General features: G+C 46.5%; 3 protein-coding genes across 6 annotated transcripts in view; 1 reads left to right on the forward strand and 2 right to left on the reverse strand.

The window, feature by feature from the left end:
• The window catches only part of LOC308591808 (metal transporter CNNM4-like), a 21,322-nt gene extending 6,994 nt beyond the window's left edge, over positions 1–14,328 (reverse strand). The window contains exons 1-4 of the mRNA XM_081202751.1: positions 12,701–14,328; positions 10,929–11,069; positions 7,972–8,100; positions 7,428–7,597 (exon numbers count right to left, since the gene is read on the reverse strand). Of these exons, the coding sequence (XP_081058877.1) occupies positions 7,428–7,597; positions 7,972–8,100; positions 10,929–11,069; positions 12,701–14,120 (1,860 nt within the window). The 5' untranslated portion in view covers positions 14,121–14,328. The remainder of the gene's footprint in view (positions 1–7,427; positions 7,598–7,971; positions 8,101–10,928; positions 11,070–12,700) is intronic.
• A 10,362-nt stretch (positions 14,329–24,690) lies between these two features.
• On the reverse strand, positions 24,691–28,957 carry TRNP1 (TMF1 regulated nuclear protein 1). The gene has a single exon (XM_081202795.1). The coding sequence runs from the start codon at positions 28,211–28,213 to the stop codon at positions 27,620–27,622; it is 594 nt and encodes a 197-aa protein (XP_081058921.1). The 5' UTR covers positions 28,214–28,957; the 3' UTR covers positions 24,691–27,619.
• Positions 28,958–44,962: 16,005 nt separating this feature from the next.
• KDF1 (keratinocyte differentiation factor 1) lies at positions 44,963–60,491 on the forward strand. Of its 4 annotated transcripts, XM_081202779.1 has the most exons (6): positions 44,963–45,077; positions 49,096–49,162; positions 50,858–51,938; positions 53,802–53,882; positions 55,926–55,954; positions 58,869–60,491. In XM_081202779.1, exons 3-6 carry the CDS (start codon positions 50,879–50,881, stop codon positions 58,878–58,880), a joined length of 1,182 nt encoding a protein of 393 aa, XP_081058905.1. In that variant the 5' UTR covers positions 44,963–45,077; positions 49,096–49,162; positions 50,858–50,878; the 3' UTR covers positions 58,881–60,491. The 4 variants fall into 4 exon arrangements, with proteins under 4 accessions (XP_081058905.1, XP_081058902.1, XP_081058904.1 ...); XM_081202776.1 differs by lacking the exon at positions 55,926–55,954 and having other exon boundaries at positions 44,966–45,077; XM_081202778.1 differs by lacking the exons at positions 44,963–45,077; positions 55,926–55,954 and adding an exon at positions 45,112–45,590.
• Positions 60,492–64,406: the final 3,915 nt, after the last annotated feature.

Consider the following 64,406-nt stretch of genomic DNA (forward strand, 5'->3'; position numbering starts at 1 on the left):
GAATGAAAGTCCCCTCACAGTATCTGCTTATATACAATATTTACACAATGGGGTGCACATGATTGGCTAATTCCGGAATTCTACTGTAAGCCAATCAGGTTGTGGATTCACTTCTATCTGGAGCAGGATTGGGTGGTTCCTGCCAACCAATCATACTGCTGCATTGTTCTAGGACCAATCAGACTGCTGCATTCTGAATCCTATTGTTCTAGGACTAATCAGACTGCTGCAATTTGGATCCTATTGTTCTAGGACCAATCAGACTGCTTCAGTTTGGATCCTATTCAACTCAGTACATAACACCCCTCCCCTCTATGTTCCAGTCCTGCCCGGGAGGTCGCATTCATAGTCCTCAAGGTATGCCGGCGGCCTACGTGTACGTTGTGGCCTGGGGTGTTCCCTGGTCCGGGCTCCAGGTTCTGGCTCGTGTTCCAAGGATGCTGGCTGTGATGGGGTTGTTTGGTCTGGTGCAACCGGCTCGCTCAGTCGTGGTTCTGGTTCTGGTGTCCTTTCGGCCTCACGGGTCCTCTCTGTATTTACTGATTCTGCCTCTCCTGCTGGCCCCTCCTGCTCTATGGGCCTCACTGCCCCGCTGTTCCCTTGGGACTCCTCTGACCTGTCCTCCTCCTGGGTTTCTCCCGGGAATCGTCGCCGTATCTGGTCGCAGTGGCGGCGCCAGCATTGCCCCCCATCCGTTAGCACCTCGTACGACACTGGGCCAGTGACCCTGGTGACTGTGGCGGGTACCCATGCTGGGCCTGCCCCAAAATTCTTTGCGTACACTGGGTCCTGGGCCTCGAAGGTCCGGGGGTTCCTGCCTTCCCCCACCACTACCTCATCCTGAGCTCTATCAGGGTGAAGGCGGTCCAATCTGATTGCAAGGCGCCGACCCATTAGTAGTTCAGCGGGGCTCCGGCCAGTCGTTGAGCTGGGGGTGCTGTGCTGTGCTAGAAGGAATGTGGCAAGGCGGTACTCCCAGTCCCCTTGCGTCATGCGGCGAAGGGTGTCCTTGGTGGTCCGCACCATGAATTCTGCTTGGCCATTGGTGGCAGGGTGGAACGGCGCCGAACGGATGTGGCGGATGGCGTTCTGTGCTGTGAAGGTTTGGAATTCTCCTGACGTAAATGCAGTCCCGTTGTCTGAGACGAGAGTGTCAGGGAGCCCGTGGGTTGCAAACAGCCTGCGTAGTACTCGGATGGCTGCGGACGTGGAAGTGGATGGTACCAGTGCGACTTCCAGCCATTTGGTGTAGGAGTCCACCACTATGAAGAATGTTTTCCCCTGAAAGGGGCCAGCGAAATCCACATGCAGGCGTGACCATGGTGCTCGGGCGGACTCCCAGGACTGGACTGGGGCCCTTGGGGGATCTGTGCGGGATTCTTGGCAGGCCTGGCAGTGTTTGTTTTTTTAAAAAAAAAAAAAATTATTGGTTTTTCCACTTTTATAAAGACAAAACACACACAAAAAAGACACAAGACAAGAACATGTATAAATTCCGAAAATCCTAGTTTCCTAACCCTATTCCCAGACTTCCCCCCACGCCCCCTCGTGCATCCCAATTCCCAAGATTGTGTCAGCAATTTGGTGTTTCTCCTCTTAACCATCTTATTACCTTTTTTATAAAGAAATATAGATTTTTCCTAAGTTGGACTCAAATTCTCTTCCGTCGATTTCTCATTTTGTCTTAATTAAAAGTCATATTAACTAAACCTAAAGGTCTTGAGTGTTTTTAAGATTCTCTTCTTCCCTCCCTCCCATCCCCGGTTTTTGTCCCTTCCCAATACATATCCAGAATAGCAGTTCTTAGCCTGGGTTCCTCACGTCCGAGGCTTTCAAGTCTCTTTCAGTCCCTCTCCGCCGATCTTGTTGGTAGTCCTTTATGTCGGTCATCAAGTCTGGAAAAAGCTCTTTCGCCATCAAACCATATTCTCTTCCCACAAGGACATTTGAAAGCCACTGCTGAAAGGTTTCCACAAATCCTGCATCCTCAAAGTCAAAGTCAGAATGGAGGCCCCAATCATATTTCTTTGTTTTAAGTTCCTGTGTTCCATAAACTCCCGGGGCCTCCTCCTTCATCTTCTTCATCTTTCGCAGACTTGTGGTAGGTGTAATCCAAAAATCTCCTTGCTTGTGTTCCACAGATGTCGGCTTTTGGTTATTACTTCCCAGCTTTACTTTCTCTTTTTCTTGTTTAGTCTCTTCCACCTCTTCAGATATCAGTTCCCATTCAGCTGTGGATTCTTTCTCATTCAGGTCCTCAATACATACAGCAGAGCTGCCTGTTCCAGAAGTCAAGGTCATAAGTTGTTTATTCATAGCTAAGCTCTGCTCTTGTAGAGTTCCCACCAATTGAAACATCCTTTCGATTTCCACTAGTAACTTTCCATCCACAGCCATTGTATCCATTGTAGTTTCACAGAATTCCCCCTAGGGGGAATCTGGTTACTTATTAGTCTTTTCTCCAACAATCCTTTAACTTATTTTTATTACTTTGTTTCCAACAATCTTGGTTCAATTGTAACTCATCTTAGTCCAGAGAGATCTTAAATAGCAATTTTTCCACTCTAAACTGCCCGCTTGACAGCTTTGACAGCTGTCAAACTCCGCAGCTCTTACACAGGCACAGAGACAGGACGCTCCCGGGCCCGGGAGGGGGGGTTATTTAAAGCAAAAAGAAGGCTTCCCAGTCTCCACTCTCCAGCTCAAAATTTCCTTTAACTAAATCTTGGAAGTTAGTGTCCTTTTTAACTCACCCCTCCAAGGGTAGGCTCTCCAGCTTAGCACTTTGTCGTTGCTTAGATCGTCTGCAAGGGGGGGTGCGGACTTCCTTTTAGCACACCCCCCGGTCGTCTCCAATTCAGGGCAATGTTTTTAAGATCCAATTCTGTCTTACTCACGGGTTCTTTCTTTTCAGTCCAAATTTCAAGGAAGGAAGTCAGCGCTCTCTGGTCATGGCTCGCGGCTTCACTCCACCGAGGTAGCGATCGACTCTCAGTGCCACGCCACCCTCCGTATCCTCTCCGCAGCCTTTAAAAAGGCTCTTCGTGGATCGGGGGCGCTTAAGGCACCCGCCGAGTCTTCAGTCCGCAGGCTTCCGCGCCTGCGGTTTTTAAGGGTCCCCGCGTCGCCGGCGCGGCAAAGACCCGTCCTCGGTTGAGCCGATTCCCTCCGCAGCTCGGAGGGAATCCGCCATTTCCAAATCGCGCCAACCCGGAAGTCCAGGCCTGGCAGTGTTTGACCCAGGCCTCTATCTCGCCATCGATCCCCGGCCACCACACATAACTCCTGGCAAGGGCCTTCATTCTTACTACCCCTGGATGTGTCTCGTGTAGGGCTGTGAGGACCCTTTTGCGGAGGGGCTGGGGAACAACGACTCTGCTTCCCCATAACAGGCACCCCTTGTGGGCCGACAGTTCATGTTTGTGGGTTGTGTAGCCGGCGAATTCTGGCCCGGGGCTGCTGCTGGGCCATCCCCTCCACACCCAGTCCAGGACCCGGGAGATGACCCTATCTTTCTTGGAATGGTGTGCAACTTCTTGTGCCTGAATGGGGCGGTCGGGAAGCAGCTCCAGGCTCATAACCTCTTGTGCAGGTGCTGGGTCAGGGCCTGTTTCTGGTAGTGGTAGCCTGCTGAGGGCGTCCGCATGGCCCATCGCCTTCCCAGGTCGGTGAATCAGTGCATACTGGTAGCTGGCAAGGAAAATTGACCACCTGAGGACGCGAGGAGACAGCACTTGGGGGTCTGCTTTTCGGGGGCAAACAAGCCAAGCAACGGCTTGTGGTCAGTCACCACGGTGAAGGGCCGCCCGTACAAGAAATCATGGAATTTTTTTACTCCCTTCACGATTGCCAGACCCTCCTTGTCAATTTGCGAGTAGTTCCGCTCGGTTGCGTTGAGTGTCTGGGAAAAGTACGCCACCGGTACCTCTCTTCCATCCGGGAGTTGGTGCCCCAGGACAGCGCCAATGCCATAGGGTGAGGCGTCGCATGCTAGCACCACCGGCAGCCTCTCGTCGAAGTGTGCCAAGACAGAGTTTGAGACAAGCAAGTCCTTGACTGCCTGGAATGCGGCCTCCTGGCGCTGGCCCCACACCCAAGGGGCCCGCTTGTCCAGGAGTCTGTGTAGGGGCTCCGCTACCGCCGCCTTTTGGGGAAGGAAGGAATGGTAAAAGTTCAATAGTCCCAAGAAGGCCTGAAGTTCAGTCTTGCTCTTGGGCAAGAAAGTCCACCTGAGGCACTCCTAGTAGACATTTTTCCCGCTTCACCTTGAGACCCGCCGTCTGGAAACGGTGCAGAACGGTGCGGAGGCGGTCCTCAAACTCCTCTGGTGTGGGCCCGGCAATCAACACATCATCGAAGAAGGGGGTGACACCAGGAATCCCTTTAAGGAGAGAGTCCATTAGATTCTGGAATATGCCTGGTGCCACGCTGACCCCGAATTGCAGCCGCTTTACCCTGAACGCTCCTCTGTGCGTCACAATCGTCTGTGCCTCTGCTGTGGCCTCATCTACTGGCAGCTGTTGATATGCTTGGGCCAAGTCCAGCTTGCCAAAAATTTTCGACCCAGCCAGGGTGGCAAGGACATGGCTGACCACTGGCACTGGGTATGCGTGGGCCGTGAGGGCCTTGTTTATGGTACATTTGTAGTCTGCGCAGATGCGGACCAAACCATTAGGCTTGACGGGTGTGACGATTGGAGTTTCCCAGGGGGCATTAGGCACTGGCTCCAGCACTCCTTGCTCCACGAGTCGGTCCAGTTCCTCGTCTATACGGGGTTTCAAGGCAAACGGGACCCGGCGGGCCTTGAGCCTGACCGGTCGTACTGCAGGGTCAAGCTGTAGCGCAATGGGGGGGCCCGTATACTGTCCCAATTTCCCGTCAAAAACCCCTGGAAATTCCTTGCATATGGCGTCCACGTCCACTTGTAAGCTAGTGTGGTTCACCCCGGTGACAGCTAGCCCCAGTGGTCCAAACCATGCCAATCCCAGTAAGCTAATGTAGGGGCCCTTGACCACAAGCAAGTCCAGTTGCCGCGTCCGCCCTCGGTATTGCACCCTGAAGGTCCCCACCCCCATTGTGGGGACCTTACGTTTCTGGAAGTCCCATAGGGTGAATGGGGCCGGCCTGAGTTTGGGACCCCCAGTAGGACACAGTTTCCTTAAGGTCTTTGCCGAGATTATGGATAGAGTTGAACCCGTGTCAAGCTCCATGCGGCATGGGGCCCCCTCTATCTGTACCTCTACATAAATTTTCTCTACGTTGGGGTGGGGCAACTGGTATACCTGGCAGTCCGTGAGCTCCGTCGAGTTGCCTTGGTGCGTTGGGCCCCGGGACCTGGGGCTCTTGGGTTGGTCATCTGATGCCTGGTGTCGGGTGGGCTGAGCCCGACACACCCGGGCGATGTGTCCCGATTTTCTGCACTGCCTGCACTCTGCGTTGCGGAAACGGCAGGTCCTCCTCTCGTGACTCTCCCCGCAGCTTGCGCAGTTTCCTCCTTCTCGTTGAGGCAGCTGTGGTCTGTGCGCTGCTTGAGTGCGCTGCTGTACTCGGTGCACCTCCTCCCTGTCAGATCCTGAGTCGTCGGTGAGGTCTTTGTGGTGGACCCTCGGTTGGGATGGCAGGCTCGGCCGTGCCTCTTGCGTCGATCTCTCGGCAGCTTCCGTTGCCAGGGCCTCCTCCAGAGCGACCTGGAACGCTAGGTCCTTCTTGGCGTAGAGGCGTCATTGCAGCTTCTCATCCTTCAGGCCACCGACGAGGCGGTCACGAAGCATGTTCTCCAGCTCTGAGAAGTTGCAGAACCGGGCGGCTTGGCGGAGAGAGGTCACAAACCCAGTTATGGTTTCCCCAGGGGCTTGTCGCTTTGCGTAGAAGGCATTTCGACGAGCCACCACTGAGGGCTGCGGCGAAAAGTGCCCCTTTAGCTGTTCCATTATTGTTTTGTATGGAACAGTAGCGACGTCTTCAGGCGCAAGGAGAGCCCGGGCGATTTCAAACGTCTCCTCTCCGCAGACGCTGAAGAATATCGCCCTCTTCTTGGCGTCTTCTTCGTCGGTGACCCCTTTGGCTTCTAGGAGGAAGGTGAAACGGGAGGCGTACGCTTCCCAGTCTCCAGATGCTGGGTTGAATGGCGAGAAGCTGCTGTTGGCTGCCATTCTGAGTTCCTTGTGTCCCGGAGCTGAAGCCTGGATACACGGTGCGAGGCAGCGGTGCGGCAGGTGGCGGTGCTGCGGTGCTGTGTGTGGCAGTCAGCTCAGCGGGATCCCACCTTCGTCGCCAGTGAAATATACTCAGAGTCGCAAAGTGATTTCATGCTCTTTATTCAGCTCATAGTGGTGAGGAGGAATGAATGAAAGTCCCCTCACAGTATCTGCTTATATACAATATTTACACAATGGGCTGCACATGATTGGCTAATTCCGGAATTCTACTGTAAGCCAATCAGGTTGTGGATTCACTTCTATCTGGAGCAGGATTGGGTGGTTCCTGCCAACCAATCATACTGCTGCATTGTTCTAGGACCAATCAGACTGCTGCATTCTGAATCCTATTGTTCTAGGACTAATCAGACTGCTGCAATTTGGATCCTATTGTTCTAGGACCAATCAGACTGCTTCAGTTTGGATCCTATTCAACTCAGTACATAACAGGGCAGCTGCATATTCCTATTATGGCACCAATTATTACCCTACACAGGATTACTAATAGAATTACTTTGGATGCATGCATGTATGTTTGTGTGTATACTGGTTTTCTGGCTTGCAGAGTTGGACTAGATGTCCAGCAGTGGCCTTCCTATTGTATAATTTATGCATGCCTGCATGCATATACATGTATGCTGGTGTATAGTTATATATATCCTGTAGTGTGTCATGCTCCACTAGGGATGATGGTGAGCACATTTCCTCCTACACGAAGGGGTTGATCCAGATGACCTCATGGGTCCCTCCCCCTCTTGTGTTCTGCAACATTGGCCTAAAGATGCTGTACACATTTGCCGTTGGACACGCAGTTGGTACTGACATGCCACATGGAGTGCCACCAGTGATGAGGCTTTTAAGGTGGGCTCTGTTCCAATTGGCCTGTCACTAGCAGGGCCACAGTATCATGGAACTGTAGAGTTGGAAGGGACCATGAGAGTTGTCTTGTCTGGATACATGACTATAGCCTAAGCATGGGGTACTTCTGCATCCATGGGCCCTTATGCACACACGTGTGCTGTCTTTGCTCCCTAGCTGTAACCCACCCACCCCTTGGCTAAAGAAGGCCTTTTTCAAGTTTCAGCACAAAGATGGGACCCAGCAGCCACCAGGAAGACATCTGTGGGCCCCTTGGCTACCAAAAGTGCTGCATTGATGACCCACAGATTAGGTCATGCACTTGGTGCTTCCTTGGCTGTGCGGAGAGAGTAGGAAGTGCCAACAAAGTACCTGTAAAATGAGAATGAAGTAATCTGCCGGCTTGTTCTTTTCATACAAGTTATATTCAGGAGATTCCTTGTCCTGCTCATCAATTTTCAGCTCACAGATGACACCAGGATGCTTGAGGAGACGTAGCAGGTACTTCTCAGAGATGAGGCTCGGGCAAAATTGCAAGACCTCTGCATGACAAGGAGAGGGCACAGGAATCAAAGGGTGCTTCCTGTAAGCAAAATCCTTTCCCAGATCCATGCCACCATGAGGCAAAGCGAGTTAGCCAGCTGGAGGCAGATGGCGGGTGGCGTCGGATGGAACAGAGTGGGAGAGTGATGGCACTCACATATTATGGACATCAGCTACCTGAAAATCCTTTTGTGCCTGCTGCACTGAAGTGAAAAGGAACTGAGCAGGAGCACACCTCATTAGGAAGATACTCTGTATGTGTACAGAGCTAGGAGTTTGAATATGCATGTGTGTGACTCAGGTAGGTTTGGCTTTAAGTTTCAGATCAGACGGGACCTTTCCAGTGGCCCAGGTGGTCCCTGAGGGCTCGTACCTGTAGAGAGAAAGCGGTGTGCAGCCAGGAGTAGCTGACGGGAGATCTTCAACTCAGTGTCATTGCCCTTGAAGGCCGAGAAGTCCCACTTCCTTGGGCTGGCATCTCGTCTTCTGGTACGATTGTAGGCTGCAAGGGAGGAAACCAAATAAGGAATCACTACACTGTGTGGTTACAGAAGCAGCCATAGGAACACTACGCAATGTAAGAGTGGAAGGAAATGGAAAGAGCAGAATCTCGCAATCGCATGTGGATCTAAACGAACATATATGTTTCTAGTCCTCATGATCACTGAGGAAAATCTGAAAGCACATGGTAGCTGTCTGCGAGATGGCTCAGAAACCAGTGACGTGGAATTTGGGAGCTTCCTGTCTTGTCCCCCCTTCCGAGGGGGTGACCCCCCATCTCAACACCAATTTTGCTTCCCCTTTAGCCCTTGTCGAAAAGATTGCTAGATACTACCGTGACTGACATGCATTTGGATTTTATTTTTAAGAAACAAAATGTATATACCACTTCTTAATAACAAAAAGTGGTTTACAAGAAGTGTTAAAATGATCAATAAAACAGTTCAAAACATGTAACTGGAAATAGTAAAGGTAAAGGGACCCGTGACCATTAGGTCCAGTCGTGACCGACTCTGGGGTTGCGGCGCTCATCTCGCTTTATTGGCCGAGGGAGCCGGTGTACAGCTTCTGGGTCATGTGACCAGCATGACTAAGCTGCTTCAGGTGAACCAGAGCAGCACATGGAAATGCCGTTTACCTTCCCGCTGGAGCGGTACCTATTTATCTACTTGCACTTTTGACGTGCTTTCGAACTGCTAGGTTGGCAGGAGCTGGGACCGAGCAACGGGAGCTCACCCCATCATGGGGATTCGAACCTCCGACCTTCTGATTGGCAAGCCCTAGGCTCTGTGGTTTAACCCACAGCGCAACCTGCATCCCGTAACTGAAAATATTTTAAATAGTTATATTAAAACACATCAACATCCATGTATCCGGATAGCTTTGCCTAAATAAAAATGTTTTAAGCAGGTGCCAAAATGAGCACAGTGAAGGCACCTCCCTGATGTCCACAGGCAGGGAGTTCCCAAGTGTAGGAGCTGCCATACAGAAAGCTTGAAGTATGAAATTATTTTGTTTTACATTTTTGGATGACTTTATACTCCAGCCTTCACAAGTACTTTTACGGCAGCTAACAAATCCAAATGTTCCCCCCTTACACCTTTCATCCTCACATCAGTCCTGCGAGGTAGGCTAGGCAGAGAGATAGTGACTGGCCCAAAGTCACCCAGTGAGCTTTATGGTCCCTGGGTGGGTCTCCCCAGTCCGAGTGATCAGCAGAGATAAAACAGCAGAGACCTTTGCCTGATACTGAAATGGTATCAAAGTCAGTATCACCACTGAGGTGTCTCCTTTCCTCCCCCCGCAACACCACCCACCACACCTTTGGTGGCAGCAATGCCCTAAGTTAGGCTTTTCTTGAAATTTTCCATGATGGAACCCAAAATGGCATCCACAGGACTCCCCATGTGGTCCCTCGTCAAGGCACTGAGCAGCCCCAGATCTGCTTAGCTTGAGCATGTTGGCTGCATCATGTCCCTTCAGAGCACACCAAAGAAATATGTTTGTATAAATATAAATGTGTTTAACTGGCAAGATCAAGTTCAGAGTTGATATATCCATGGAGTTTAGCCTTTTTTGAAAATACCGGCAACACGCAACCTGGATTGTACTTGGAATTTCTCAAAGCTTCTCATTTTTCCTGGCAACGCAGAGGGCTAGGTAAGGATAAACAGCAGGGCTCCATACCTGTCTGCAGTTTAATGAGCTGGGGGCCCCAAACCAAGAACTAGGAGTTGCACAAAGGGATCAGAGTCCAGGGGCAAAGCCAGCAGTCAGGACCAAGAAGGTGGTTGGAACTGGAGGACAAATCAGGAAGCAAGGTTGAGGAGCAAACCAGATGCCAGGACTGACGGACGGACCATGAGGCAAGACTGGGGAGCAACTAGAGAGCGCCCCTCAAGAGGACAAAGTGGGGCAGTGCCTCTGAGCCTCACCATGTTGCCTTCCATGAAATGGGTTGGGGGAACTGTTTTGTTGCCATAGAAAAGACTATTCGCTTCGCCTATTGTTTTCCCCGGCTCTGTTTGCAATGCCCTGAGCTCCACCAGGCCCAATGGGCACCAGTCACCATTGGGAGCAGGTCAAAAGCAGTGGTGCAGTTAGATAATGATTATTCAGGAGGGCTCCTCAGATAAATGTGCATTCCTTCACTTGCTTCTGCTGAGTGAGGTCCTGGACTTCTGCACCACCTTGTTTTGACAGCCCATAATTTCCTTATTTTAATTCTGCCTATTGGTGCTTCATAACATTGCAGCTTGGAGCAATTATAGCTCCTGCAACAGTATCTCAGTAACCCTAAACCCAAGGCCAGAGTCCCAAATTACCTCATGACACTATTGATTCTAGGCAAACTGCAAGAGAAATGAGCAAAATTCAGTTGGAAACAACTAGTGCCGATCATGATCTTTTCCCTCTATCATTCTTCTCAGAGAGTTTTCTGCAGAAATGGCAGTAGTCCAAGATAGGCTAGCTGAGTCACCATTGGTGGGAACAAAATACAGTTGCACCTGCCACAGCACAGTGTGTGTTAAGCCTTCATCTGAAGACAGGTGAGGAACACAAGGCCTGCTAAATATTGTAGGACTCCCATCATCACTAAAAATTGGCCATACTAACTGGGGCTAATGGAAGTTAGAGTCCAACAATATCTGTAGGGCCATAGCTTCCCCACCCACACCCAAGATGAGGAAATATAATGCAGTGGGTCTCTCTCTCTCTCTCTCTCTCTCTCTCTCTCTCTCTCTCTCACACACACACACACACACACACACACACACACACACACACTGCTGTTTCATAGGTAGAAAAACAACTAGGAATGAACCTAACTGTAGAGATCTGATTCGTCCAGGATCTCTGACTTGATTATCTCTTCAATGACATCCTCCAGGGTCACGATACCCACCACTTCACCTTCATCTTCATTCTCAACCTCATTCTTCTTTAGGACAATGGCCAGGTGAGATTTACCTGTGGGGCAGACTTTGGTTATATCACTGAGGCATGGGCATAGCCAAGGGGAGAAGCAGGGGGCAGCTGCCCCCCTAGATCAAGTAAAACAATAGAAGTACTTAACTAACTGACTAATCACATCAGTTCTGCCCCCTAACAAAGTCCTGCTCCCCCCCCCAACAAAAATCCTGGCTACACCCATGCACTGAGGCGAAGACATCATTTGATGGTGTTTTTAAAAATAAACAAATATGTATAAAAATTAGTTTCAAAAAGAGTTACTGGTATATCCATTAAATAAAATTCTTATATAATCTTGACTTTGGCCCACAGATGTTCTTTTATGGAGATGGGGAACCTGTGTCTCTCAAGGTGTGCCTTACAGCTCTTCAGCAAACTTATCTATAGGTCTGACCATTTGTCCATCTACCGGTAGCCCAGCATATTCTGCCTGGCAGTGGCTCTCCAAAGTCTCAGATGGGAAATAATATTCCACATCTCTGCTATTTGACCCTTTTGAATGGAAGGTGTCAGGGACTGAACACAAGACTTTTCTGCTTTCAATGCAATCCCACCTCCGACATGCCTTTTTCTTTCATCCTGTAGATCCCCCGCTTCCATTCTGCTTTAACTAAGACAACTGTTGCATTTAAAGAAGAGTCATAGTATATATGCCTTCCCCAATTTGGTGCCCTCCAGATATTGTTGGACCACAACTCCTGTCATCCTTATTCTGGCTGTGAGTTAGAGAAAAACAACACCTGGAGATTGGCACCAGGTTTGGGGAAGGCTGTAGGAGATCCTTCTCCTGTTCCTTCAGGAAAGCTGCCTGCAATCCTTAAAGTGCCTGCAGCTGATTCTGCAGTCACCTGCTTCTGCATAGGATTCACCAGTTGCTGGGAAGGACAAGTGGTGAGAGGGCTGTTGCATTCAGGTCCTGCTTGCAGGCTACCTATAAGCATGTGGTTGGCCATTAGGAGAAAAGGATGTTGGACTAAGATGGGCCTTTGGCCTGATCTCGCAGGGCTCTTCTTACATCCTTATGGCTATGGAGTGGGAGAAGTTACAGGGCAGTCATCCCCAGAGGCAAAGAACGATGAGAGAGCCATGTGCTCAGGCCAGCTCACCCATGAGGCAGAGTGAGGCAGCCGACTCAGATGGAAGAATCCCAGGGGTGCTGCCATGGGTGCCCCCACCGGCAGAGAAGTAAAGAGAAGTGGCTGAGACTTCTGAGTTATGGCAAGATCTTGCGAGAGCCCTGCGAGAGCTCCATGAGGTCTTGTGGGGCTCTCACAAGGCTGTGGCAACGCGGGTGGCACTTTCCTGTTTCACCTCAGGTGGCAAAACAGGTTGGGCTGCCCCTGACAGGGTGCTATATAAGGGGGTGCTGAACTCTTCTCTCACCCCACCTCCTGTGATTCGTCTGAGTTCTGCCTGGGGAGACACTGGGCCTCAATGGGCAAGGGCCATTTCTGTCATCCATAAAACGTTGGCACCAATCTATGCCATCACTTTCTCTGGATGATGACCAACCCCTCTGGCCTGTTCTAAAGGTAACCACTATTTAAAAGTTGCTCCTTCTCCAAAAGAGAAACAAAAAGTTAACTTTTAAATAGAGGCTGAAGCTGACTCGATCTCCACCTTGTTACCTTTTTTGAACTCTTCAAGCACGGCATCCAGTTTAGTATTGTGGCAAACAAAATGCACCGGATGGTTGTAAAATTTAGTGATTGTCTTCAGCGGGGTGCAGTCATCTGGGTCCACAAAGGCTAGATCCTTGACATACAGCATATCAACTATATTCGTCCTCTCCTTATCGTAAATGGGGATGCGTGTGTAGCCGCTCTCCATGATCTCCGTCATGGTGTTGAAGTCAAGGACGGCGTTGCTGTTGAGCAAGAAGCAATCATGCAGGGGGGTCATGACGTGCTCCACTGCCTTAGTCCTCAGCTCCAGTGCTCCTTGGATGATATTCAGCTCTTGCTTCAGCAGGTCCATGTACGGCTCGGTCAGCCTCAGCATCTCCATCAGCTTCTCTCGGTTGTACCTGAGGCCCATTTCTTGACCGAGTACATAGTCCAGTATTTTACTCATAGGGTAGGAGAGAGGGAAAGTCAGCAGCATGACAAACCTGGTGATGACAATGGTTTTGGCACCCACTTCCAAGCCATGGCGGCAGCAGAGGGCCTGGGGGATTATCTCCCCAAAGAGAACAATGCCAAATGTAGAGGCCACTATAGCCAGAAGGCTTGCACTAACCATGGAGTCAAACAGTATGGTGAAGGAGGTGTTGACTAAGACGTTGCCGAGGAGCAAAGAACAGAGCAGGTAATTGCCGTGCCGTCGAACAGGCTCAATCATAGTGGCATACTTCTTCTCCATGGGTGTGCCACAGTTCTGGATGATGCGCAGCTCCATGGGGTCCAGGGACATCAGGCCCAGGTTGAGACCACTAAACATGCCTGACAACGCCAGCAGGATGACCACCAGGACTAACTTCAGCCAGAGAGGCAGTCTGAAATGATCTCCCTCGATCACTTGGATCACCAAATCGCGGTCGCTAAACCAATACCGTGGCTTGCCCGAATGATCTTCCAAGCACATCACATAGTTCTTGAACTCGATTTCCTTCCGCAGGATCTGAACTGACACATCCACCAGGGCGGTGGTGTTCCGTACCTCGTGGCAGTATGGGTTCACCAGTATGTCACTGCTCTTCTTGATGCAGGGGTCCCCATGAGCATTAGCATCTGACACATCAGGTAAGTCAGCAAAGTATAACATCTGGCAAGTAGGTCGGTGGATGCCCTGGCCGAAGATCCGAAGCCGGATGATGTTTCCTTCCACCACTTGGATGATGCCATTTTCCAAGACTGTAGTACCTGGTTTGGTGCTGTTCTCCACCCTCATGCCTAAAATGACTGTTCTACTAGACATCCCATTCCCAGCAGTGGCTGGCAAAGGGAACGTCGTCAGCAGAAAGAAGAGATACCTTAGCAGCAGCAGTACCAGTCCAGCATCCTCATCCCTCCAGCTCAAGCAACTCCCCAAACCGTTCATTGTGGACATGTCCCTTGAGAGCTCCTTTGATCAGTACCACCATATGGTAGCTCCCTCCAGATACACTCTAGGTGCACACACTGGGCTGTACAAGCACATGTCATAAACCCATCTCATATGCAGACACACTCACCTCATTTGCATGCCACACTGTTTCCTAGTAGCTTAAATAACTCCACCCTTGAAGGAGATATTTGATATAGTCTTCCATGGTGCGGGGAGAGGGGAAGGTCCTGTCAGAGGTCAGCACCCTAAACAGATGGCCAGTTCTTGCTCTGACGGAGAAATTGCCCCCCCCCCCATCTCTCTGGTCTTCAGGTCATTCTCTAGGCTACACATTTTCCTCAGCCATATTTCCTCTCCCCAGGCCACACCCACTTCACCAACCATAGTTTGCCACTTCTGTGAGTGTTTCCTCCTGACTGGAATGTGTCCTTGAACTCTGATAATCCCTCTTGGTTGCTTGAATGGAGTATAGATGAGGGTGCATAAAAGAAGCCTACTGTGTGTAAGATTAAGAAGTATATACATTGCTCCCCTCACATTTGTTTCTGGCCCTGCCCATCACTGGCATGTGGCCCCCAGAAGAAAATATGTGGACCCAGGAGAAAATAGTCAGTCAGTCTGGAAAAGATTCCTAACTCCTGTATTAGATATTGGTCAAAAAGAAAGTTATCACCCTACTAGTATTATTATTTTTTTTCTTTCTTTCCTGGGCAGAGGGATTGTTTGTTAAATCAGTCTGGGAACTGTAGTTCCATGAGGGAAACAGTGGTCTCCTGTCAACTCACAACACTAGTTACAATCCACAGTTCCCAACAGTTCCAAAATGTGAGCATGTCATGTTAAGGGGGGGGGGAAGGATGCACAGTCTAGGGGGGGAAATGTGTACTAAAGCTTACATTGGTTGATCTCTCTATCTCCCAAGCATGCATTTGTATCATTGTATTCCAAGGTCCTGGAACAGATCTGAGTTTGTGCAGGAGGTGGTGGTGGTTGAAGGTGGGGCATCATTCAGAAGATTGATCCTGTCTTTGGAGTTACATTAACATCCTCATGGAGTAATGCTGTACAATTTATCATAAAAAGGGCATGTTACCCTACTGCTTCCAGAAATGCTCTTATTGGCTGAAATATTCACCCCACAGTTTTGTTCCTGCACTTAGCTGCTGTCTGGCTCTCAAGAGATACACTCTCAAATGTATCTATGAGTCTATGATTCTAATATTCAGGTGGAAGTGGTTGCTACACAGCTTGTCCCCACGCTGTTTAACACCTATATGAAATAATATTTATTGAACAATTAATAAAAATACAGAACAAAAAAAAACATTTAACAGAATAAGAAAAAAAGAACAAAGAACACCAACAAACAGAACAGAAAAAAGATTAGAATTTTCATATCCTATACTTCATCACTAGTTTCTTGACCTCCTCACACCTCCCTTTTTGTATTCCAGTTCAGATATTTAGTTCAGCAAATCCTTACCCTCTATCCTTAACTTTACTCAAGATCTTAACCTATATTAGAAATACATTTTCCCACATTATCAATCTATATTTACATATTCTTATTAATCTTTTTACCAATACCGCTAATTTTCCATCCGACGTCCATTTAACATTCATAAATTTTACAGTATTTCTGTAGATATTCTTTAAACTTTTTCCAATCTTCTTCCACCAACTCCTCTCCCTGGTCCTGGATTCTGCCAGTCATCTCAGCCATTTCCATGTAGTCAATCACCTTCATCTGCCATTCTTCCAGAGTGGGTAGGTCTTGTGTCTTCCAATACTTTGCGATGAGTATTCTTGCTGCTGTTGTGGCATACATAAAAAAAGTTCTATCCTTCTTTGGCACCAATTGGCCGACTATGCCCAGGAGAAAGGCTTCTGGTTTCTTCAAGAAGGTATATTTAAATACCTTTTTCAATTCATTATAGATCATCTCCCAGAAAGCCTTAATCCTTGGGCACGTCCACCAAAGGTGAAAGAATGTACCTTCAGTCTCTTTACATTTCCAACATTTATTATCGGGCAAATGATAGATTTTTGCAAGCTTGACTGGGGTCATGTACCACCTATAAATCATTTTCATAATGTTCTCTCTTAAGGCATTACATGCCGTATATTTTATACCAGTGGTCCACAACTGTTCCCAGTCAGCAAACATAATATTATGACCCACATCCTGTGCCCATTTAATCATTGCAGATTTAACCGTTTCATCCTGAGTATTCCATTTCAACAGCAAGTTATACATCTTAGACAAAATCTTAGTTTTGGGTTCTAGCAGTTCTGTTTCCAACTTTGACTTTTCCACCTGGAAGCCAATTTTTCTATCTAAATTAAAGGTCTCTCTTATTTGGTAATAATGAAGCCAGTCTCGCACTTTATCTTTTAGTTTCTCAAAGCTCTGCAATTTCAATTTGTCTGTTTAACACCTATATGAAGCCGCTGGGAGCTGCAATCAAGTAGTGGTCACCAACATATGACTGACACCAAACTCTTTCTCTCTGTTCCATCTGAATCAGGAAAGGCAGTTGAGATGCTAAGCAGGTGCTTGGAAGCAGTGATGGGCTGGATGTGGGCCAACAAATGGACTGAGAGCCAGTGTGGTGTAGTGGTTAAGAATGGTAGACTCATAATCTGGTGAACTGGGTTCGCGTCTCCGCTCCTCCACATGCAGCTGCTGGGTGACCTTGGGCCAGTCACGCTTCTCTGAAGTCTCTCAGCCTCACTCACCTCACAGAGTGTTTGTTGCGGGGGAGGAAGGGAAAGGAGAATGTTAGCCGCTTTGAGACTCCTTCGGGGAGTGATAAAGCAGGATATCAAATCCAAACCTTCTTCTTCTTCTTGAAAAGACTGAGGTATTCTACAGGTACGTTCCAAGTTCTCAAGTCCAGGAGGTGGGAAGATGGCCTGCTCTGGTTGGGGTTGCACTTCTCTGGAAGGAACAGTTTCACATCTTGTGGGTACACCTAGATCAAACATTGTCACTTGAGGGGTCCAGGTGGTGTCGGTGGCCACGCTGGGGGTGCCTATTACCAGCTCCTTCTAGTTCACCAACAACAACCACTTTTGGACGGAGATGACTTGGCCATGCAACTGCATGCGCTGGTAATTCCCAGACTGGGTTATTGCAATGCACTATATGTGGGGCTGCCCTTGAAAATGACTTGGAAACATCAAACGTCATGCAAGAAATAAGCAAAATAGCTAAACAGCTACTAGAAGTCACCCCAGAACTGGCCCTACTGAACATCTTCCAAGATAACAATGCCTACTCATACTATAAAGAGCTCATAACCCACCTACTCTCAGCAGCCAGAAACATCATAGCCTGTCAGGGACCTGTCAGGAATAAACATGGAACACAGTTGTCAAGAAACAGCCTTACTAGAAATGCTAACCAATAGACTTAAACTGACAAGGGGGCAAATAGAAGACGACGCCTTCACTCTGGTATGGCTCCCCTTTATCACATACACAACCCAACAAGACAACAACATGAACCCACCAACAGCATTCAATTCAATATGGCTAACTTGACCCAACAACCCACACCCACACATAAACAAATTCCACTGCAGCCAACCAAAGACAATCAACAACACCCTAGGCCACACCAACTTCTCTCATCACCAAGGAAACATAAGAAGCGAATAGAAAGAGAACATACCCATATGACGCTGACACAAAAACCCCACACATACACTAAGTAAAAGAACATAAGCTTTGCCGCCACTCCTCTCCTGTCCCCACCACTTTTCTTCCCAGCCCTATACTTCATATAACGCCAATGCCTCACAACAAATGTAACTGATCTGTAGAAAACACAACCTGAAGAAACAGACAATGCATGTGCTTTTGTACATGAGGAAAATCTTTAATAAAAAATATTTTTTTTAAAAAAATGCAGATTACTGGCTTGAGTTGCTTTTATAACTCATATAATCACTGCTCTAAAAAGCTGCATTGGTTGCCAGATCATTTCCAGGCCCAATTCAAGGTCAAAATCTATCTGTTTGACCAGGCATATTACAGTTGTTATTTTACTCTGCTCTGATTTGGCTTTTTGGGGTCTCCAATTGTTATTATATTTGTGTTATTTCTATATCCTAGTGCCTCCTTTTGGATATTTAAAAGGGGTCGAAAAGGAGGCAGACTGCATTATCTTAATCTTTGTGGGTTCCTTTTTTTTTTTACAGACTCTTCTTTTCAATTCTTTTAAGTAGGCTTTGCTATAATAGGGTCAAAAGCTGATTTGAAAATAATCGCTCATTGGGAGTGAGGAGAGAGAACGGGAGGATTTAAGACCAAGCTGTGCATTTCATACCATTAATTGAAACCCTCTGTGAGATAATGTGTTCCTTCTCCCATCTGAACCCTGCTCCCTCCCTCCCTTACACTGCTATTAAAACCATCCTCTCCACTTTCCTTTTGGCCAACTAGACCCTGGATGAGATTATGGCAACAGTGAGAAAGGAGGGGGTCTGCTCTGCCTTCCCTTCCTCCACTTCCTTTATGGGGTCTATGGTGCCATATCTGTCTTTCACTTAAAGAAGCAGCAGCAGCAAGAACTGTGTTTTAGTGATAGTTAAAAAATCAATAAAATAAAAACAAAACAGGGTCAAAGTGGCACTCACCACTAGGGATAGGGGAGATTTTATATTCAATTTGCATTTAAAGATGAATCTACCTAATTTGATCTTTCCCAAATAATACAACAACCAAAACAAAACAAAAAATTCACTTCTTTGAATTTTGCACCACAATGCTCCAGCCAAGCCATGCGTACACAAACTGCAAAGTGAACATAGTGAAAATAATATACAGAACTGGATAATGTTAGGGGAAAGTCTTATGCAAAAATGTATATATTAGGCATAACTGCATACCAGACGTGTATATTAAAAGAAATTCACATTAAAGTGATGATGAATTTTCATGGAGACTTTATAAACACACACACAATTATGTGGAAATGTGGAGAACCGAATTTGAGACTGGAAAAAAGAGGGAGAGAAACTGAAATGGGCAGATTCTCCAATCCCTGTGCACCACAAAAGAATCAGCCCTCTGGTATGGACAGAACCTAGTCAGATGTACATATAGAAAAAGTGCAATACTCCTGATAGTGTTGGGAGCAGCCTCACGGCAGCAGAGTCTCTACCACTTACCAGCAGGGACAGGCACAAGGCAGTGGCAATGTCAGGGCTGTGGGGATGAACCAGTGGGAGCGCCAGATTGGCTCCACAGATGTGCCTCTTAAAATGTGCATGCAGGGTTAACACACAGCTTGGAAGCTGAAGAGAGCACTGGCTCCCTGCTGGATAAGCACAGCTTACCCTTGGTTATAATCGCAATGAGACCCTCAGTTTTGTAATATAAGAATGCTAAGTTTATATAAGGAAATGCATACTTCTTAGGGAAGATTGTGTCTAATCCAGGTGGAGAGATGCAAAGAGCCATGTGCCTGCTCTTTGCTTTCGGCAGGAGAGACATAAAAAGATGTCTCCTCTCCCAATGTGAAGATGAAAGAGAAGGGGGAAGGAAATGAGGAAAGCAACCCAGAGAGTATCAGTCTAGCACCTGAAGGAAGGTCAGCACATGTTGAAGGACAGCCCTAGGGCAGGCATGGCCAAACTTGGCCCCCCAGCTGTTTTGGGACAACAGTTCCCATCATCCCTGACCACTGGTCCTGTTAGCTAGGGATGATGGGAGTTGTAGTCCCAAAACAGCTGGAAGGGCAAGTTTGGCCATGCTTGGTCTAGGGAGCTTGGAGGTTCCTCTCTCTCTCTCTCTCTCTCTCTCTCTCTCTCTCTCTCTCTCTCTCTCTCTCTCTCCATTCTCCCCATGCAGACACATCAGTATTCAATACAAGCTGAGTTGCAATCCAACACTGAAAACATAGACCTTGCATTGGTCTCCCACTGAGCAGTAACTATTGTTGCTGCTCTACCCTACTGCCAGGCAAGTCACTGCTGGGCAGTGTTAGGGGCCACCCATCTGGAAACAGTTCTTAAGGTGCAGGAGCACATTTTTTCATGTGATCACCCTACTGAGGACATCCAAGGTTGTTGGGGGTTTTTTAATGAAAATATATTGTTATAATTTTTTGGTGCTAGAGCTTTTGTGGGTGCAGAAGTTCTAGATTTAGTGTTAGATTTTAATCAAGGTTGGGGGAGTTAAAATGCAAACACTGAAGTCCCAGATCCAGTAAGGATTCAAGATGGAAATAACACATGCTGGCTTCCTCCTGAAGTAATTGACTGACAATGGCTGAATCGTTAACCTAACAAAAGATGAATCATCATGACGTTCAGTGCCAGACAGCAAGAGGAATGGAGCCCCTCCTCCAGCTGTGTGTTAGTGGGCAGAGACAAAAAATGGTTTAGAATTCCTGTGTGGATGATGAAGGCTGGAGGGGGATGGTTTCACTGGGTTAGCGGTGAAAAGGAAGAAGAATGGGGGTGAAAAGCACCATGCGGGCTGACTGCAACAGGCTGCAACCAAGAGACAGGGAGAATGGCTGATTTCTCTGTTCTTAGACCCAAGCCTGCTATGTCTATGGGAGAAGCAAGTAGCCCTCTTGGAGTGTAATGCATTGACCCAGGTAGACTCAGGTTGTATATATGTGTAAAGAAACCATATAGCATAAAGACACCAGAGTCTCCGCAGTGCCCCATTTTCCAAAAGGAAACACAGACAAAGTGTGCTTGCAACTCTGTTCGCTGCAATTTTGTAAACAGTTTCTTATGAGGACTATATCTTGTTACTTATCCTGGGCCCATCAGTTTGATGAACGGTGTTGAGATATAAACATTCCACCAAATAAAACAAACTATTAAAAAAAACAAACTTCTGGAAGCACTGATCTTTGTGATCAGTTCCTTGGCTTCAGTTGGCTTTCCTCAGACTTCATCTGAGCTCAATCCCCCTTGGAGCCTGAATCTGACACTGGCAGCAGCTGACTTACATCCTACGGTCAACTTCCAACAGCGTCATACCTACCTGGACATTGTTATAGCTCAGTGTGAAGTTTGGAGCAAGTGGAGGCATTGAGAAGGAGCTCGTTTTCCCCATTAGCATGAAGAAAGGCAGGCAGCATGAGTCAGCTGCAAGCTAGTCCTCTTGGCATTTCCACAGTATGAGCTGGCACCGTGACGCACAGCGTTGGTACATTCTGACACAGCAGTAGGAAAAGTCACCAGGCTGGTTAAGGGAAACAGTACTGGCTTGGGAATTACTGCCAGGAGTATTTCAAGTAGAGGTGTTGTTGTTTTTTAAGAATTGCTTGCTTATTTGTGTTGCCTCCTTGTGGAGCAACTTGTCACACTGGGGCAACAATCCTATGAACGCTAACCTGGGGCAAAGTCCTACTGAGCATAATGGCACTTCTGTGGAAACGTGTGTTGATTTGCATTGTACATCTAAAACCTGCCATCCAAGTACTTTGAGGAAAGGTTGAAGGAGTTACGTGTGCTGCAGGAGAAATGACTGAGAGGCAACAGAACATAAAAAGAGCCCTGCTAGATCAGGTCAAAGGTCCGGCATCTTGTTCTCAGTGTGGCCAGCCGGATGTCTCCTCTGAGAAACCCACAAGAACAGAAAGCAACAGCAATCTCCCCACTTGTGGTCCCCAGAAATGGGTATTCAGATGTATACTGCTTCCAACAGTGGAGGGATAACGTAATCATGGTTGGGGTGGTGGGGATGACGACAAGTTTATAGTCCTGACCGAAGCACACTAAGAGCTCATCCAGACTTAGTTTGTCTCCTGCCTAGAAAGAACAGGTGCTAGTGGTTTTCCAGTTGCACCTGTGCCTAAAAAGAGTGGGACAAGTGGTTTTGCCCCGCCACTTTCCCCCAGAAAACCCGCAGAACCCGATTGACGTATACCACTGAAGAGGCTTTTCAGAGGAAAGTGCTGGGGCAAGGGCAAGTCTGGATGAGTCATATGTTCTGATGAAGTCAAGCAGAGTTGCTTCTGAGTAAGCATGCATAGGGCTGCATCATGCAGGGGTGGTTCTCTACATTATAGTTTTCATTCACGGGCTGCTCCTGTGAGCCATTCCCATCACACACAAGCACTCTGTGACACTGTGCCTTAACTATGTTTGCTCTTAAGTCAGGCAGAGATGCTTTTGCATTGTGACTAGAGGCTTGGTGTGCCCATTACTGACTCTTTGACAGTGTTCTAAGTGCACGACACCGGGGAGTTTTATGTGTCAGTTTTGGTGGGCTGCAGCATCAGTTTCTTCCCACTCCCAGATCTTACTAAGGTACACACTGCAAATAAATGGTGTTCGTTTTTCCTTAAGAAACATTTTTCAAAACACATTGGGAACAATACATACCAACCTGTGCATCTGCCATTAGGTGTATTTTCTGTTGGCGCCTCCAAACATTTTTTATTGTGCACTTGCAATGACTGCTGTTCATTAAGGTATTAGGAGGCATTCACAGCTTCTGCACTGTGCTGTAACCCTGATCAGATTCATTCCCAGCCCATATTGCTTTGTGGCTATGTGGCTTTGGGTTGCTATGCGGCTTTGGGTTGTTTGTTTGTTTGATGTGATATCATGTGTGGGGCAGATAGAGGCACAGCTGCATCAGCCACACAACAGAATTCCCTGTGGCAAACTCAATCCCACAGCTGATAACACGCAAATAGCATCTTTGCCATCCTGCTAGTGGTCAAGTGCTTGGGAAGTGCTGTCCAAAGCACTTTGCAAGCCCTGTGCTCAGCAAATCCTGAATGCTGAGCAAAGGGCTTGCAAAGCCTCCTGCATTGCTCTTCCCAAGTGTCAGACAACCAGCTGTCTGCTTGGGAAGCACCACAAGGGATTTTTAGATGGTTGTCCCACCCTCCTGTCAACATTGACCCATGAAGGTAGGGACAATGATTCCACCAGACTAAAAGGTTTCTCCACTGTTTACTTACCAGCTTCTCATCCTACTTCAAGCATCTGTCAACGCCTTACCAGCACACATTCCCATTCCCATAAATCAGCCAGCCTCCACTTTGTGTCATGTGCCTTTATTTTATTTTCAGCTGCAGAAATATACTCAATAAGCACTTTTAATTTCAATGACACTCCTCCAGATTCATATGATTTTGTAATCATGGCTATTCAGTATTCCTACACATGCCCTCTTGAAAGCAATCCCCAATGAGACTTACTCCCAGGTAAGCATACACAGGTGTTCAACCATAGGGAGGGAGAAAATCACACTTTCAAAGTATTTCCCATTGTTTATTTGCAAAGCTATCACCCAGGTGCTGGGATTTGCTTTGTGTGTCTCACCTCTTCCATCTGACTTAAGTCAACCACCTTCAAAACAATGAACACAATGTTTATTTGGGTATAAACTATGTGCTTCTTTCCAGCTGGTGCCTGTAGCAAAATATGTCCATTTGTTCCAACAGAGCCCAAATGCCGCATCAGCAGGGCAGGAGAGCCCTTCGCCAGAAACATATGGGAGGCAAAGATTACGTAACAGACCAGCTGCCTGATTATCTCTTCCACATTAAGGTAGTCCCTGCAGCACTTTCATGAAATAGCAATTTATTTATCTATTTATTTCTAAAAACAAACACACCAGCAAATACCTTCGAGTTCCTTTATAAAAGAGGAGAGTGGACATATCATTTTATCCCTACTAGGCGAAGATAACAGGAGTCCCTTTCTGATGGCAAAGGTCGGGGTGGGGGGGAGAAACAGATTCAAAATTTCCTATCCTTTACATTCTTGTAATGGATTGCTGTACAGGAAAGGGAAATATTATAACTGAAGAGGGTATCCAGATACAAAAGAGAGGGCTCCTGCACCTTTAATAGCTTCATGACCAGCTATAGTTGCTGAAATTCCCTTTTCTACATTGCTACTAAAAGTACAGGAGCCCTGTCCTCTTTTGCGCCTGGCAACCATGCAAGACAGCTAGGTCAGAACCAGTACCTCAGGGCTGTCCAACAGGTAGATTGCAATCTACTGGTTGATTGTGGGGTGTCCGTGGTCTATCCTGAGACACTGACCCCCCGCAAAAAAAAAATCAACACATTTTGCTCCCTAAAAGAAGTTCAACAACTATGGTCAATACAATGGGTAGATCACTGCCAGTGTTTTTTTTAGTGCAAGTAGATCACAGTCTCTCGGAAGCTGGACATCCCTGCTCTATATGAATGCAACTCTGTGGTTGAAAGCATGCGTTTATCCAAATTGCTAGTGGTTGGCAGCCTGGCCCTTTCTTAGGCTGCAATCCTATCCACACTTGAACACAGTAGGACTTACTTCTGAGTGGACCTGTATAGGACTGCACTGTATATGTTCCAGAGAAAGAGAAGAGGGGTTGCATATTTGGATAATGGTCACTCTTCATACGGTCACTCTTCCATGCATCTAACCCATTCAAGATGTCCTTCTGGGGCTTCAACCTGGGGAAAGTGGGGGGGGGGAGTGCTTGGACACAGTGCTTTAAAGTGTGGACCTGTGCCTAGTGTAAGTTTGGGTGAGCCCTTAGTGTGTATTTAAAGCTTCTTATTTCAGAAGCTTTAAATACACACCAATATATATTTTTAAAAATACTACGTTAGTCTCTTGAGAAATCGGTGTTCAAAAATGAGAATGTTAAAATTCCTCTCCTGCTGTCCCCACTATTTTTATTGTTGTTCAACCAACCTCTTGTTATCCTGGTGGTTATGATAACATCAGGTTAAATGCAGTGACTTTATTTCAGTCCTGGTTTTGCAATCTCCCTCCTTTTTTCTTAAAGGGATTTTCTACCCCTCTTGCTTTTAAGTCTGGCTGTTATCAAACCCAAGTGGTTTCTCTGGACGCTCGCATTTCTCCAGTGAGCTCGTGCCTCTTCCTGAGCTCCTTTTCTTCCTGCTGCACCACTCCGCCTACTATCTCCCAGTGCTTCATGCATCAATCTCCTTCACTGCTCCAGTTCCTGCAGCAGCATAGCTAGGTAATTTTAGAATGCAGTTCTAACCATGCCTACTCAGAAGTAAGACCAACTGAATCAAATGGGGCATACTCCCAAGTAAGCAGTGTTAGAATTGCAGTGTCTCTGGAATTAATGGTCTTGTCTCCCTACCTCTTTTGATGGCAATGCCAGTTTACTTCATTTACTTCAGAATGTGATTAGCCAAACCTGTGGCGTAGGTCCCCCACCCGATGCCCATGTCCATGCCCATTCGGCTGAGTGCAGCCCTGGACATTTGCCCCAAAGTCCTGCCTGGATGGCACCACCAAAAGCTTAAACTTGGTGAACCTCACAGGTGCCCAAAGCTCCTTGTTGCGTTTGCTGCAGAAGAGTAACTAGGCTACCTCGCTAGATGCAAAAGCAATCCGAATTCTACAAGAAAACCCCTACAGTTATTTTTGCAGTGAGAAAGTTGTGCAATTTTGTCCAGTATTACTTAGACTGCACAGTACATTCCTGTTACATAACAAGTATTTTAGCTTCGAATTCTAAGCACATACTGTAGCCCTATCTAAGAGAAATGCAGCCTGGCTTCGTTTCAGCATTTTCAGGGCCCTGTTTTGACCCCTGTTTTGAAATCTGATTCAATCTGCTCCTTTGTCAAAGCAGCTGAAATTGGAACTAATACAAAAGTACAAAGCTGGCATTTCTTCACCCCATATACCCAAACCTGTTGGATACAGAGGATCAAGAGCACAATATCCAGTGGATATTCTGCACCCATTCGTTACCCTGTAAGATTCTAAATGGCAAAGCAACGCCAACATCTACATTAAAAGTGCAATAAAAGTATTTCAGAAGTTCCCGTCAGCTAACCAGCAAGAGGCAAAATCTAGCCCCCATAAAGACCAGGATAGATTCTCAATATGAGAAATTATAGTGTTTCTGATGTTCAGAACAGCAGGTCAGTCCAACTCAGGTCAGTAAGTGCTAGACAAGAGGCTAAAGAAGAGTTCTAATACAATCATTGTAGGAAAAGGTTCCTGCTTAGTCCCCCTTAACGCCATTGTCCAAAACAGCAGGAAGGAGCAATTCAGGGTACCTCTTGTCTTGGTTGCAGTTCGATAGCAGTTTTCCCCTGGTGTAGAAAGGAAGCTTTTGTTATGTACAAGGGCAAAAATAAGGCCAATTTCTTGGATCCAGTAAGCAGAAATGTGATGGAGAGGGGAGAACAGAAGCCAAGCATGACCAGCAGCCTTGCTGGGTAAAAGAAGCACCTGTGTTGAGGAAGATCTAGCAGCAGAGTGTCAGGTGAAGGTCAAGTCTGTCAAGCAGGTGCTTACCTTTGGGCAAGCCTACTCCTCCACATCACTAAAGTCCCATGGCTGGACAAGCAACTTCAAGGTGGAATCTTTGGCAGACAACTTGGAAGCCAAGCCAAAAAAAATCAGAGGGATGGAACTTGCTCTTCTCCTCCTGAACCAAAATTTCTTTCTTCAAAGACCCATGGGTACAAGCAGAGTTTAGGAGGGGCAATGTCAAGTCACAAAAAACTGACTGCTTTTAAGAGTTATGCAAAGATGAAATGTTTCCAAGTTCTGCAGAATCCAGAAACTCTCCCAGGCCCTGGACTAAAGAGGATGAGTTTCTACAAAACAGATGGGTACTTTTCGATTGCATAAGAACCAACAGACTCAACACCCTCTCTCCAGCTGCTGCCAAAATGGCTGCCTAGACATCTCCATGCTGCCCGTTTTGCTCTGGGTCCTCACTAGAATGCAATGCAGAGGCCTCCTGTGGTAACAGACTTTGCCAAAAGTCGAAGCTGAAGCACCCAACTGCTCGACTCCTGATAAAAAGGACTCATTGGCTAGGAGCAGAAGGTGCCGTTTTTTGCTTCCTAAAGGCCAGCAGTCTAGGACTGGTTCTCACCATCATCTCACCCTCTGACCATCAGAGCAAAAAAGCCAGTTCTGGAACAACTTCAAAGCTTCAGCAGACCAGTTCAAGAGCAGCAGAGCAGCAGCTGAATCTGGGGCTGGTTGCAAGCCAAACTTATCCAAACCAAAGGAAAGTCAATGAATGAGATGGTCATGAGAATCAGATGTCTCCTACAGTTGAGCCCAAGGCCAAGAGATCTGATGATGACAAGCAGCTGGAAAAGAGCCACACTATACATCTGAAGCATATTCAACTCCCCCCAAAGAATCTAGGAACTGTAGTTTACTCCTTCACAAACCTTTCCAGCACCCTTAACAAATTTATAGTTGCCAGGATTCCTTGGGGGAAGTCATATACTTTAAATGTGTATTAAGTATGCTTTAAATGCATAAGGTGGATCTGCCTGGAGGGAGCTGTTTGCCACAAGCAGATGGGGAAGGAAGCTCACCAACATCATCATCACACCCTCCTGCCCTGTGGGGCTCGGGGAAACGGTCCCCATCCTTGGAGGAAAATTCTGCAAGGAAGAGCCTCTGCACGCTTACTAGCGCCCGTCGCCTTCCACCCCACCTTCCTAGCGACATCCCTCCCCCCAAGCGGGTGGCAGAGGGGTGCAGCGCCCCGCCCCACTTCTAAGGCCGGGTTCGCCGGGGCTGATGGGGAGAAGGAGCTGCCCCCTGCTGGATCCTCTTGAAGGGGGACTCGGGCGGCTCCGGGACGCCCCCTCGGCCGCGGCGCGTTCTACAGGCAGCCCAAGGCACGCAGCTGCCCAGTCCCAGCGCCGAAGCCAGCAAGGCGGGCGGCCTGGCTTTCTTGCAGCGCCGCAGGCTCTTCTTCAGGCGCTGCCCGTGCGCGGTCAGGTAGAGCTCGGCCTGCGCCACGCCGCTGCCCAGGCGGCCCAGGCTCTCGGCGCGGTTGGCCATGCGCAGCTCGGCATCGATGAAGACGCGGTGCAGCTGCTCGACGCGCCTCTCCAGCTCCGACACCAACTGCCGGCGCCCTTCCGCCTCCAGCAGCCGGCGCCGGGCTTCGGCCAGCTCCAGCGCGCCCCGCACCGCCGCCGGCAGGGACGAGGCCGAGGCGCCCGCGCCCGCGCCCGCGCCGCGCAACTCCAGCTCGCGGCTGGCGGCGGCGGCGGCGGCCGCCTGCTCAGGCTTCCCGGCCTCCGAGCGGCTGTGCGGCGTCATGGCTTCGCCGGCAGAGGGCGCGGGTCCGCAGCCGGGCATCCAGGCGCGCGCGCTTCGGAGAGCGAGAGGAGCGCCCCGCCGCACCTTGGAGAAGCCGCCGCCGCCGCCGCCGCTGCTGCTGGCGAGGCGCCCGGGGCGCGCCGGGCTCCGCTCTCGACGGGGCTAAGGAGCTCCTTCCCAGGATCGCCTCGGGGATTCGGGGTGCGCTTTCTCTCCCCCGATCCCCCGCCCCGAGGCTCCAGCCAGGGGACCGGCGGCGGCGGCGTTGCTGCTGCGGCAGCGAGGCGCAGGTCTCGCCGGTCTATGATGTTGTGGCGAAGTGGCGAACGGCTCCGAGCGCTCTTATAACGGGACGGCAGGGCGGGCGGGGTGTTGGCAGGGGGGCGGCTGAGAGATGCCGCCCTGAGCCAGTCATCGAAGCGGCGGGAGCATCACTCAGCCAGCGAATCCCCGCCCGGTGCCTGCCCGCCCACCCGGCTGCAGCCGGTGCGCATCCCTTCGCCAGTCCCGACCCCGGCTCCCCTCTTCCCGCCTGGCGGTTGCATCACCTTCGCGCACGTCCGCCTGGGGACTCTCCGCTGTTTGTCCTCCGCGGACGCCCCTTGCCTATGTACGGAAGAGCTGCCAACCCAGCAGCAACCTGCCGCAGGTGCTTCTGGCCAGACACGTTTTCGCTCTGCTTGGGGGCAGACCAGACCACGCACAAACACACCCCTTTCTCACGACGCCCTTTCCCTCGGCGGATACACACGTGCCAATAGCACACTTTTACTCGAGGCTTCTCTCCCCCAGTGGCGTAGCGTGGGGGGTGCCAGGGGGGCAGGCCGCACCGGGCGCAACATTTGGGGGGGGGGCGCTCGCTGCCTCCGGAGTCGCCGAAGAGCCTCGGGCGCAGGCTGTAGCAGAGCCGCATGTCTCGCGGAACCGACGAGCTGTGCGCGCGTCCGGGCTGAAGGCGCCCGGCAGGCAGCGGCTCTCAGCGCTCGCCGCGGAGGACGCATCAGGCAGCCCCTCCTCACAGCCCCGCCTCCGCCGCTGCTGCTGCAGCTGCTGGGCCGTTGCATTTTCCTCGCCTCTCTGCCCCCCTCCTCCTCCGGGCAAGCGGCGTCGTTTGGGCGGCAGCGCCAGCGGCAACTCGCAGGTTAGGGGTTAGGGGGGGGCGCAAATTACGTGCCTTGCCCCGGGTTAGGGGGCGCAAATTACTTGCGTTGCCCCGGGTGCTGACAACTCACGCTACGCCGCTGCTCTCCCCTGCTGAGGGCAAAATACATGCAAAGGTGGACAGGCACATTGACTTAACACATACACTTGCTAATCATGGCAACTTCCCATCCCACGACCATAAAGAACAGGGAGCGGGTGGCATTGTGGTCTAAACCACTGTGCCTCTTGGGCTTGCTGTTCAGAAGGGTCAGTGGTTCAAATCTGTGTGACGGGGTGAGCCAGTTTCTGCCAACCTAGCAGTTCGAAAGCATGCCAGTGCAAGTAGATAAATAGGTACTGCTGCGGCGGGAAAGAAAATGGCATTTACATGCACTCTGACTTCCATCCCGGTGCCCCGTTGTGCCAGAAGCGGTTTAGTCATGCTGGCCACATGACCCAGAAGGCTGCGGACAAATGCCGGCTCCCTCAGCCTGAAGTGAGATGAGTGCCGCACCCCATAGTTGCCCTTGACTAGACTCAACTGTCCAGGGGTCCTTTACCTTTACCTTCCACCCATTAACAACTAGGGCTGATGAAAGAAATCCTAATACAATCCTATCTGTACAAAATTGATTGTCTTATTGCAGTCTTATTATTCATTGTAATGTATTATGAATTTTACTATAGTAGTCACAGGCCCAGTAAACCCTGTAAAGATATTAGCTTAAGTTTCATGGTCTATACATTTTCCAAGTAAATGTATTAATTAAACCTATACCCTAAACCTATACTTACTTCTGAGGAAATGAACATAGGATTGCACTGTCAATCCAGTGAGCTTTCACTGATTAATCAACCAATGATCTACAGAGTAATAAACAATAGAAGAAAAATAATGCTGAAAAGTGTTCCCCACCCGTGTTATGCAGCTTCCTCTATTGTTTTTAGCTGCCTCTCCAATATTTTAATGAATTGGCTGTTTTATTGATTTAGGTATTATAATTTATTTTTATGTTTTACCCCAATCTAGTATTTGGGGTGTCAGTGAGTGGTAGGCTTTTTTATTAAATAAAAATGAAATAATAGAGTAAGTTTCTACTTTTGCCCATTTTGTACTCTGATTGCTTTCCTTTGAGACTTACTATAGAAAGTTATATATTGATTTTACTTTTTGCCTATCTGTATTTCCAGCACCCCTGATGAGGACAGCTGTAGCAGCATACTGGACAATAAATTACCCAGAAACTGCTTGAGGCTTTCCTCATTTTTATGCCATTTTGGTGCCATCTTTTCTTTTTCTCGTTAACTTTTCTTGCAGATTTTAGGGGTGTTGGGTTGTATTCGAAGTATCACTAAGTGAATAGTTCCTTTGGCTCAAGGATTTTGTCTTGCACAATGAAACTTTCCCCTCCTGGCTTTCCCTACGCCCCTCCCCAATCTGTTCTGGGAGTCCCCCCAACCCTCTGTAGCAGATTTGGGGAGGGTACGGGGGGGGGGTGGAGTTCTGTTGCACAAGCTTAAATCTTATAACTTTCTGCATTCTGCTGCTTGCATTTTTGTTGTTGTTCTAGAAGGGATTAATCTGCAAACTTCATTCTTCCCTTGCAGCTGGTAAAACACAGTGCAATCCTCCTCATGTCTACTCAGAAATAAGTCCCCACTCAGTCAAGAGAACTGACTCCCTGGAAAGAGCTTTATCGGATTGCAGCTGAAAAAGCACGACTGGGGGCTGGTTCGGCTCCTCTGCAGTGTGCAAAATGCAGGTGACTCTCTTTGCCATGCCCACCCCACCCGCAAAGGCAGCTACTGCAAGCTTGAGTCAGTTTCATCAAAGAGCCGCAGCTTCATCTGTCTCAGTCATGCCTCCTGCGTGAATTCAGAGGGGGTAACGGATGAGAGGGTGAAACCTTGGCAACTTCCTGCGGGAAATGTTTCTATAGTAATCCAGACAGGAAAATATTGACCTTAGGGACACAGTGCAGCCCAGTGAGAAAGGAGATAATGGGTGGTTACTGGAAAGAGGTGCATATTTACATGATTTCCTAATCCTGACAAGGACAGTATGTTGTTGTTTAGTCGTTTAGTCGTGTCCGACTCTTCGTGACACGAACTCCATGGACAAAGGACAAATGCTATGCAAATGCTATTCTTCTCCATTGGAACTTAGATTCATCAACGCCAAAACACCCAGCCTTCTATTACATGAACCAGGCAGATCTGAGTGGGGTATGGAATAAATGCTTTAATTTATATTATATATTAGCTCTTTAGGGGAAGGGCTGTGGCTTAGTGGTTGAGCATCTGCTTTGGATGCAGAAGGCCCTGGGTTCAATCCCAGGCATCTTCAGGTAGGGAGAGCTGCTGTCAGTTAAGTGGCGATGGACCACTGAACTGGCTCGGTATAAGGCAGCTTCCTCTGTTCCTATGTTATGGGGGAAATACTTTTATTTTTATTTGTTGGAAGGTTTTAACAGCACTCGGATGGGCTGGAGAATTTTGGGGCCAGGGCCAGGGGAAGCGAGAGACTGGAACATGCTTGGAGTGACAGTTCTAAACGTGGGACAGAGCAATGGGAGCTCACCCCATCACAGGGATTTGAACCGCCGACCTTCTGATGGGCAAGCCCAAGAGGCTCAGTGGTTTAGACCACAGTGCCACCCAAGTCCCTATGGGAAGATGCCTGGAGGGACAGTTGATTGTGCCTGGGAGAATGAGGGCTCAGAGGTTCCTACCAAGAAAGCAGAACCTGACCCAGCTCTTGTCTGTTTACTTGCTTCGACCTTAGTGGCCATTCCATATACAATTTAACTCCCCCCCCCCCCATTTTCGCACTTCTCATCCCAAGGAACCGTCCCCAAGTTTTCCTGTTCTCTCGAGTTGTTTAATCGCATTACTCCCCCTCACACATGCACATAACCACCATTTGTGCACATTCTCTGAATTACAGCATCCTTCCACTAGATGTTCCACCTGATACTGCAACGTGTCTGCCAACAGCACGGTTACATAAGGCTTTATTAATAAGGCTTAAAGTGGGATGGGTTGGCAGGAAACCACAGGAAACCCACTCAGAACAAGATTGAGAGCTGTGTGGCAGCGAAATGTCATCCATAGAGCTGGCTGTATCCTGCTAAACAGGAGGTAGCATTGGCAGCCTACCCATTGGGGATGTTCTTGCTTTTCTAAATTGAATTTTTTTTTATTTGATTTTTTTTCTGCTTCTGGTTAGAACTGGAACAGACTGGACACTGGTGAATTTGCAGTATGAATTTGGGGGCTTCATCCAATATGTTTGTTTGCCTGTTTCAGCTTATAGCTTGACTGACTCTGCAGCTTCACGGCATATGCTGTCAAATGAAAAGAGTACAAACAGATCCCTGCTCCCCAGCAGGCTTGCAATATGAAGAAGAAAAAAAGAGGGAGAGAGGGGGCTCGATGCCCTTTCTTCTCCCAGAAATGTTGTTCCCTCCTTTTAAGAGCACCCAGCCTGATAATAATTGGATATCAAATCCCGCATCGTGGCCAGCATTCTTATCCAAACCTCCATGTTCAAGAGGAGGGAGGCTCATTTTATGCAAATTCCACTCATTCAATTCTGTCATTAGGTTTTGAAGCAGTAATCGTATACAGACCTGCAGTACCTGGGTGTAAACCTCATGTGAATACAATTGAGGTTTATTTCTGAGCAGATAGAACTGCACAGCTAGAAATGCAAACAGAATCACTATCCATGGTGCAAGTAGCAATCCTTTTTTGGCCCAAGGACTGCAGTCACACTGGGGGAAACTGCCGGGAGAGGCATGTCCGGTGGGTGGGACCAAAGACAAAAGTGAGTGGAGCAATGTGACCTTCAGGCCCCCCAAAAGTCAAGAGTTTTTGTACACAGAGACAAGCTGCATAAGTACTGTGCATTTAAACACACTACTTCCCACCCGCCCCCAAAGAATCTTGGGAACTGTAGTTTGTTTAAGGTGCTGGGAGTTGTAGCTTGTGAGAAGTAAACTATGGTTCTCAGGATTCTTTGGGATAAGACATGCTTTAAATGCAGTGGGCATTGTCACAATTCAAGAACTAGCCGGGTAAAAGCATGGAGCATGACCAGTGAAGGGCGTGACCTGGTGAGAGTCCCAAGGGAATCCTGGGGGGGCTGCATTCAGCCCCCAGGCCTGAGATTTCCCCACCCCAGTATAAATGTAACATGTTTTGGCTGCTTCTTGCAGAAATGCAGCTCCAAACAACTCCATTTCTGAGCCTCAGCTCAGCCTCTTTGCTAAATTATTTAAAGACTTTTCATTCTGAGCTGATCTCCTGATATCACCTTGCAAAGCTGACAATGGAGGGTTGGGTTTGTGGGGGGGGGTTAACATCAAAGAGATTTATACCTGTCCTGGAAGGAATTGTTCTTTGTCCTCTGAAGACAAAGACCAGGCATGAGGACACAGACCCTTCCTGCCTTGAGGAAAGATATATTCTATTGTGCATAAACATAATATAGAACACATGCCAAAAAAGGGGGGGCAGACGCTGCTTCATTTGCAGTTTTTCTTTTGCTGGCTCATAAGGTAAGCTTTTATTCCTGTGTCTGAAGGACCATAGCTTGCAAAAAAAGGGGTCCTGTACATTCAGTTGAACATCATTGTTACTTGTTATATCTTGCCCTTCCTCCAAGGAGCTTAGAGCAGCATACAGTACATGGTTCTCTCCTATCCCACTGCCAATTTTCTTTTCATAGCAATCCTGTGAGATAGGCTAGGCTGAAATATGGCCCAAGGTCACACTGAGATTCATGACTGAGTGGGGATTTGAATTCAGATCTCTGTAGTTTGCTGGGGGCTTTCAGTTAGAGACCTGCTGATGTGATACCCCCTCACGTAACTACCACTTCCAGCGTTCCCTGGGGAGAGGAAATTACTGTATAACCCAGAGATGGTGAGCCTGCGGCCCTCCAGATTTTGTGGGGCTCCAGTTCCCATCAGCCCCAGTCACATAGCCAATGGTCAAGGATGATGGGAGTTATAAGCTGGAGATCCTTGTGTTCCCTGTTCCTGGTTTAAGTGGTTTAAATCTGTGCTGTAGACTGCTCCACTGCTTTGCAGTGCACTGTGGGGATTTCAGTACCCTTCAAAAGGCCTGTGAGAGAGAGGTTATATCTGTAGGGAAGGGTCCCTGGTTCCGGTTGGGGTTGGCAGAGTGCAAGGCAGGAGGTTCACTGTAGGGGAAACCAAAGCCATTGACAGGCAGAGCAAACTAAAACTACTTTTGTCCCCACCTTCCTCCCTGCTGGGTTCTACAAGTGCAACACGTAAGACTAAGGTTGAGGAGGTAGCTGACAACCCGTGCTACCCTCTGAACTGGTTGTAAGAGGACAGAGAGAGGATGGGCTGGCTGAGGGCCCTATTAGTCCTAAAGGATCAGCTTAGCCTTCTGCAGGCTTGGAGACTTCAAAAGGACAACAGCTCTGCCAGGTGCACATGTGACTGGAAGATGTGATGATTGCAAATGAATGGCCCTAAGGAACACTTGTCTATGGGGTACACCTTTTGCACAATGAGCCCCAGTGGAATTGGTTTTACCAACACGGAGAACAGCAGTAAGAAGCAGGAGGTGATCAAAGATGGCCCAGAGGCAAGGCTTTTCTTGGCACATCACTCTAATGATCAGCTGTGCTTCCCATCCGCCAGGTTGCCTCAGGAGACCAAGAGGTACACCTACCCATTACTCTCCAGTATTTTTCCCTAAGGAAAACAGCATGATGTTAAGCCTCTCAATAGGGAACCTTAAAAGGGCTAGGGGAGGATGAGTTTACAATACCGGAGGACATGAAACAGACCCGTGCAATCTCAGGAAGATGGCTCCTTATTGTAACAGTGTCATATGTTAGCAATTGCCCCAGCTCACAGAAATGTGGAGTGGTCAGGGATCCCCAAGGCTCATGCAGTCCAGCCCCTTGCAACGCAGGAATCACTGTCTCACAATAGCTCTGGGTACATGCGTCATTTATATGAAAATGCTTGGGCCCTCAGCTGTATAGTGAAGAAGCCAGACGTACCTCTGTGGGGAAGGAATTCCACAACTTAGGGGCTGCCACAGAGAATGCCCTCTCTGGGGTCGCGCCCAATATTTCTGAGGGAGGTGGAACTACCAAGAGGGTCCCTTCTGCTGATTTAAGACCCAGGAGATTCTGTGGGGAAGGAGATGTTTGCGGCCTAAGTTGTTTGTGGCTTTAAACACTAGCAGAGCACCTTAAATTGGGCTCAGAAATGAACTGGCAGCCAATGCGTCTGCTTTAGAACAGGGGTTATATGAGTTCTAAAAGCAATCCCATCCCAAAAGTGGCTGCTGATTAGAATCTTAGAATTGTGGGAAGGGACCCTAAGGATCATCTAGTCCAACCCCCCTGCAGGAATATCCAGCTGTCCCATATGGGGGTTGAACCTGCACAACTGTGGTATTATCAGCACCATGCTCTAACCAACTGAGTGATCCAGCTCCATTTTGGGGCAGTTAAAAGTTTCAGAGTCCTTTTCAAGGGCAGCCCCATGTAGAGTGCATTGCAATGATGCGATCTGGAAGTTACCAGAATGTGCAGTACCATGGCCTGATCGCCTCTGTCCAAAAGGGTCTGTAGCTAGAAAACTAGCCAGAGCTGGAAATAGGCACTCTTGTCTGAAAACTAACGGAAATGCTTTCTTAGAAAATTGACTGTACATATGGGAGGGCAAAGAACAATGTACAGTCATTCTGGGTAGTGCTACAGAAAATCAGGAATAAATTCATTGCTGGGCTGCACATCACTTGCTGAATGATTGCCCTTTCCTGGCAGATTGTGCTACTCCAGTCCTTTGTTCATAACTAGGCTGCCGGGATACATCTATTTATTAAATAGGATGAAATATTTAAACCCTCTTCGACCTGATGTCTCTTTTATAATGCAGGGTTTCTTTGAAGTATTTGTTACGAAATCTTAGTAAAGGAGCGGGAAGATGGATTGATCTGACATTTTATTTTGAACATAGTCTTGTTTCCAGTCGTGTTTTTTTCAGGGAGTATTCAAGGGTACAGAGTACTGGCACCTCTTTTGTTGTTGTTAAAAAGTGTGGCGCTTACTGTAACAGCTTTATGGTGAGTACTTGCACCTCTTTTCCTAGAAAAAAGCACTGCTTGTTTGCTAAGCTGACACTGGTTACCGTAAATATCTATGAATATCCTCCCTCACTTGCCTCCACTAGCTACAGGGTTTTCTCAGGAAGCTCCAGTTCATGGGTAGACAAACTGAGGCCCAATCGCCTTCAAAATCCGGCCTGCGGACGGTCCAGGAATCAGCGTGTTTTTACATGAGTAGAATGTGTCCTTTTATTAAAAATGCATCTCTAGGTTATTTGTGGGGCCTGCCTGGTGTTTTTACATGAGTAGAATGTGTGCTTTTATTTAAAATGCATATCTGAGTTATTTGTGGGGCATAGGAATTTGTTCATATTTGTTTTTCAAAATACAGTCCGCCCCCCCCCCAAGGTCTGAGGGACAGTGGACCGGCCCCCTGCTGAAAAAGTTTGCTGAACCCTGCTCCAGTTCTCTTTTCCAGCTGTAACGTTTCCTGAGCTCCCCACTCCTGAGATATGGATTCTTTGGGTATGTTCAAATTAGTGACTTAAAACTCAGCACGAATAGAGTTCCACCACTTTCCATGGCAATCCGTTTCACTGTCAAGCAGCTCTTACAGTCAGAAAGTTATTCCTTATGCTTAGTCAGATTCTCCTTTCTTTTCTTTTTTTAATTAATTTTTATTCAATTTCCAATATGCATTCCATCCATGTTTAACATCCACTTCTAACATATACATCTTTTAGACTTCCCTCAGCCTGTCTGACAATTTTCCATATTATCACAACTACTCACATTTCTTTCCTTTCTTGTAATTTGAATCCCTTGGTTCGGGTCCCACCCTCTAGGAGCAGCAGAAAACAAGTTTTCTCCATCATTCATGTGAAAACCCTTCAGATAGCTGAAGATGGTTATCCTATCACCTCCCAACTTCCTCAACTGTCCCTCCTTAAGGCTTGGCTTCCAGAGCCTTTATCATCTTGGTTGCCCTACTCTGCACATGTTCCAGCTTTTCAACATCCTTCTTAAATATCCTTCTAGTCAAGCTGAATCTGGTTTGAAGAAAAAAATGCATCAAACAACAGTATTTCTCAAGAAGCCATAAGCTTGATATGGATTGTGGCTAACATCAAATGTAAAGGTAAAGGGCCCCCTGACCATTAGGTCCAGTCGTGGCCGACTCTGAGGTTGCTTTATTGGCTGAGGGAGCCGGCGTATAGCTTCCGGATCATGTGGCCAGCAGGACTAAGCCACTTCTGGCGAACCAGAGCAGCGCACGGAAACGCAGTTTACCTTCCCGCCAGAGTGGTACCTATTTATTTACTTGCACTCTGACATGCTTTTGAACTGCTAGGTTGGCAGGAGCACGGACCGAGCAACGGGAGCTCACCCCGTCACGGGGATTTGAACTGCCGACCTTCTGATCCGCAAGTCCTAGGCTCTGTGGTTTAACCCACAGCATCACCAGCCTCCCAACATCAAATGTAAGCGGCTTCAAACACCAGCAACAGAAGCAAACTGGATGCGGAGTATGTAGTAAATTGAGCATACCCCATATGTATTAGTTTCCATCCTCTGCAGTCATTCAGAAACATTGCTTTCTTTTTGGGTGCATCCCCTGCCCCACCCCTCTGTTTTACTTATCCAGATCAAATCATTGGTACTTAGAGCTACAAAAACAGTTTGCAAGCTTCACTTATCGAAGATTGCATTGACTTGCCTGCAGACAGGTGTGGACCAGCTTCTTCATATTTTGCCACCTTGGAAGCTGCTGCACTGGCTGTCAATTTGCTTCCAGGCCCAATTCAAATCGTTGCTTTTTTTATCCTTTAGGCTGCAATTGTCTCCATACTTAACTGCATTTAATTTCCTGCTGAACTCAATGGCATTAATTTCTTTTTTTGTATATAAATATCAAGGTTTTCAATTAAGTACAAAACATAATGTCTGAAAACAATAACAGACATGCACATAATCTGAAACATAAATTAACATAAACATTTATTTTGCTGGAGGCAACAGGGAAGAAGACAAAAGTGGATATTGTTGGAGAGGAAGAGATGATACAGTTCTGCAACTTTTAACTTCTGAGTGGGCATGATTTGGATTGCATTGTTCCAGCTCTAAATGGCTTGGGCCTTGATAATTTCAAGTCCCCTCATACTGGTGGATCCCTAAGATAAACTGATACTGGGGAACTATACTGGCATAGCACCAAAGTTACCACAGGATTGGGTACCTTCCAGCATTAGGGGATGTAAGATTCCTCTGTCCAGGTGTCCATCCCTGACAACCTTGTAAGGCAGGTAAATATTTAATTCCCATAATGCATATTGCAACTGCAGGAGGATTTTGATCAGGGCTGAGAAACTTTTTTCAGACTGAGGGCTGCATTCTCTTCTCATCAACCTTTTGGTGGCCAATTGCTAGTAGGGGATGAAACCAGAGGCAAAAATGGATAAAACGACGAACATAAATGTTACTTTGTGCAGCAGGCTTCTTGCTACACACACACACACAAACAATTCTCCAGGAAAGCAAAAGGTATTATCGGAGAGTTCAGGGGCACATTCCAGCTGGGCAAAAACACTGGAAGAAGGTGCAAATTAGAGCTGATGTGGGGTGTGGCTAAGGAGAGTGCCAAGGGCCAGACAGGTAGGCCTCAGCTTCACCACGGTTCTCTGGTTCATAACTCAGGCTGAGAAGCCACTATACATTTAACACATTCGAAGCACATTCTACCCCAAAGGATTCTGGGTACTGTAGTTTGTTAAGGGGCTGCTGGGAATGGCAGCATTGTGAGGGGCATACTCATACCCTCCAACATTTCTGTGATGAAAATATGGGTGTCCTATTCCATTTATTATTATTATTATTATTATTATTATTATTATTATTATTATTATTATTATTATTATATTTACTATTAATACTCCACCTATCTGACTTGATTGCCCCAGCCACTCTGGGCAGCTTCCAACATATATAAAAACATATTTAAACATTAATCATTTACAAACTTCCCTATACAGGGCTGCTTTCAGATGGCTTGGGGGTCAGATAACTCCATACCCTCCAACATTTATCTCATGAAAATAGGGATGTCCTAAGAAAATGCAGGGCATTCTGGGATCAAATCAGAAACCAGGATGGCTTCTGTAAATCTAGTACTGCCCATGGAAAGTAGGGACACTTGGAGGGTCTGCAAACTACAGTGCCCAGAAGTCTTTAAGAGGGGAAATGTGCTTTTGAATGTGTTTGAATGGTATAGAGTGTACATTACCTCAGTCACAGTAACCATTGTTCTAAGGACAAAACTAGACATGAATTTTATGAGTAAATAATAGGCCTTGGGAGCCTGATCTGGATTAGCACTCTGGCAGGGGTGGAGATGGTGCCTTCTATTTGGTCTCTGCTCTGGCATTGACCCAACTCTTCAAACCATCTGCTGTCACGACAGATGCATTGCACAGTCAGGGCCCATTGTAACCACCACCAGCCTGCCCTTTGCAGCTTTGCAGGCATTTCAGCCACTTCTGAATATACCTCTGCATCAGTAACAAATGTTCCTGGCCAGTTCTATCACCAGGCAAGGAAGGTGACCAGCGATGGAGCGTTTCTGGGCAAGGTGACCTAGGACAGCTAATTCAAGCTGCAAGAGGAACCTACTTTTGCTGATTAATTTCCTCTTGGGCACAGGAGGAGATTTACTTATGTAGATCATATGTAGTGAAACACATCCACAAATAGCTAAGTGGATATACCATCTCTGAATGCTCCACTGCATAAACCTCCCTATAAATATAGCTCTAGCATACGAATGATCACTCTTGCGTAGCTCCTTTTCATTTAACTGGGATTCACTCAGGAAAACTTTCCAATAGATGGTGCACTGGATTCACTGGAAGGAAGATGAATGCCACTTGAATTTTGCAGTTCTCCAATACAGTATATGTTTGGGCTGGCTCTGACTGGCTCTGACTCTGACTGATTTTTTTTTTTTTTTAGTGCATCAGAAATTGGCTGCAGCACCTTGAGTTCAAGAACACAGCAGGATTTTACTCCAATCAACCACAATGAGCAGAACAGATGCTTAAATTAGCAGCCCGCCAGCCCATCCTGCACTGAAGATGCATTCAGGCCCCTCATCCAAGCCTTATCCATCTGGGAGCTCAGCCCCCAATAAGCAGCCTTGACGTCAGCAGCTGCTGCCTTAATGCGCTGTTGGCTGCACAGCTCTGTCTGCTGACTAGTAACATTGCGTTTCACTCTGGGATGCAGGACATCACTCAGGCAGCAAATGTGTCTGCAGCTCGCTCTTGCCAAAGTGCACAACCTGATCCTGCAATCAGCAATTCTAGAATGACATTCCGGTAGGTTGTCAACGCTGGAGAGATCAGAATACAGACAAACATACCCACTTACCACACCATTAACAGATTGGTTCTAGAGAATGGGTGGGCAGAAGGGGGAACAGGAACTACTGCTAGTTCTTTGCTTGATGTGTAGTAGATTGGCATGGATTGAAATCCCCAATTGTTTAACAATGGCAACAAGATGATGACCCCCTCTTCCCTTGAATTATACTGCAGGAAGGAAGTGTTATGGGGTGCAGGTAATCAGGAGTGGATGTTTGTGTGGAAGGACTATGAACTCAGTTCGGTTGTATGTTGATGAACTACAACCCCCAGAGGCCCAGCAAGCAAAGGCTATGGTCAGAGATGATGGGAGTTGTAGTTCAGCAATTTCAGGAGGGCCAAAGCTTTCTCACACCTGAGGTTCTCAAAGCAGTTCTCAAATTCCTTGGCATAGGGTTCTTTTATTTTAAGCTTATGTTTTTTGCACCTACCTGGCTCCACTTGGTGGATCTCTATGTTCTAGGAAAATCAAAGTGGATCCTGCAAGCCTGAAGTTTGTCTGCCCCTGCATAGAATATGCAATGCAATATTTATCCTGGTTTGCTTGTGGAGTGCTTATTAGCCTTTCATTCATCCCACACTTTTCAGTCCATTTCTCTGACACTTTCCAAACTGCAAAAAACTTACCTTTTTTTAAAAAAAGTGGATTTGTTCGGCTAGGGCAACAGAGTCCTTTAATATACTTTAGCAGCAGAAACCTAACATTCTGGGTATGTGCATGAAACCATCTTGGGAAATAGTGACAATCTGGAGGTGCTATTTTGTTCCTTTCCACCAGACATTTTGAGAGTGTGAGTCACTCCCATTCAGAAAAATAGTGACTCACAGACAGGGACAGAATGCTAGGAGAACTTAACCAAGACTGCTTTCAAGTCCAATCCAACACAACACAAGCTGGGCATTAGCCAATGTATCTAGAGCAGGCTTCCTCAACCTCAGCCCTCCAGATATTTTTTGGCCTACAACTCCCATGATCCCTAACTAGCAGGACCAGCGGTCAGGGATGATGGGAATTGTAGTCGCAAAACATCTGAAGGGCTGAGGTTGAGGAAGCCTGATCTAGAGCATGTTTTGCACTCATGCTATACCACAGGTTTACTTACTACTAAATAACCAATGGCAACCTCCAGACAAGTTTTTTATTGTGCATCCATGATGATTTGGGTTTTGGGGTGGTTATACATGATTCTGTTTTCAATATTGTTTGTGTCATGTCTCTGATACACAAAATATGGTATGTAGATTCATTGTTCAATATGTGTGTTATATGTTTTATTTTCTAATTTGTAAAAAAACTACATTATTAATTTTATCTGCATTATTTAGAGTATGCTTGGCTGACGAAGTCCAGCAGGGCAAAACAAGGTATTATTCTGGGAATTCTTGTCACGTTTAAGTTCTTTCGTCTGATACCAGCAAACAACATTTTGCAAAGGCACATGTTAAGATCTTTCGTATCCTTTGTCTGATACCTGCATACAGCAGCTGCATACAACAACCATACTTTGCAAAGGCAGATGTGGAACATTACAAGGAAAAGTTCGTCTTTTGCAAGTACTGCTTCTTAAAAGTTGTTACGTTTGCCACTGGTATTCGCTAAGACATATGTGGAACAGAAAAAGCTTTTATTTGCACATTACGTTTAAATAAACTGATTCATTTGTACATACATGGAATACAAAAGCTTATCTTTGGACATTACATATATAAGAACTGATCTATTTGTATTTTCTGTTCTAAATGTTGGTCCTTAATTGCTTCTACTCAACTAGATAATGTGAAAAGAGCTATGTTTATATGACGTATAAATAATTTATATAGTTAGATACAGCCAGTTATATTGTGGGTATATTTGAACAGTTCTTACCATCAGAAAGTAAATGCATATAAAATAATTATAGTGACTATTCACAAAACACTGATGAAACCTCACAATAACACAAACATCTGGGTACTGGTGAGCTAATTAGCAAGTGCATTAAACCACATACATAGGGTTGGATCCAGATTTTAAGTTGGCCATGCCTAACTTGTCCGACTGATTTCAGTGTAACTATAAAGTGTGACTTGGTCTGGCTCAAAGCCCATAGTTCTAGCCCGCCATCTAGCGGACACAGTCCTTCAACTCTCTTTTTCATTTAGATTGCTTTTCTGAAGCTTCTTTCATCTCAAAAGATCTGAAAGCTCTTTTTCTGGCTTGGTTAATTAAGCAGGCCCAGCCATGAGAAAGATCAGTATCACCTAACCTGAGACAAATGAAGAAGCAGTTTCACCTCAGGGTCACATGGAAGTCAAGAGCAAAGACCAGCCTCAGTGACTCCTACGACTTACCAGTACTTCTAACAATGAGGAAGAAACCTGCCACACACACCACACAGCTCTCCCAGTGTTGTGGTGTATCTGTGTGCATTATACAGTTACAGAGCAAAGACAGGCGCAATCTCTTATTGCTTCAGGAAAGCCCTGGGGAGAAGGGGACATAGAGGCTGGAGGGAGGCAGGGACCTCTAGTCTCGGCAACTGCTTCATAGAGGCAAGACCTGCTGGGAAGAAGTTGCTGTGCTCATTTAAGCCTGATAGGCCACCGGGTCCAGGCAGATTATGTTCTTGGTAATAAAGAGTTAACTCCAACTTGCATGATGTGAGCCCACTTAGCCATCCTTAATGAAGCCCAACACTTCAGTTTGCTTTACAGCAGGGAAGAGATAGCTGGTGTTCCTTGGTATGTACTGGTAGGGTGGAAGGAAGGGAGGCTAACAGTAGGGGGAGCCAGAGCCAATAACAGGCAGATCTACCCTCTGACTTTTAGGTCAGAAGGCAGGAAGGTGGGGGCAGGCTGAGGTTGGTGGAGCAGTGTCCTATTTGCCCATTTGTTCTGGACAACTAGTCCCTTCCAACTCTTTGATTCAATGAGTAATGCGTGCTTATCAACAAAAAAAAGCTACTCCAACAGGGCTAGTATCTGTTCTGGATTGATTAATACAGAATATAAGAGTGGGATCTTATAATACAATTTAATAATTTAAATAGTTGTTGAAACATAATAGCATAAGATCACAGATTAACACTGCATCAATCCTATGCATATTGGCTTTCAAAAGTAATTCCCATTGAATCCAACGGAGCTTACTTGCTAGCAATTTTTTTTTTGAATGCAGCCTTAATGAACAATACTGAACCATAGGTCGACATCACAGTTTAAAATACAGAACTGAAAAGACAAAGCAGAATTTTATAAAATATCAGAAAGTCTCCTTAAGAATGAACAACATTCAGCTTCAAAAATCCTAATTGTCCTAGCTGCCGTTGTGGAGATAACCACCTGGTATGTGACATTTGCCTTGGTTTTCAATACAAAGTGTATTTTAACTGCGTCATGCTGAAATCTTGTTCCAGCCAGCAGCAGGTCAGATTTAAAAAACAAAAAACAAAAAATATCCCTAGGAGAGGAATACAATACAATAGACAAATAGAATCTGCAACAAAGCGTTGCAGTGTGAAATGCTCCTGTTCAGCTATCCAAAAGACAGCAACACCCTCTGCTCTACCAGAATAGTCCACCCCCTCCCTCATATTTTACACCCCCCCTACCCGTAAAACCAGTTTCTCAGCATCTGTGGCGGCCATCAAGTAGCTCCGTTCCCAATGGGCTATTTTAATACTCCCCGACCCCATTTGGCTTTTGTGTGTGTGTTGCAGTTCTGCACATATTGGGGTTTCTCCATGTCTGCTTACACATCGACGATTCCGTTTTGGCTACATAAAGTTCTACGCTCACATTTGAACTTGGAAAACTGAGGGAATTGCGATATTGGACTATTCCCTGGCTACCATATATGCAGGGGAGAGAAAAGCAATGATTAAATAATGCTTTTGAGCAGCTACAGAGTGCCTTTCCCTAACCGCTAAGTAAGTGCAATAAAAACCCCTCGAATCTGAGATTAATTAAAAAACAAAATACGTTGCTGTTGCTCATCCACTATCTTAACTTGTTTTTTGGAAGTGTATTAACGGGGGGGGGGGGGTCAGGGTTTGCGTGAGAGTTAATTGCTGGGGGCGGAGACCATTCCCGCGAGTGGGGAGGGGGAACGCGGTGGCCTCTCCAGGGAGCGATTTATTTGTTCTATGGGGGATTTTTTGCCTTCCGTAAAAGCGTGTCCCACGAGGCAACCCGTAGACACGTGACCTCACCTGGGCTCAGGTGAAGGAGGGGCCCTGGACGCCGTTCACCTGGCTCGGCAGGTAATGCCAAGGCGGGGCTGGCGGGGCGGAAACCATTCCCGGGGGGAAGAGGGGCGCAGGGATCCAGCAGGGATCTTGGAGAGAAGCGGGCGCGGGCCCCGGGGTACCCCAGCGGCCTCGGCTAGGCTAGGCTCAGACCTACCTGTAGAAGGACTAGGCCCTGCCCAGGTGTTAATGGTGACACCAATCCCCTCGGCGCCTCGCTCGTCGCCCCCTTCCTTCCGCCTCCTAGTCTTCGAGTGGTTCCCACCCCCGTCTCCCCCCCCCCCCTCGCCTCCCACCCAGGCATCTTCCTCGATTTGGGGAGGAAGGGCTTTAACCCAGAAGATCTGAGGCCAGACCAACTTTGAGGGGACAGGCGGATGCAGGTCTGACACTTGCTTACGTGGAGAGACCACCCCACCGCATTACAGGTAATCTGCAGTAGCCTTTTCACCTCCAATCCTGCATATGAATCCCAGGGGGCCCTATCGATTTCAGGGCGGGAGTGCTGCTCCTGCTGCTTATGCTCAAGTGAGTATGTTTGAGATTATAGCCTCAAGTGGAGGGGATTGGTGATTTTTAGCCTAGAGGTTTACCAGTCTTCTAAATTTGGAACTTCTCCTTGTCTGACTTAAGAGGACTGTCTGTGCACGGATGACTTGTATTTATTTAGTTAGCTTGTAAAATGTATGCACCATTTAAAAGAAACCTCAAAGTGGTTTGCAAAAAAACACTACTCACTAACTTGACCAGTCCAGAGACTCTGCACCCCTTAACACTTGCATGCACTCTCTTTTCTTTGGAGCAAACATGTCACTCTCACTGAACTGAAAGTGTAGCCCTTAAAATGTCTGCCCCATTCTTCCTGGAATGCAGGGTAACTACTTTATTTTGCCTTTGTGGTCAATATAGATATACTTATTGATATACTGGTGGGAGCAAATGTTCCACTATCCAAGACCACCCTTGACTTTGTCAGAAATTTAAGGGTAGGATGGAGATTCAGAATATGTTAAGTGGTAAGTCTAGGTTTATGGCTGTGGTCCTACCATCCATTGCCAGAACAATCATCTCCATATTTCACACCAGCTCAGCAGTAGTTATTGTGTTTACAAATACAGTGTGGCCAAAATAAACTGGTGGTTACTGGTTTTGGCTGTTGCACTGGGGAAGCGGGGGTTACATATAACATTGGAACAGTTGTTTTGGTTGAAACCAAAGCAATAACAGGAATTAGGTAGGTGGGGGGGCATTCTCTTTTTAAAAAGCAAAACAAAAAACTACAAATAGCTGGCATAGCTTGATCTGTTGATTCTGGAATTATTTAGCAAGGGAATCCAACAGAGAGATCTTGTGTTTGTTCAACATGTACTTGTCTGTCTCCTTCCTTCATTTCAAAGTCACCCCTTTGTGCAGCAATGCTGAATGCTGGTCATATACCTTAACTGCTCCTGTCCACCAAGGACACCTTGGCTTGAGCCTAACTGCTTAAGCTGCCCCTTATTACTCTCACAAAGCCTTTTAATTCTCACCATGCATTCATGTTCTTCTGGATTTTCTTGCATCTGTATCAGATAGGTCCTAGAAATGTTCGTGATGAAGCCATTCTCCACACACAGGGTTATATCCAGTTAAGTTCTACTCAACGTATACCTATTGAAATTTGTGTACCTAAGTTACCTAAGAACAATATAAGAGGAGCCTCCTGGCTCAGGCCAATGGCCCATCTCACCCAACATCCTTTTCTCACTGAAGCCAACTAGTTGCTTAAGGGAAGCTCACAAGGAGGACCTGAGTACAATAGCGCTTTCGCCACCTGTGATCCCCATCAGAGACATACTGCCACCAGCAGTGGTGATAGTACATAGACATCATGGTTAGCGGCCACTGATTTGTCATAAAGTTAGTCATGTCCATTCATTTCAGTGGGTCTGCTCTGTGTCCCAGCTTCTGCCAACCTAGCAGTTCGAAAGCACACCAATGCAAGTAGATAAATAGGTACCGTTGTGGCGGGAAGGTAAACGGCGTTTCCGTGCGCTCTGGCTTCCATCATGGTGTTCCGTTGTGCCAGAAGAAGTTTAGTCATGCTGGCCACATGACCCGGAAGGCTGTCTGCAGACAAACACTGGCTCCTTTGGCCTGAAGTGAGATGAGTGCCTCACCCTTTAGTCTGGACTTAACCGTCCAAGGATCATTTACCTTCTACCTTTTTCTCTGAGTATGACTAATTTTGGATACAGCTCACAGTTCCTGGAAAAGTTCTACTTCCTCTGGAGGGTTCCCATTGCACAAGCACTGATTTGTATTAATTTAAAATATTTCTTAACTACAAGTCTTTGTACGAAGCAGTGGATAAAGCTACTTACACAAGAGAAGTGCAATGGCAAACCCTACAAATAAGCAGTAAAATAGAGGCAGACATACAACTGAATAAGGCAAAATCCCAACTAAAATGCCTAAAATAAGACATACAGAAGGCCTTAACACGGGGCCAAAAAGATCGTAATGCCGGCTCCAGAAGGGCTCCTTTAGGGAGGGGATTCTGGAGTTGGGGCACCACTGTAGAAAACACCTCTCCTTTGTAAATTCATAATGTACCCCAATTTAAAAGGTTACTTGTAGCTGGGCTTCTGCAGAGGATCTTAAAACACATTAAGACTTTTATGTTGTTGTTATTGTTGTTGTCGTTAATTATTTATTTGGACTTATTAGGTGCTTGTTACCTAAGAGCATCTGGGTCCCACCAAAGTGCTAACTATGACCTTTAAAGCCCTTAATTGGGCTTCCCAGTGTGGCATCTATGAGAACAATGGTGCCATTGAGTCCATTCCCCGGTGCTGACAACACCTCTGAGCCCGCCCGTCATGAGATGGTGGAGGTGATTACCTTTTTCTCCCTTGAAAAGTGCATAGAGCTGAAGGATGAAGTTGGAAGTGTGGTGCTGCCCCCCCCCCACTTCCTCTTTCAGTTTGATGTGTTTTTTCAGGCACATTCTACTGGATCTGACTTCTAGCAAGATCCCTTGAAAAAGTGAAGGTGGTGCGCACACTTTCTTTTTTTCTCTCTCTAGGCGGGTGAGGGCTGGTTTGGGAGAAGGGAAGGAGAAGTGACCAGAGGGGACAGTACCAGGGATGGATTAAGACCTTTAGAGGTCCTAAGCACTTAAAAGATTTAGGCCATCCCCCCCCCATATATATATCTAATTCAAAATAGAAACAATAATAAACCGTAAAATAATTCGCCGCCACCGCCAAAATAAAAAGAAACCTACAATAAGATGGAAAACAATGTTGATTTTTGTATATTTGTATAAATAATGTTTTTTGTTCAGCTGTGCCATATGGTCCATGGTAAATCTAGCAATGGAAAAATTCAGTGGTGCTCCCCGTTTCCTTGATGCTCTAAGCACATGCTTATTTTGCTTAATGGTTAATCCAGCCCTGGATGGTACCCATACCACTTGCTCAAAAATCCAAAGACTTTAAACAGTTGGCAACCCCTGCCTTAATGGTTTAGGGCCCAGTTATTTAAAAAAAGGCTGCCTACCCCCATGCAAACCTGCCAGATATTTAAGCTTCTTGACAGAGGCCCTACTCATACACCTGTCGGGAAAAGAGGCCAGGCTAGCAGACAGGAAGGATTGGGGCTTTTTCCATCGTGGCTCCACCATTGTGGAGCTCCCTAACCCAGGATACACAGACTCCTTCTTGATACCACTTAAGAGGGACCTAAATGCATTTTTAAATTTGTACTTGTGACTGCTTTTGGGGGGATATGCAAGAGGTAAGGAGCTTCTTAACTTTGTTCAGATGGATGGCTAATGGAACTGGATTGGAAGAAGGGAGAATGATTTACTGCTGCTATTGACATTAGCGAAATGTTTGATATTTGTATGTCGTTTTAAAATTGTTCTAATATCTTAGTCAGCTGCCCTGGGAAAGCAGTCTCTTTTGCACAGTTATAAACTAAGAGAAACGAATCCTCTGAACCTACTTAACAAAAACAAAACTTTTCCTTTTTGTCTTTGTGAGCACAGGATATTCTGAAATGGACGAAGCAACTGCTTAGGGTTTAGATTAACCCCAAAGAAGGCAAGGCAAAAGGTAAATAACAAAAAAGGAGGGGGTTTTGGGGGGGAGGGAGGGAGAAGAGAAGGGAGATGGAAAAAGTTGGCACAAAAATTATGACATGCTCTGCACTGGGGGGGGGGGGTTGAATCCTGCATTTCTTCCCTCAGGCCATTCTATTTATTTCTTCAAGGAAAGCTGAATTCTTTGTTAGACCTGTACAAATAAGGCAAAATGAGTTCATTTACACGATTCCTTAATTTGTGTAATCCTGCAATATTTAAGGCGCTCCATAACTTGATTCTGGCTTTGCCATTACAAGGAGCTCTGTGAGATGCCAAAGCTCAGACTCTCCCCTTCACCACTGGAGGTTTTCTTCAGCTACTCTTCTACCTCCTGAAACTTCAGCCACCCAGCTCCCATATAGGACAGGTGTGTTGTATGTGCACAGAACTTCCACCACCAGCCGCAACCACCCCAGACACATTGCACTTGTCTTTTCCTGGCTCATCCTCATTTCAGCTTCCTGCAAGCATATCGACCTTCCCAAAAGCTATGTTTGAAAGCCCTGGGCAGAAATTTCATATGACACAAAGGGTTGCACTTGGAAAGCAAAGTTGGCAAGCCTTGTCTTCAACACCAACAACAGAAGTGCTTTCTGTTTATATGTGGGGTCATCTGGAACTCCATTGTATCTTCAAAGGGCTAGAAACTTGATTTATTTTTATTTCAAATGGAAAGTTGATCTTCTCAGGAAACTGCATTCTGCATCCAGTGTTGCCACATGTTTCCATAGAATTGCAGCACATGATGCAAAGGTAAGGGATGCAGGTTGCACTGTGGGTTAAACCACAGAGCCTAGGACTTGCCAATCAGAAGGTCAGCGGTTCAAATCCCTGTGGCGGGGTGAGCTCCCATTACTTGGTCCCTGCTCCTGCCAACCTAGCAGTTCAAAAGCACATCAAAGTGCAAGTAGATAAATAGGTACCACTCCAGCAGGAAGGTAAATGGTGATTCCGTGTGCTGCTCTGGTTCGCCAGAAGCGGCTTAGTCATGCTGGCCACATGACCCGGAAGCTGTATGCCGGCTCCCTCAGCCAATAAAGCGAGATGAGCGCCGCAACCCCAGAGTCGGTCACGACTGGGCCTAATGGTCAGGGGTCCCTTTACCTTTTTAATGCAAAGGTGGGGGGGTGAGAATCTGAAGTGGACACTAGTACAGAAAATCTTTGTTCCACAGCTTGTTGGCCTCTTAAGGGAGCCTCATGGGAGACTTGTATCATCTGACACCTATATGCAATGTTGGAGGAGTATCTTTGGTGCATTCCCAGTGCCCAAAGGAATTTTTCATTAGAAAATTGGCAGCATTGTGACCATGCTCCCATATAAACAGAAAGAGGGGACGTGAGGCAAAGAGGTACTGGGATTCAGAATATGGCACTCAGTCCTGCCAGCCTTTCATCGTTCCTTCTCTGAGCCACTTGCAATCTCTGCTTTGTGGGATTTTTGTGCAGATACAGATCCCACACTACAGCAGCAGTAACATGGAACCTAATACCAAGTGAATCTTGACCTTAGCAGACTCTTGCTGTCCTGGTGGAGGCAGAACTTGAGCATCTTAACCTCTTTCTCTTCTGGTGCTTCTGCTCAGGTCATCTGGATTTGATGGGGAGCATGTATGTTTGAGCATGTGTGGTTTTTGTTTTCTGTTTTATCTCTCTCTCCTTGTCAGGAGTCGAAAGGGTAGCAAGTCATGCTTGGAAAGACACAAGGACATCGCCAAAACCTAAGCAGCTACCACCAGCCCCCTAGAGATGTTGCGGTACCCCAGCAGATCAACTCTCCCAGAGCGACTGACATTAGCTTGGAGGTGTTCAGTGGCTCTACCCCTGAGCTCAAGCAAACCCGCAAGCCAACACGAGCTGCGAGAAGCCGCAAAGCCGACCCCAAAGATGCCAGTGGGAGGGAGGGCGAAACGAGTACCTTTATCCCTGGCGCTGTGGAGACCCCCCGGCCCCCCTGCTGCCCCACTCTGTCCCAGGCCTGGAGTGTTTACAAAGCGATCTTCTGCTGCATTGTGACATGCGGGGACTGCTTCAGGGACTGCCCTTCTAGGAGCCTCTACAATGAGGCACTGACAGATGAGAGCCGAGAGTGCAATGGGCGTTCGCCAAACAGTCCTGCCAATAGCTCCCCTGCTGAAAAAAATGGGAGCCAAACCAAAAAGAGCACGATCGGGAGCAGTTTCAGCTACCCAGATGTGAAACTGAAAGGGATCCCAGTGGGGATTTATACCCCAAGCCCCCACACGGATACTGATTCATGCTACAAGGAGCCTCTTCCGGAGAAGATAGCCAGGAACAGCATAGAGAAGCAACCTCTCCCCAGCAGCCTTCGAAGCTCTGAGGATTATTCCGCCGATGATTTGGATACCGACAGTGACAGTGACCCAAAGAATAGCTCTATATCCAGTGGTCGGATTGATTACCTGATCCACAGGAAACTGACCGAGCTCTTCAGCATTCACCAAATTGACGAGCTGGCCAAGTGTACGTCGGACACCGTCTTCCTGGAGAAGACCAACAAGATCTCAGACCTCATCAACAGCATCACTCAGGACTATCACTTGGATGAGCAGGATGCCGAATGCAGGCTGGTCCGGGGGATCATACGCATCAGCACGCGCAAGAGCCGGGTCCGACCCCGCGTTTCTGTCCCGACCCGCCCAAGTCTGGAGGAGAGCGTGAGCAGAGGCAATCTGCCAGACAGTGGCAACGAGACCATGTTGGCATCTGTGCTCCCTAGCGAAGGAGGTACGTATGAAGCTCTGTGCTGTGTGTAGAGCAAAGGAGAGCCATAATAATCAAGGGTGCCTACCACAGATACATTAAAAAGCCTATGAAGTATGGGGCTTTTTAATACATATTAGTGAGAGAGAAGGAAGAAGAAATAAGCAAATATGCATGAATAGTTAAGCACCAGTTTTAACACCAGATCTGGTTTCTCTCAGTGGTAGTTATTCCAATTCACCTGCACCATATACAAAGAAATAGCCTGTATTTTAGCCCAACTTGCCTAACAAACAACACTAATCTTCCCCTGGAGTCAGCATTCATAGGATCCTTAACAAGGGTAAAGATAAGAACCAGTTGAAAACCTTTACTACTCTACGTTCCCAAATTGCAAAAGGATGCCACTGTAGGTCCCAGCTCTGCGTTACAATATGGCGGTGGGCAACTTTAAAGCTTTGGAAGCTGGAGTAGTGTGGAAGACCCTGGTCAAATCCCTGTTTGGTCAGAAAGTTCACTGAGTGATTTTGGATCAGCTGTCCATTTGTACCTATGTGCCCCTGCTGGGAAGGCCTGTTGTGAAGATGAAACCGGATGGAGGGTGGAGACGATAGTGGCAGCAGGGAACAGAGTATGCTACCCTGAGCTTCTTGCAGGAGTGATGGAATAAGAATGCAATAAAATCCTTTGGTGTGCATGCTTGTATGTATACTCCTCTCCCACATGCATGTGCATATCCCTCACTCTGCCTAAGTAGGTTCAAACAGCCATCTTTTCCCAAAGTGTCACAGTTGCCACACCGGCATGTTTTAAGATGTGGAGAGGCCCAGGGGCTGAATGTGCATTTGAGTGGCCCCTTCCTTCACACACAAACCTACATCAATGTCATTTATACCCCTCAACTGGAGCGCACTGTTTCGTCAGTATGAATGTGGCCCCTGCTTGTTTGAGGCCTGGGGCCGTTACCTCCTCTAAAAAGGGGGGGGGCATTGTGTTGCCACCTAGTAGGAGCCTTCTGCTAGGGTCAAATGCATGGGGTGTTTGCAGCCAACACTCCCTGATAAGCTATGAAAATCCAGCTTGGAAGGCTACCTGAATTCATGCTTTTTTCTTCGCTGTAGGCCAGAAATGCCTGGGAGGCAAGCAAAGGAGAAGGCTTTTATGTCTCTCACATGCACCCCCAATGCCAGGGATGGAGAGCCCTGTCCTTCCACATGTTGTTGGGCTCCTAACAGACCCAGCCAACCTAGTCAGTTATGAGGGGTGATGGGAGCTGTAGTCCAGCAATATCTTGAGATTCACAGGTTTCCTGCTATAGGTTATCAGTAGCTTCTTATTTTGAATGACTTGAAAATATTCGCTCATAGCTAAGGTAGCATATGGTGGGCTCTCCTTTAGCAGCTGGGTCTAGCCACTAGAAGACTCAGCAAAGACTTGAACCAAAATCCCAGTTCAGCAGCTGAGTCATTCTCCAAGTTACTACCTCTAAGCCTCAACCTCGTATTTGCAAAAAGGGGTATAATGGCAACACAATTTGAAGGGTGATGAGAAGGAATGAAAGAATGAGGGTGGACTACAGACTGAAATAAGCTCCAGTTTTCTTACGTAAGACCCTGAGTACATTTGGGGGTTGTAACATTTTGTGCACTCACTAGCAAACTGGCTATACCCTTGTCTGTTTCGCAGAGGCAAACCTGGCTGTGTTGCCAAGTGTGTGCTCATCAGCTCCCCATTCAGTGTGTACCTGTATGAGATCCTTGTGCAAGCAGGCGTTTCCCCACATTCACACACTTAGCTGTTTGGGTATATTCCTAAAATATGTAGATGCCAAATGATGTGTGTTTCCTTTCAAATTTCTTCTTCTTCTTTTGGTTATCTCTCTTCTAGATTTCCCTGTTCAGATATCTGTTGAAACCACAGCAGATATGAAAGCCAGGAACATGAGGCATGGAGCATACAGCGCTGCTGGTAAGCCATCTTCACAGAATGAATCGTGTTACCTCCTTTTTCCATTTGCGACCATCGAGCCATCACCGCCTTCCCAAAGTGAGCCTGAAGTCATTTATAATTAGGCTCATTAAACGTTGTTTGCGGACAGTACTACTGTTTGTTACTAAGCAAGGTATTGGCTTGGGTTTTATATTGAAGTAATAGCATGAGCCTTATTCAGGAGTTCAACTTGCAGAATGAATAATCGTATAGAGCTCTGGCGGTGCCCACTGTACCAGCCCCCCACCAACATTGCAACCCTACCCCACACCCACCTATGCTTTTGAGGGAACCTGCAGAACTCTGCACAGTCAAGATTCCCCATGTGGTTCCCAAGATTCCCCCACGTGATTCTCAAACTATTTGTCCCCTGGACCTGTTGAAAATTGCTGAAGGTCTTGGCAAACCACTTAATGATTTTTCTGCCTGTTTAGCAATGGTAATTTGCTGCAGCGTTATTCCTTTAAGGAAGACAGAGCCTTCTTCCAACCGCTCCATTCTGCAAACCACCTAGTTTCAAAGAACATTGGAGTGGCTGCTGTACTTGCCTTTATTCTCAGAGAGAGACAGCCTCTTCTGCTTTCACACACATACATTGTTCTTCATTATCCTATGGAAGCAGTAAGGGTGCACTTAGTTTTTCACACATGATTTCTCTATATTGGCTTTATTTCTGTTAAATAAATCATGACACAGTATAAGATGCCTTGTGTTGTTGTACATCTGAGGTTGTATTTACCTAATTTTAAGACCTGCTAAGGAACAAATGATTGCTATTAGGTCTCCATATGTAAAACCACATAATTCAAAGAGGGTGCACTTTCTTTTCCCCATGACTGTACATATAACCGCACAACTCCACAGAATCAGTGCCACACACACACAAATGAAGCTGAGTCATGGACTGTTGGTGGTCCATGGATCACTCTTTGGGAACTCCTGGCTTAGAGCACAGCTCTGCTCCATGCAGTTTAATCATCATGCAATTTGAATATTCAAATGTAGAAATGGGTAACACCAACTGGTCCTGGGGATCCAACTGCAGATTAATTCGACGATTTCCTTTGAACAAGTGTGCGGAACCTATGATCATGCACGTTTATTTATGTTATTGGGAATTCTGGAAAATCAGGTGTTCAGCTGAAGGTGCATGGGGTATGTTGTCTAAACAGCGCTTCTGAACTCCAGGGCTAGGAAACTTGTGACGCAGCCCTGAATTATCAACTTGTTTATAGAGATTATAAGAAGGGGTGAGACCCTGTCAGCATAATGCACATCTGCTCAAAGATTTGCTCTGGCTGCCAATAAATTCAAGGTGTTACTGTTAATATATAAAACCTGCAACAGCTTCAGACCCATGTACTTGAAGGATCTCCTTCCCCTATATGCTCCCATTTTGGAACTGGTGCTTTTAAATGACCCACTCTGCACTTGCAAGAAATCAGTCTTTTACCGTGGCAGCACCTATTTTCTGAAATCCCCTACCTGTTAATGTCAAGCAGGCAATTCTCTTCTATTATTTTTGACAGCTGCCCAAAAATGTTTTATGTGGGCTAGTCTACCCAAAACTTGTAATGAATATTTTATACCATTTTATGTAAACTGTTTAGAGATATATTTTTGATCCAGTGATACATACAATTGGCTTGAGTGCAAAGTAAACCCATTCCTACCTTTTGCCTAATGAGCCCAAAGGTACTGGTAGGATTCGCAAGCCCTTTGCTTTTGCAGCAGGGTGGGTGGAATGTTCTCCTATGTGACTTTGGGGTTGGTTTTATTTATTGGCTTAATTATTTCAGTGTTACTGATGAATGAGGAAAATCGGAGACATGACTTGAGAAGAGAGCGTACCAACTAATTCCAGTCACTACTTCTTTCCCCATGATAGTCCTGTTTTAAAATTCTTGGATGAGCCTAGCTTTTTAGCCTATACCCTCTTCCACGCACATTTCTGGCTATGGTCTTGCTGACCTGTTTTAATATATGCAACAACCTTTGGTAACGTTATTCTTTTTCTGCTAGCCGTGGAGAGAGGCAAAGTACTATACAAGGTACGGAAGCCCTGCTGTCTGGCAGCTGGAAATGGTTCTCTCTCTGCCGGCTTCTTCCTGAGGTTTCCCAAGGCCATGGCCTGTGTTTTTCTGACCCTACTTTGCACAGCCTTGAAGGCTAAGAACTTGCTCTTGGTTTTTACAGGCTCGCCGAGATTCTTAGGAGTTTTGACTTCTCTCCTGCAATACCTGTTTCCACACAAGTGATTGGTGGGAGTGGAGGGTGGAGGCTGCATAAATCTGAGTCACAGAGACAGGGGAGACCTTATAGTCCAGCTGCCTGCTTAATGCAGGACACAACTATGGCTATCCCTAACAGCTGTCATTCAGCCTCTGCTTAGATTATTCCAGTGAAAGAGAACCTACTGTCTCCCATGACAGTCTTTCTCATTGCCAGACAGCTTTTGCCATGATTGTATTATGGAATGCAGGCTATAATGTCTGATGTGGAATCTACCAGGTCAAGTAGGGTACAAAGAATCTCAGGTTCTGTTTGTTCTTACCAAAAGTCAGGTTCTAGTCCTCATGGCTGTGGACTTTTTGAGAGGGATCCACTGCTTGCATTGGATTTTAGGGGTTGCAGCGTACCATTTTTGCAGATATTTTCTTCTTATTCCCCTTTCCTAAGTATGCCATAGTCCTGTATGGCTCCTCTCCCTCTTCTTGTTCCTTCTGCCTCCTGTTCTTAGGGTTAAAATGGCTGCCAAGAGCAGCATCACCGGTGTGCCTTAGCTGTGCTTTAGCAGACACAGACTATGACAGAGTCCGAGAGCACCTTGCACACAGCTTGTGGTCAAGCTACATTCCCCGAGCTTGATGCAAGAATGGCTGGATGCAGTTCTTGGGTCTTACATGGGATCTTGGGTTAGTTATAAACAGGGCTGTGAGTCTTCTGCACATCCATGATGCTGGCTTTCTTTCCCCACCTACCTCTCAAGATGAGCTTCAAGTTTTTGTAGCTACAAAGAGACACTTCAAGACATGCAGTTAAGTCTTTTTCAGCTGAACATGAAACAGCACTTCTGTAGCCTACTGGGCTTTAATGCTGTTTCTTTATGGCAAACAGAAACAGGGGCTTCATCTGCATTATATATTTAAAGCAGTATCATAGGATCCTAGACTTGTAGAATTGGAAGGGACCCCAATCTTATGTAGTCCTGCAATGCTAAAGAATTCCTAACAGATGGCCATCCAGCCTCTGTTGGGCTGGAGAGTCCACCTCTTTCTGAGGTAGTCCGTTCCACTGTCGAAAGCTCTTAACATCAGGAAGTTTCCCCAAATGTTTAGTCAGAATCTTTTTTCGTGTAATTTGAATTCATTGGTATCATACCACTTTAAACAGTCATGGCTTCCTCCAAAGAGTCCTGGGAACTGTACTTCGTTAAGGGTGCTGAAAGTGGTTAGGAGACCCCAATTTCCCTAATAGAGCTGTGATTCCCAGAGTTCTGTGGGAAGAGGGGTTGGCTGTTGAACCACTGTGGAATTGTAGCTCTGTGATGGGAATAGGGGTCTCCTTGCAACTCCCAGCACCCTTAACAAACTACAGTCCCCAGGATTCTTTGTGGGGACTCCAAGACTATTTAAAGTAGTATGATACTGCTTTAAACATACGGTGCAGATGGGTTCAGGGGTTTTATAAAAAAACTAAAAAGCAACCAGGTTTACATAAATACAAGAAGATGCTGTTTTCCTGCATTGTGATTTTCAGTCCAATAAATGATGAATTGGTTCCATTTTTTGTGAGGAGGTCTGTTTATTTTTCTCTACTTCTTTGACAGATGTGGTCTGTCAGTTTACCCATTTGTGCAATTTCATATCTTCCACTATGGATGGAAAATGGGATTTCCAACAGCTGACCAAAACCTTTTTGCCGCAGTTAAACAGCTTAACAAATAATACAAGAGGGGTGGACAGATTTCAGGCTTTTTTCTCCTTTTTTACTAGAACCTAAAGATGTACAAACCAAGAGCCAGGTACAAAAGTCATTCAGAATGAAAGAGCAAGAGTCCCTCTGAGCACATTCTGAGCCTCAGAATTTGGTTCGAGTACCAGAACTGACCTGAGCTCACAATTCCACTCCCAGTTACCAAATCTTCATCTCAGCAACATAATTGGGGTGGGGAGAGCTGTTTGGTTGTTGCATTTGTTAATCAGTTGTGGGTTGGAAATCCTTGTTAACCCATTGCACATCACCCAGTAGATCCTGAACTACCTCTTGCCCTATACCTATTATATGTACCAGGGGTGGGGAACCACTGGACCGCAGGCCTAATTAGGACCACAGCACCATTTGGACCTCAGGACCATTTTGCCCAAGCCACTCATACCTGGGGCAGGTTAAGGTGTAGCTAGGTCAGAGGGGACTTGCAGTAGGTGCTGCCACCATCATGATATCAGTTGATTGACAGGGGAGTTGTCCTAGCCATATGTCCAACTTTGCCCCCAGGGACTAGGGAAAATAAGGAACCCTAAGGTTGGCAGAAGTCCATAACAGCCGAAAGTGGACTGAGTATGTTCCATGGGCATGGAATGCTGAATGACTGCCAGCTGGTGGAATGGACTGTCTGTAATCTTGAACAGGAGCACTTCACACAAAACTCTGTTGCAGATGCAACTTGTAGTCTCCAAAATGTCAAATTGCAGCCTCTTGGGAACTTAAAGTAAAACAAATTTGACCAATTCAAATTTCCAGAATTATTCATTCATTCATTCTCCCTTCCCCCCTCCCCCCCTGCACTGAATTTGGGGTGGGTGGGTGTGCTGATGATATACAGCCCTGGTTATAGTACAGTGTTCCAGCTTATCCTTTGGGTATGCATTTTCCAGGCTTTTGCATATTGTGTATAAAACTCAGTGTGATCTATTATTTACAACAAAAACAACAACACCCTCTTCTTTGTTTTCCCCTCTCAAGGATCTCCCCTGAGCAGAGGTTCTTCTTTCCAGGATACAGAGACGGATTCCTCTGGAGCTCCTCTGCTGAAAGTATATTGCTGAAAAATGGACCTCGGGAACGAACGTGCTAGGCAACGAGGCCACGGGGCAAGTTCCCGATTTCTAAATGACAAATACGATGCCACTTTATTTTGTTTGTCAATCTTTAAAAATTGAACTTGACTCCCTTAACTTGCATTTTAAGGGAGCCTCATAAGCAGATTGTTGTCTAGCAGCAAAATGACAGGAAAAGGATATTGGCACCAGCCATAAGTTGGGCTTTCCCAGAATGCCTGGTTCTGTTGCCATTTTCCAAGATAAATTCTGCTGTAAACTTGCCTTCAGATGACCAAGCTAGTGCCTTTTTCACTACATCCATAAGCAACTTTTTGCCGTAATGGACGTTAAGTAGCAGTGATGGTTTTTTGCACACGTCTTTCTAAGTGTGATCGTCCCACTAGTGTAAGGGCTCCTCTTATGCAATATCCCACATTATGTTGGTTTGATGGTGCTTGGAGACCTTGAAGACATCTTTCTACATCTGCCGTTACTTAGTACAGTATGCTTGGCTCAAGAGTACCACATCTGTGCCTTGGATGGAGCGAGTGATGATGAAACCGCCCTCAATGATGGCAAATTGACATGAATGATGGCAAATCAACTTTCAAGCAGTGTGTAATCTGTGGCCATCCTACAGACTTTCTAACTAAGTTAATGCAAGCTGCTTGGAAAACCAGCCAAGACATGACTTCATATGGCTTGCCAACCATTTGTTGCAGAGCTTTGTTTCAGTCAACTGACAACCGTCATCCAGGGTTGGAAATGATAGCTGGGGTCCTCAAGCAGATTGGGGCTTGCTATGAAAAACCATAGGACTCGGCATCATGTGTCATTTTCAGTTCTTTTTTTCTAAGCCCATCCCGCTCTACATCAAAGTTAAGCCTTGGAGGGTAAAAGAAGAAACCAGTTTATAAACAAGCCAGTTTATATCAAGCAAATCATAGCTTTCATAGTAATTGTCAAGCCTCAGAATGGCATTTAGAAACTTGATACCTTTTTTCTCTTATGGAACATCAAGGAGTTTGCGATGGATGGGCTCCACAGTGTATCTGGGACATTTAACTTGAAATTCAAACTGGTTTGAAACCCATTTAAGTTGTTTTGCTTCCCTCAGATAGCAATGTGAATTGTTCCTAGCAATCCTTTTAGCAATCCTATAGTCTGTTGACAGAATAAAGGTACCCAGGGCTCCTTTGTTCAGAGCCCTTTTCACCTTGTGCCTCAAATTCAGGCTGCTTTGATTTCAGTGGCAGAAGAGCTGAGATGTCGATGAAATGTTCTGCAACTGCGGATGGACAGTTTCCAACAACGGCTGTGCAAAAGGACTCTTGTCCCTGGAGCTGCTGCCATAGAGGATGGCAGCATCACACACTGACCCACTGATAAGTGTGGTGTAACACTGGGCTTAGCTGGGTAGAGCAAGCACGTTTGTGTAATGTTATTAAACAGCGGCCACAGTCCAGAGCCCCATAACTCTGCATACTGTTTTTGGTGCTCTTGGAAGGATGCATATGTTGTTGGGGGGGGGGGAGAGAACGCATAGCTCTCCCTTACCCTTACCCTTACCCTTACCCTTACCCTTACCCCCACTTGCATCTCGTGAGTGAATTCCTTCTCCTTTCTGTTCCCCCAATCCCAGTACTCTCATCTGGAGTCTTCCCAGATTGGACCAATGTGTCTGTTTTGTTCTTTGCAGAAGACTGCAGGGAAATCCTCAGCCAGGTTAATTCATGCAGCTGGTGGCATTTTGGTGATTTGCTGTATACTTATCTTCATTTTTAACTTAGGCTTGATCAGAACTGGTAGCAGTTCTTTTAAATGTGCACACCTAGTTGTCAGTAACACACTGGATACACAATGCTGTGCTGATTTTTTAAAAAGTGCCAGTCACTCCCCACTGTTACCTCTCTTTCTCTCCTGCACTTTTCTGTTTTGTACCTTAACTTGCCTGGAGGGGACATTTTCGAAATAGTAGTGTGTTTTCTTTGGGAAAGGAGCTAATATGGAAAATACATGTCCTTTTGCTCTTTTTAAAAAGCCAGTGAACTTTTAAAAAATAGTAATGATGATTATGATGATTTTTAAAAATCTACCCCTCTTCCACCCATACCAAGGGATGGGTTTAATCTCAAGGATGACAGCAGCATTTAGGAATGGGTTCTGATGATGCCTTTTGCAAATACCATGAACTTTGCATAATGTTCTAATGGTTTGTTTGTTCCACTTGCAAATATGTACATATTTTTATTGATTATTAATTTCAGTTGACAAAAACATACCCACAAATGGAATACAGAACTTAACAGTTGTTCAGAAAAGAAAGAAAGAAATCAGTTGATGGTTGTGGTCTTAAAACGTTCCAAAGTAGGCAGTCAAATGAAGGTCCTTCACAGGGTTGCGTGTGTCAATGGAGGGTGAAAACCATGTTCAATTGTCTTAACAAAGTCAATAAAAGGATACCATGTTGTACAGAAGAAGTGAGTCCTTTTTTTCCAGATCAATGTTCCTTTCGTAAGGTGGTTTGTCCATAAGCATGATGTCCCATACTTGCAAAATTCAAGCTTCAAAAAGTTTTGCAGTTAAAGGCTTTCCAGTTCTTTGTTTATCACTAATCAATCTGCAACGAAGGATGAGATATTTATTAATTGTATTCTTAATCTGAAGAGTAAAATAAAAGGGCTAGTTTTGGGTCTCGTCATAGTGACTGTCCTATCATCTGATTGATTATTTGAAAAGGGAATGAATGGGGCAAAATGATTATTAGGGAACTAGGAAAATTGCATTCCTGCCAACAGAGTTTGGATGTATTGTTACTTTTATTCAATCTGATTGGGCATATGTGCTATTTTTAGAGCATTTTCTCAAGTCCTAATTGAGAGAGATCCACATGGTAGTCTAATCCAATTTTGTTTCCATAGTTGTTCCTCTAGCTCTTCTCCACAATATTTTCCCCATTTTATTCTTAATAAAATGAAATAATAAGAGGGGTAGCAAGAGGATTTTATATAGTTGGGAAATGATTCCTTTTTCCAGTATGTTGGTAGTATCAGATAATTGTTCAAAGCTGTTTAGGTTGAGTAGTGTCTGAGCCCTTAGGTTTGGTTGGTTTAGGAAGTGTATGATCTGTTGCATCTGGTCTGGAACTCCCCTTTAAAGCAGCATTTGATGACCCTGAAAAATAAGAGCAAATTCCTATGGGGAGCAGTATCAGTTGTGGGTCTGCACAGATAAGGAAGCCATATGGTGTAGGCTTGTGTGGTCTTAAGGAAAATGCTTCAAATGTGCCCAAGGTGGATTAAGTCTCTGCCTCTTTGTCAGAGAACAGATAGCTTCAGGGGATATCAAAGGTTAGAACACACTGGACTTGATGAACCAGTTTTCCCCTTTCTTCTACTACTAGGAGAAAAATCTCCCCCCAGCTTTCACCATCAACTTCCTCTGCAGAAAAAAGAAATTTTAAGCTTCTACCAGTGACTCTCTGGGATGACAATAAAAAACAAGGAACGGGTGTGCATACCATAATAAGCTTTGAGCCATCCCAAATAAGTACAACTTGGCACTCTGCAGTCAGAAGAAAGCACCACTGAGAGTTCAGTGGCATTTACTCCCAGGAAATGATGCATGGGATTGCAGTCATGGTGATCCTAATAAATTGGTTCTTGGTATGAGCTTTCGTGTGCATGCACACTTCTTCAGATATGTATCTGAAGAAGTGTGCATGCACACGAAAGCTCATACCAAGAACTAACTTAGTTGGTCTTTAAGGTGCTACTGGAAGGAATTTTTTTATTTTGACTATGGCAGACCAACACGGCTACCTATCTGTAACTAATAAATTGGGCATTATGATATGTACTGCTGCTACCCACCCAGCCCAAAGCAGGGGTAAAATATATTATGAATCAACTCAGCTGCTTTTCTTTGTGACTCTCCTTGGTGTGACTATGGGGCATCATCAGCTCCTGCTGTTTAAAATGTGGACATGAGCGCTCATTTTTGTTTCAGTGGAAAGTAACAATAGAGCTGAGGTGGCCACCTCCTTCTCTTCTCCAGTTCATTGATTTCCATTTTTCATAAGAACTTATTAATGGTTGTTAATTGGAAGAATACCTCTGGAGAGTTTACAACATTTGACGCTTTTTAGCTTAGAGCAAAGGTGAGGAAGATGAGTCATGATGGAGGTATATAAAATAGGTTGGAGACAGCAGACAAAGAAGTTTTGTTCCTCATCAAAGCAAAGTTTGGGAAAATTCAATGAGGCTGAATGGTGGAAGATTCAGGATGGACAACAGAACCTACTTTTTCACACAGAGTGTAGTTAAACAATGGAACACACTCCCACAAGAAGTAGTGATGGCCACCAACTTGGATGGCTTTAAAAGATAATTAGACAAATTCACGACTATGTTCGATGATGATGATATACCTGCCTTCATCCTAAGGTCTCAGAGCAGGTTACAACAATTTAAAATCTAACATTAAAATCCACTATCAGAGGCAGTAAGCCTCTGAATGCCAACTGCTGGGAATCACAGGAGGGGAATATTAATATTAATAATAATAATAATTTATTCTTTATACCCCGTCCATCTGGCTGGGTCTCCCCAGCCACTCTGGGCAGCTTCCAACAAAACACTAAAATACAATAACCTATTAAAAGCTTCCCTAAACAGGGCTGCCTTCAGATGTCTTCTAAAAGTGATGTTGTGCTGACATTCTACTTGCAGGCTTCACAGAGGCACCTGGTCGGCCACTGAGAAGAGGGTGCGTGGCCCAGGTGGATCATTGGTCTGATCCAGCAGGCACTTCATATGTTGGCCTTTGGCTCTTCTCGCATTCTTATGCTCTTAGTACAGCCATAACACATGCTCCACTTTTCTTTCCCAGAGGGTGGCAGCATCACCACGATAAACTGGCTGGGGAATTCCAAACATCTGGCTAGTACAGTGGTACCTCGCAAGACGAACGCCTCGCAAGACGGAAAACCCGCTAGACGAAAGGTTTTTCCGTTTTGGAGGCGCTTCGCAAAACGAATTTCCCTATGGGCTTCCTTCGCAAGACGAAAGCCCATAGGGAAATCTCCGGGACAGCGGGGAAGCGCAGCGCGTCTTCCCCACTGTCCTCGGACCTCCTCCGAAGGCTGGCGGCGGGCGGAGAGACCTCCTCCCGCCGCCAGCCTTCGTTTCTCTGCTATCCCAGACGGCTTTTGAAGGCAGGCGGGGGGGGAGCAAAGACTTTCACCCCCCGCCCGCCTTCAGAAGAGGTCCAGGACCTCTTCTGAAGGCCGGCGGGGGCAAAAGTCTTTGCTCCCCCCTGCCTGCCTTCCTGGGAGAGCGGAGAAACGCAGCGCCTTTCTCCGCTGTCCCGGAGGGCTTTTGAAGGCAGGCGGGGGGGAGCATAGACTTTGGCCCCCCGCCCGCCTTCAGAAGAGGTCCAGGACCTCTTCTGAAGGCCGGCG

The sequence above is a fragment of the Podarcis bocagei genome (assembly GCF_964188305.1).
Source record: "Podarcis bocagei genome assembly, chromosome: 7".
NCBI lineage: Eukaryota > Metazoa > Chordata > Lepidosauria > Squamata > Lacertidae > Podarcis > Podarcis bocagei.

Coding starts and splice junctions, on each gene's coding strand:
- TRNP1 (XM_081202795.1), bottom strand. CDS start 28,213: ATGCCCGGCTGCGGACCCGCGCCCTCTGCCGGCGAAGCCATGACGCCG.
- KDF1 (XM_081202776.1), top strand. CDS start 50,879: ATGCTTGGAAAGACACAAGGACATCGCCAAAACCTAAGCAGCTACCAC. Junction 51,939..53,801: donor TGTGCTCCCTAGCGAAGGAG/GTACGTATGAAG, acceptor TCTCTCTTCTAG/ATTTCCCTGTTCAGATATCT. Junction 53,883..58,868: donor TGGAGCATACAGCGCTGCTG/GTAAGCCATCTT, acceptor TCCCCTCTCAAG/GATCTCCCCTGAGCAGAGGT.